The following is a 72,089-nucleotide window of genomic DNA, read 5'->3' on the forward strand; positions in this document are numbered from 1 at the left end:
CGCCCATAAAAATATGCAGACTCTTCTTCTTGTTTCATACAGTCCCGTAAGTATGAAAAGGTATGGTATAGAAGGTAAGTCCTGGAAGATTCTGCAAAATATCCATGAAGTTTATCTCATCAAAACAGTAAAAATTCGATTTCCCTTCCACCTTGAACATGGACACCTTCTTGCCCTCGCTATCAAATATTATAACTAAGGATGTGATATTTTTTATTCCAGGAAAAAGATCAAGTAAGAAAGAGATGTCAAAGTCAACATCATATTTTTTGGCCCAATCAGTTGCATAAATGGAGATAGCATTTACTAAGGCAGACATTACTGAATAGAGGCACATTTGGGATAGGGCTGGAAAATCAAGAGCTGGTCTTTCTTTGAAAATGTAGGTTATTTACAGTTCATGTTATTACAATCGATACTGCTGTAAACATTCTTTTACATATCGCCCATGCACATGAGTAAGATTTATACAGCTTCTTCTGTGTTATCTGGGTTGGATCTTCTAATTGTCAAACAGAGGAATCATAATCTTTGCTTTGGCTTAAATAAAGTAAAAATAAATAAAGAGTATATAAACAGGAGTGAAATAGCTGAGTCCTAAGGTAATCAAGTCTTCAGTTTCAATATTTTCATGGAAATTGAAAAGAAAATTTATATGCACAAAGTATTCTATAAGTGAGGCAAATTTACCATTTAACTTATTTATAAGGTTATAGTCAGGTTATGTTTAGTATATAAATGCGGGGTCATTTCAGTCAATTTAGTCTCCTCTGGTTCTGATTTCAGTAGGCACTGTTAAATGAATAGATGGAGACTGCAAACCATACAACAGTGACAGAGTTCATTATTTTGGGATTAACAGATAATCCCACACTATGTGCCATCTTTTCTGAGATTTTTCTAGGAGTTTATACAGTTACCGTAGTGGGAAATATTAGCATAATCATCTTAATCCGAAGTAGCCCACAGCTTCCCATGCCTATGTACCTTTTCCTCAGCCATTTGGCCTTTGTAGACATTGGGTACTCCACATCAGTCACACCAATCATGCTGATGAGTTTCTGAAGAGAGAGAACTGCCATCCCAGTCACTGGCTGTATAGCTCAGCTTGGCTCTGATGTCACCTCTGGGACTACAGAGTGCTTCCTGCTGGCCACCATTGCCTACAATCACTATGGGTCCATTTGCTCTCGCCTGCTCTACTCCACCCACATGTCCCCAGTGGTCTGCTTCTTCCTGTTGGAGGCCTCCTACTTGGGTGGATGCATAAATGCTTCTTCATTTACAGGCTGTTTGATGAATCTCTCCTTCTGAGGACCAAATAAAACGAACCATTTTTTCTGTGACCTCTTCCCACTCTTGAAGCTTTCTTGTGGCCATGTTTCTATTGCTGAAATATCTCCTTGCCATCTCTTCTGCATCAGTCCTCATAAGCACACTATTAACCATAATCGCGTCCTACAGCTACATCCTCCACTCAATCCTGAAGATGCACTCTACTGAGGGGAGGAAGAAGGCCTTCTCTACCTGCATTTCCCACCACACTGCAGTCACTTTGTTTCACGGGACAGTTTTGTTTGTTTACGTAATGCCCAAATCGAGCTATTCAGCTGATCAGGTCAAAGTGGCATCTGTAATCTACATAGTGGTGGTTCCCATGCTGAACCCCCTCATCTGCAGTCTGAGGAACAAGGAGGTGAAAGAGGCTATGAGAAACTAATGGCTAGAGCATATTGGTTTTCCTGAATTAAATCAGATATAAATCTATAAATAACAAACCATTAATTTGGGGAACATTTTTGATGGATATTTTAATGATATTTATCATTAACTTTATCACTTTTATAGTGATAAGCTCCCGTAAATATAAAAATCCAATGTTTACTTCTATTTATAAAGTTAAGTGTATCATTAACATGGATGTCTGCTTGGTTCAAATTAAACATAGAATTTTCAAGTTAAGAACACCTTTGGAGGGCTTCCCTGGTGGCGCAGTGGTTGAGAGTCCACCTGCCGATGCAGGGGACACGGGTTCGTGCCCCGGTCCGGGAGGATCCCACATGCCGCGGAGCGGCTGGGCCCGTGAGCCATGGCCGCTGAGCCTGCGCGTCCGGAGCCTGTGCTCCACAACGGGAGAGGCCACAATAGTGAGAGGCCCGCGTACCGGAAAAAAAAAAAAAAAAAAAGAATACCTTTGGAAAATAATTTCTACTTAAAATTCCATTTACCAATGATAGAGTCCTATTTAAATGGAGAGAGATCTCAACCAAAGATCAAATTTACTTGAATACCATCTTGTAAAATAATATTCAGGAAAGAAACTTCTCCCCAACAATGTATAATAGGTGACGATATTGACAAGTCAGCAGTTAAGGGTACTTCCTTTAAAGGTATTGCCCTCCCTTGGTCAATGGATATTTCAACTTTTGGAAACATAGATGTTAGTGTCAGAAAAGCTTTTATTTATTTTTACTTTATTTAAGCCAAAGCAAAGATTATGATTCCTCTGTTTGACAATTAAAAGATCCAACACAGATAACACAGAAGAAGCTGTATAAATTTCAGCTGACTCCTCTCACAGGTGGTCTTACCAGATGAATACTAGAGTAGGATTTTGGACGCTGACATTTCTTTGGAGTGGGAGGCTGAGATGTTGGGACTTTCTTTTAACAACAGTCGAAAGGTAGGAAATATGAAATTTTGTTTTAGGCAAAGAATATCCACCACACACTTTGTACTGCTTCTCAAGGAGTTGTCCACTGTCACTACTTCTTCCACTGTCCTTTTTGAAGGTGCTTATGATCCAATTTGGTTATAGCAATTGTCTCTAAATTGATTCCCTTCCTCCTGTACTCCGTTCACAATGCTTATGATTAATATTTTAGCTAGTATATTTTATTTCTAGCATATTAATAATGTCAGACAAATTCTGAGACAGTTTGGAGGGATCACTTTACAAGCTGACTTCCTATTCCTGGGCTCTTCACTGACCAGATCAAGGAAATTTTCTGCCTGGAAGCCTCTTTGTGGGATTTCTCTGGTCCTGTTTCCCCAATCATACTTCTTACATCAATTACAGGCCTATAACCCCACCAGTGCAATAATTCTGGGGCAACAGCCAGCACAGACATTGTCCCCTGCAAAGAGAAGGAACTCAAAGGTATGACTTCAGTCTTGGAAAGGGCCATCTTAGAGTTGTGGTGGGTGCTCTGCACTCTGGTGGTTGATGTTTTTTATTGACTGTTTCTAGCAGTCTTCCTCTTTACATTTCCCACTATTTCTTGCTTTTCACGAGTTTATCCTTAGCCCTCTGCCTTTCTCTCCATCCCCCATGGTCTTCTTGGGTGAGCTCATCTTCTCCCATGAGCTCAGCTGCCACTTGTGTGGTGACAGTATCCCTATCTCCAAATACAACCTTCCTTGGAGGACAGATGAACTTCTTCACTGGCCTTTTCCTCAAGACTCTCAAACTCGTTGTGCCCTCAATGGAGTTTTTATATTTCTCCCCAAACTATTCCTTCCCTTCTGTTCATTTCTCAATAAATGGCAACTCTTTTTTAAAAAATTTAATTTATTTTTATTTATTTATTTTTGGCTGTGTTGGGTCTTTGTTGCTGTGCGTGGACTTTCTTTAGTTGTGGCGAGCGGGGGCTACTCTTTGTTGTGGTGCGTGTGCTTCTCATTGCGGTGTCTTCTCTTATTGTGGAGCACGGGCTCTGGAGCACAGGCTCAGTACTTGTGGTGCACGGGCTTAGTTGCTTCGTGGCATGTGGTATCTTCCCGGACCAGGGATTGAACCCATGTCTCCTGCACTGGCAGACAGATTCTTAACCACTGCACCACCAGGGAAGTCCCAATAAATGGCAAATCTTTGTGAGGTTTAGTACTCCAACAAATTTGGGGTAACCCTCACTGCACACCCATCAAAATGGTCTACTCCCCTCCATCCCTTTCCTTCTCTCAGATGAAATACATGTCACATGTTGACCTCTTCCTTATCTATTTTGTGTAGGTACATAAATAGTCCCCGACTGATTGTGATAAATCTACGCATTTTTCCTTTTTATTTCCACTCTAAGGGAATTCAAATAATTCAATCAGCCAGATGTAGGGAGTGAGGTGTGGCACTATTACGGTCTTTATTGGAGAGGATATACATTGCCATTCTTTTTCTAGAACTTCCAAGATTGCCAGCAAACCACCAGAATCTAAGCAAGAAGCATAGAGCAGATCCCACAGCCCTCAGAGAGAACCAACCAGCCGACAACTTCATCTTAACTTTTAGCCTCCAGAACTGCGAGACAATACATTTCTGTTGTTTAAGCCACCTACTTTGTGGTACTTTTGTTACAGCTGCCCTCACAAACTAATACAATTGCATAGCTAGTTCTCCCTTCAAAATCTACCATCAGCTAATTTAATCCTAGAGGAAGAGGAAGTGCAAGTTTAGAAATATGTCAGGAATGTTATGCTAACGGATGTCGCTCCAAAAGGGGAAAAAAGAATATTAGGAGTGGTACAAAGCATCTTCCCTAAACAGTGTGTCAAAAACTAAGGATCAAGAACACCCCTGTGGGGACAATAAAAAACTCCCTTTGTAAGATTTTTTTGGGGGAAGTTCCCTACTTACTATGGATTATAGATTGTTACATAGAAGGTAGGATTTGATTGGGGAAATTTTAAAAGATCCTGAACTGTTGTGATATTAAAAGATTCTTAGTCTATATAAATTTCAGGAAGATTTTCTTCTTCTGAAATGGACTGGGACTTATGAAGTCATTGACATTTCCCAGATTCTCTAAAATACTCACTCTGTAGTGGAGTGCTGGAGAAGACTGAAAGCAAAGGGGCAAGAGGTAATTTCTTGGGGGCGAGGAAATCATTGTATATTGTGATTCGGTTGGTGGTTATACTTGTCAAAAGTCATCAACCTGTATATTTAAATTGTTCATATGTAAATTATACTTCAATAAAGTTGCTATTTTAGAAGGTATTACAAGAGAGTACTCTTTCCTTTTCGCATTTTAATCTGAGTCTATAGGAAGTGGTGATAGTATCATCATCTACCTACCCATGTAAGCCAACTGAGTTTCTTAATTATTTCTCAAAGATGTTCCCTTACCTAGTGTACCTTCTCTAGTTTCCTATATATTTATTCTTTTTGGTGACCTTCATTCCTTTCTTTAAACCTTATACCTATATCAGCATTAATTTTACTTCTGCTTTAAAAAACACTTTATTACTTCTTCTTTTAATGCAGGTTTGCTTGTGATGCATTTTAACAGATTTTTTTAATCATAAAAAAGGTCTTGGGCTTCCCTGGTGGCGCAGTGGTTGAGTCCACCTGCCAATGCAGGGGACGCGGGTTCGTGCCCCGGTCCGGGAAGATCCCACACGACGCGGAGCGTCTGGGCCCGTGAGCCATGGCCGCTGAGCCTGCGCGTCCGGAGCCTGTGCTCCGCAACGGGAGAGGCCACAGCGGTGAGAGGCCCGCGTACCGCAAAAAAAAAAAAAAAAAAAAGTCTTTATTTATTTTTAACATCTTTATTGGAGTATAATTGCTTTACAATGGTGTGTTAGTTTCTGCTTTATAACAAAGTGAATCAGGTATACATATACATATGTTCCCATATCTCTTCCCTCTTGCGTCTCCCTCCCTCCCACCCTCCCTATCCCACCTCTCTAGGTGGTCACAAAGCATCGAGCTGATCTCCCTGTGCTATGCGGCTGCTTCCCACTAGCTTATCTATTCTATGTTTGGTAGTGTATATCTGTCCATGCCACTCTCTCACTTTGTCACAGTCTACCCTTCCCCCTCCCCACATCCTCAAGTCCATTCTCTAGTAGGTCTGCGTCTCCATTCCCGTCTTACCCCTAGGTTCTTTAAAAAAGGTCTTTATTGCACCTTCATTTTTGAGAGATATTTCTATTTTAGGTAGAATTCTAGGTTACTAGTAAAAAAAAATCTTTGAGCACTTTTAAGATTTAATTTTCTTGCTTCCATCAATACTTTCCAAAACTCAGCTATTAGTCATTTGATTGTTTTTGAACGGAATATGTCTTTTACTTCTCCTCTGGAAGCTTTTAACATTTTTCTTTTGTTTTGGGCTTCCTGTAGTCTTTTTATGATTTCCTTGAGTGTGGTTTTTCTTATACTTATCATGTTTGGAATCTGCAAAGTTTCTTGAATTTGTAGCTCATGGTCCTTCATCAGTTTGGAAAATTATCATTGAATATTTCTTCAGAAATTTCTCTACTTTTTCCTAGAAGTTCATTACACATATGTTAGATCTTTTCATAATTTCTTATACAGCTCTCACACTCTTTTTGTATTTTTGATGATTTTTTCTTTGTCTTGTAATGTGTATGTTTTCTACTAACCTACCTTTCAGTTTACTAATCATCTTTTCTGCTGTGTCCAATCTACTATTAACCCAACAGCTGAATTCCTAATTTATTTTGTTTTTCATTTTTAGGATTTAAACTTGATTCCTTTTCTTTTTGTATTCTTTTCTGTGGTGTGACTCTTCATATTATTCCCCTATTTTTCTTAGATGTATTATTAATATTTATTTAAGTACCTGGTTTTTATGCATTTGGTTCTATCTTGTGGCATATCTTATCTTTTTTTTAATTGATGAGCAATGTGGATAAAAAATTTTAGAGGTTCTAGATGAGATTATCTTCTTCCGCACTGTCTTCAATTTTATTCTAGCAGAAAAATAAAGCACTGGCTTGATCCCTTTGAGGAAATGAAAATAGAGTGCCCAAAGGAGTCATTCACATAAAAAGAGAACTGATGCCTCCCTGTACAGTATAACTCCTAAACTTACATCCTAATAGAATGTGGTGGTTGGGTGTTGTACTTCGTTGGGGATAATCTATTTCTGGTTTGACCTTATTTCTAGGATGCAGCAATTCCTCCTAAGGTGTAGTACTGCAGGACTCTCAAATAAAAGCATAGGTGTTGCGGGGCCCTCTACCTTAAACAGCCTATCTATCAAACCAGCAATGCAAAATGCCAAAATCTCTGCTAAGATCGTCAGGCTCTCATAGGCTGATTTCCACTTGGTGTTTGATATCTCAACAGCCCAAGTGCAACTTGGGAGTAGTCAAATTCCATAATGAGGAATTATATGTAGAATTTCAGGCTCACTTCTCTATAGCTTTTTCCTCTACAGGATCTTGGCCTCACAAGTCTTAGGTATCTTTGACCTCAAAGTTCTATGTACTTACCCTACCTCACTGCCAAAAGCCCCAGGCTGTGTCTTTTTGCTCAGTCTCTATTCCTCATAACATCATTTGGCAAATGCATTTATTTGTGAGGCTCAAGAAAAGCTTTGCCAGAGAAATGACATTTAAACTGAGACATAAGGAAAAAAAGAGTTAACTGGTCATTGAGAGCTGGTAATGCAGCTGCAGAAACTTTGGTGGGTGGGTAAAAGTAGTGATGTGGGAGGTTGAACTAATTATCCTGAGCTCAAAGTACAGTGTCTGGTACACAGCAAGCATTCAACAAATGTCTGTTGGTTAAACATTAACTCTAATTCAATGAATATTTATTTAGTGTCTCTTTTATTTCTAGCACGAGGTTATGAACTGAGGAAACAAAGTTAAATAGGTTATGTGCTTTTCTTTCAAGAAGTTCACAACAAAGAAACGTTTCTTAAAAATACAATGGTTTCCATTCAAGCGGTATGAATAAAGTGCTAGTTGACATGTTCTTTAACCTTTAAAACAATTTTAAGATGTTTTTATTTTTTTAATAAAATTTATGATTTAAAGTGTTCAGCATGATTTTTTTTTTTTTCGGTACGCGGGCCTCTCACTGTTGTGGCCTCTCCCGTTGCGGAGCACAGGCTCCAGACGCGCAGGCTCAGTGGCCATGGCTCACGGGCCCAGCCGCTCCGCGGCATGTGGGATCTTCCCGGACCGGGTCACGAACCCGTGTCCCCTGCATCAGGAGGCGGACTCTCAACCACTGCGCCACCAGGGAAGCCCCAGCATGATGTTTTGGCATACATATACATAGTGAAGTGATAAATAGAACCAAGCTAACATACCCATCTACTCACATCTCTATCATTTTTAGGTGTGATAAGAGTAACTTAAGTTCACTCTTAGAAAATATCCAGTATAAAATACAGTATTATTAACTACAGTTATAATGCTCTACATTCGATCTCTAGAACTTATTAGTCCTATATAACTAACTTTGTGCCCTTTGACCAGCATCTCCCCATTCCCTCCATTTCCCCAACTCTGGTAACCACCATTCTATTCTCTGCTTCTATGAATCTGACTTTCTTAGATTTCACTTATAAGTGAGCTCATGCAGTATTTTTCCTTCTGTGTCTGGCTTATTTCATTTAGCACAATGTCTCCAGGTGCACCTACGATGTCACAAATGGCAAGAGTGCCTTCTTTCTTAATGGCTGAATAATATTTCATAGTGTATATAGTCTACATCTATTGACACAATCATGTGGTTGTTATTTTTCATTCTATTAATATGGTGTATCACACTGATTGATTTTCATATGTTAAACCAACCTTGCATCGTAGGGATAAATACCATTTGGTCAAAATTTTGAGTCTTAAAATAATGAATGAAATTAAAAGTTTAGACAATTACATGAGGAGGCAGAGACTTTTACACTAAACAAGGACATTTGTGAAGATGGAATGGTGAAGTTTATGAAATGGTTGGTCAGAGAACCTCTAGCCAAACTTTAATTCAATGTTGAGCAAAGAATGAGAACTGTAGACCCAATAGGCTCCGACACCACCTATAGTCAATGGAGCTATGATCTGAATCTCAGCTGCAAGCCTTTTGGGAGCTCTCTTCACCACTATTCACTTATTCACAACTCTCGGCTTCATCTCTTTGAAATTCTCTTTGTTTGCTGGGGTTTCTCCTATATGTTTTACGTTCATTCTGGAAATCTCCTTTCTATTCCACCCATCAACTTTTCCCAGAGTACACGCTCCACCTCTCCATCTTAACTAAACCTAGTTGTCCGAGGAGGGCACATAGGCTTCTCAGCAATATTGAAGAGAAGCTGCTCACTCCTATTCTACAGACATCTGCACACAATGTCGACATTCTCCTAGCTCCTTACCATATTTCTAAATCATTTACTGGCAATCTGCATGACAAAACATTTTACTCCTTGACACAAATACTATCCAGATATGAAACAATATACTATTGTTTTCAGAGTCTTTTACTGACCACCCAGTTTCTTCTCATTTATTAAAGACTTTGCCACCAGCCCCTTGATTCTTTCTCCCATCTCAGCCCCTCACTCCTGCCACAGCATTGGTAACATCACTCACCATACGGATTTGCCATTAGACAATGTGACCTCAAAATGCCAAGCCCTCCTTACAGCATCTCCCTAAGTATCCACGTGAGAACCTTACGACAATGGCCTCGATTAGCTTCAGTTATTTATAGCACCTTCCACCTCTGTGGTTTTCATAAATTCTAAGCTATTTATCTTTGTCTATGCTGTAACTCAAACAGCATTTGAATTATTTGCTTTTTGTGGAAGTTCATTTTGAAACCATCTAGTCTACTCCTTTGTTGGGGGTTGGAAAGAATAGCTCTTTGACAGACGTCTATATTATTCCTGGAATTTGGTATGTTAAAAATGCATATTTCTTCTGCAGTAACTTTCATCTTTTTTTTTTTCAGAAATTCATCCATTCCCATCTAGTTTCCATGTTTCTTTGAATAGAGTTAAACAGGTATTTTCTTAAAATGTTTTGAGGGTGGGATAGGGAGGGTGGGAGGGAGGGAGACGCAAGAGGGAAGAGATATGGGAACATATGTATATGTGTAGCTGATTCACTTTGTTATAAAGCAGAAACTAACACACCATTGTAAAGCAATTATACTCCAATAAAGATGTTAAAAAAATTTTTTTAATTAAAAAATAAAAAACGTTTTGAAATTTCTCTGCATTGTGGTCTTTCACTCATTTCAACGCTAAATTTGTGTTTGTGCTTTCTCTTTTTTTGATTAAGTAAATCAGTGACCTTTCCCCTCCTTCTCTCTCTCTGTCTCTCTCTCCCTCTCTTTCCTTCTTTCTTCTTTTCCTTTTTAATATAATTTTCTTCCTTCTCCAAAGGAAACCAAAATTATGAAAATAGAGTATTCTAAAACATTTTTGATACATTTACTACATACATACGTGCATGTGTGCATGCATGTATGTGTATATCTGTATATGTACGTATATATGTAATAATATTTTAGAATATTTTATTTCCTTTTAAAATATTTTAAAACTACATCTGGTTTCATAGTAAGAAAGAAGTGAGACCAGAGCATAGCAGGCAGTTAGAACACACTTTAATTGCTTTGTATACAAAGTGATGATTTTTATTGGAAGTACTCCACTTTCTCCACTTTAATTTATCAATGCTCTGTAAAAATTTTAAAAAGTGTTCAGAGCTCTTTTATTTACCATCTAGGGGAAAACCTACATATATTGCCTAGTACTTTCTCTAGGGATATTTTCATTTCTTTGTTTCTTAGACTGTAAACGATGGGATTAAGCAGAGGTGTCAGTACTGTATATGTCACAGGCATCAGCATATCTTCACGGAATGAGTCACTGTCCTTGGGTCTCAGATAGACAAAGCCAGCAAATCCATAGTGTATGCACACCACAGTGAGGTGGAAGGAGCAAGCTGAGAAGGCCTTATACCTCCCCTGCGCAGAGGGCATCCTCATGACTATGGACCCAATGAAGACACAGGAAATCATCATGAAAATAAAGCTGCCCACCAACACAAAGGCAGAGAAGGCAAGAAGAACCATTTTCTGAAAAAAGGTGTAATCCCAGCAAGGGAGACTACAGATGTAATGTCACAAAAAAAGTGCTTGACGGTGCTGGAGTCACAGAATGACAAGTTGAATACTACAAGGACAATGCACAGTGACACCACAATCCCAGTAACACAAGAAGCTGTCATGAGCTGAAAGCAGATCTTTTGGGTCATCAAGATGGTGTAGTGCAGCGGGTTGTGAATAGCAGTGTAATGGTCATAGGACATGGCAGCCAAGAGTAAGCAGTTGTTAGCTCCCAAGCCAAAGAAGAAACACATCTGTGTGGCACGCTCAGGAAGAGAAACGGTCTTGCTTTCTGATAGCAAGTCCACTAGCATGCGGGGGGTGATTACCATAGTGGTACAGGTTTCTGAAAAGGACAAACCACAGAGGAAAAAGTACGTGGGGGTGTGAAGATTGTGATTGAGCTTGATGGCCACCATTATGGACACACTTGCAACTAGGATGGTCACATGGGAGAAGAAAATCATCACGAAGGAGAGATCTTGCCCGTCTGGGAAACTGGAAAATCCCCACAGAAGGAATGTGCTCACTGCGGTATGATTGTCTATCCTCCTGGTGCACATAACAACTCTCCTCCAAAGGTGCAGAGGTTCTTGGGGTCAAGACTCTGATAAGATTGTAGAAAGCACTGACGTCACCTGGCCTTTAATCGAGGACACTGACAGACAACTCTTAATGAGAAAGCCTGAGAAATGGAAGTTAAATGTACCTGGCTGAATTCCAGGTCAGGACTCAGAGTGATGAAGAAAAAGATTCTCATAGGAGAATGTATGTAAATGCCATAGAGTAGCCCCAAATATATTCTGGGAACCCCCTAATTTATCACCCCTTTCTATCTTCTACAGTCAGAATCTGAATGAATGAGGGAAATATGGAAAAAAAAAAGTTCATTTTCTCACCTACAGGAGTATGAGGAGTAAAGGGTATACAATGTTTACGTGTGGTCTAATCACAGCCTGGCAAACATAAGTACTTAACAATGTTGAATGAATCAATACTAACTTAAGGAGAAGTAAGGAAAATTTTTCGAATGGCTTCCAAACATTCTTGGAAAATAATTCTATCCTCAGAGGTGCTCTCCAGAAGGCAGTGGCTGCTTGGCTGACAATTATGCCAATGACTTAATAAGAGAATTTACCATTTTGAAATTTGTACTATTTTCTGTACATAACAATGAGTTGAAGTGGAGTTTTTCAATAATTGTCTGTCATTCAGGCAGATCTTGGAAGCAAAATGGTTATGGACAGACTATTCTCATCCTGGATGGCTCATCTGGTTCATGATGTTCTGATCAATTCTTGAGCTTTTCAGGAAAACTTCCAGGATAAATCTAGCTGATATACTGGTGGACAGGACTTCTTTGTAGCACAGCTCTTTTAAGAACTCAACTTCCTCAGGTCGTTTTCATCCACTGTTAAAATTATCCACTCTGTGTTTGAGATGACAGCATGAAAGTAACATACAGAGTTTCCAAACAATACATAGCTTGGTTTCAGGCACTAGGGAATGAAAGGAAAACAGTGAGAAGACATTGGTGTGGAGTTGTAGGGTGGGGAAAGACTGGTAGAGACAACACTGGAAAGTATTTTGTAGGATCCACAAAGCTTGAAGAAAAGAGAAAATATACCTTTATCTGGAAAGTCTGTGTGTTCTTTATGTACTGAAACACTGGAAAAAATTTACAAGGCGGTGATGCAGGTAACCAGTATTTATTCAAAATCTGAAATATACTGGGCAATACGCTGTGTGTTTGATAGAATTTTCTCACTAGGTTTCTCCCAACAATTCTGTGTGGTAGGTATTTCAATCCTGATGCTACAAACATTGAAACCAAGGTACAGGGTGCTTAACTGACTATGCAAAGTCAATGAATTAATTCCAAAAATATTTATTTAATGTCTATGATGTATTAGTCAATTCTCTGATGGGAAATATAACATGTGATAAGACACATATGACCTTTCCTATCTCAGACTGAGAAAAATGCCATGAAGAGAATTAAAGGAAAGTGATATGAGAGTGTGGGACTAGGTGGCTACTTCCAATTGTAGAGTCAGGAAAGCCTTTTCTATGGAACTGATACTTACTTTGCGACTAGAATTGATAAGAATGCACCATATAAGATCTAGGGGTAAAACATGACACTTGCAGGAAACACTACTGCAAAGACCCCATGGTGGGAATGAGCTTGACATACTTACAGAATATCGAGATAGCCAATGTAATCAGACCATCTCTCTCATTTATTCTCTTAAATACCTTACGAGATAAATAGTAGTATTGTGTTCATGTTTGAAATAAGGAAACTATGGCTTAGGGAGTTACTTAATTTGTGAAGGTGATAAAGTTTGTTAAAGGAGGAGCTGGTATTTATACCCAGGCAGAGTCACTTGGGAGAAGACCTTCTTAACTAGTAAAGTTAAAGTGTCCCTGTAAGTGCCCTAGCATGGCATTCAAGGTTTACCTGTCCGTCTCATCTTCTGCCACCAACCTCTACATGGAAAGCATCCCATCATCTCCCAAGCATGGAAGGCCCCTTGGTGGCTCTCCTACTGTGCACACATTGTTTCTCTATTTGCAGTGTTCTTCCCCCCTGCTTCTTAAACCACAGTCTTTGTTTCAAACCCAGTTTAAATGTCACCTCCCTAAATGTAAATTGGTGCAACCACTGGGGAAAACAGTATAGAAGTTTCTCAAAAAACTAAAGCTAGAACAGCCATATGACCCAACAATTCCACTGCTGGGTATAAAACCCAAAAAACCCCAAAAACGCTAATTCAAAAAGACACATGCACTCCAGTGTTCATAGTATTATTTACTATTCCCAAGGTATGGAAGAAAGCTAAGTATCCATCAACAGATGAATGGAAACACACATGTATACACACCATACACACACACACACACACACACACAAATGGAATACTACTCATCCACAAAAAAGAATGAAATTTTGCCATCTGCAGCAACATGGATGGATTTTGAGAACGTTATATTAACTGAAATAAGTCAAACAGAGAAAGACAAATACTGTATATTACTTATATGTGGAATCTGAAAATACAACAAAGTAGTGAATAAAGCAAAAAAGAAGCTGACTTACAGATACAGAGAACAAACTAGTGGTTACCAGTGCAGAGAGGGAAGGGAGGCGGGGCAATAAAGGGTAAGGGGGGAAAAAGGCTTATTATGGGATTATACAAAATCACGTGTGTGAAACTTTTAAAATTGAAAAGCACCATAGAATTTAAAGAATCTTCCATTCAATAAAATAATTTCATTACACATATATGTTACAGAAAAAATACAGTTTCATCTTGATTGCTTTTGAATTTTATTAAAATGGAATTCTACAAAAAAAAAGTCATCTTCCTAAAAAATCATCTTCAATCACTCTGACTGAGTTAATGAGTTCTGTGTTCATATCTGATTGTATTAGGATGACATTTTAACATATCTATCTGACTTCTATACTAGTCAGAGCAGAGTGCTATTTTACCATTTCGTATCCTACCTGCAGCAAAATACGGTAAATATAAAGGTTTATGTCGTGAGAGTTCAGTGAGTAAATGGAGTGCCATCTTCCCCCAGGAAGCTTCCCTTGTTTTCTTTCTAGATGCACTGACTAATTATTTCCAATTAAATTGTTTTCTCTGTCATTTAGTTAAATGGGACATGTACTAAATGTTGTTCACTGTCTCTTTCAATACATTTCAAGACCCATTAAGATATAGCCACATCACCTAGCAATGTGATAGTATCAATACATACCAATAGCACTTACAACAAACCCACAGCTAATATAATACTCAAGGCTGAAAAGCTTGAAAGCCTTCCCACTAAATTCTATAACAAAACAACGATGCCCACTCTCATCTCTTCTATTCAACACAGTATTGGAAGTTCTAACCACAGCAATTAGAAAAAGAAATAAAAGGTACCCCAATTGGAAGGGAAGAGGTAAAATTGTCATTGTATGCAGATGACATGATACTCTATAGAAACCCTAAAGACTCCACATAAAAACTATTAGAACTAATAAATGAATTCAGCAAGGTAGCAGGACACAAGATTAATATGCAGAAAACTGTTGCATTTCTTTATACTAACAATGAAATATCAGAAAGTAAAAAAAAAAAATCCCATTTAAAATTGCGTCAAAAAAAAATACTTAGGAATAAACCTAACCAAGGATATGAAAGACCTATATGCTGAGAACTAAAACACTGATAAAGGAAATTGAAGATGATACAAAGAAATGGAAAGATATCTCATGCTCTTGGATTGCAATAATTAATATTGTTAAAATGGCCATACTACCAAGGCAATCTACAGATTTAATGTGATCCCTATCAAATTACCCATGACATTTTTCACAGAGCTAGAACAAATAATCGTAAAATTTATACGGAACCACAAAAGACCCAGAATTAACATAGCAACTCTGAGGAAAAAGAACAAACCTGGAGGCACATCCCTCCCAGACTTTAGACAATACTTAGACTTAGACAATACTACAAAGCTGCAGTAATGATCAATGGAACAAAGAAAGACAGCCCAAAAATGGATCAATGGAACAAACATGATCAATGGAACAAACAAAGACAGCCCAAAAATAAACCCACACACCTACAGTCAATTAATCTTTGACAAAGGAGGCAAGATGGTACAATGGAGAAAAGACAGTCTCTTCAGCAAGTGGTATTGGGAAAGCTGGGCAGCCCCACGTAAATCACTGAAGTTAGAACACTCTCTCACACCATACACACACACACAAACTCAAAATGGCTTAAAGATTTAAATATAAGACATGACACCATAAAAATCCTAGATAGAACAAAGGCAAAGCATTCTCAGACATAAACTGCAGTAATATTTTCTTAGTTCAGTCTCCCAAGGTAATAGAAATAAAAGCAAAAAAAAAACAAATGGCACGTAATCAAAATTATGCTTTTGTACAGCAAGAAACCAAACAAAATGAAAAGACAACCTATGGAATGGGAGAAAATATTTGCAAATGATGCTACCAACAAGAGCTTAATTTCCAAAATATACAGACAGCTTACGCAACTCAATATCAAAAAACCAAATAACCCAATCAAAAATGGGTAGAAGACCCAAATAGACATTTCTCCAAAGAAGACATACAGACGGCCTACAGGCACATGAAAAATAGCTCCACATTAGCTAATAATTAAAGAAATGCAAATCAAAACTACAATGAGATATCATCTCACGGCAATCAGAATGGCTGTCATTAAAAAGTCCACAAATAATAAACACTGGAGAGGTGGTGGAGAAAAGGGGACCCTCCTACACTGTTGGTGGGAATGTAAATTGCTGCAGCCACTATGGAAAATAGCTGGGAAGTTCCTTAAAAAACTAAAAATTGAATTACCAAATGATCCAGAAATTCCAGTCCTGTGCAATATTGGGAAAAGATGAAAACTCTAATTCAAAAAGATACATGCACCCTTATGTTCACAGCAGCACTATTCACAACAGCCAAGACATGGAAGCAACCTAAATGTCCACTGACAGATGAATGGATAAGGAAAATGTGATATATATATATATATATATGTGTGTGTGTATATATATATTATACACACACACACACATACACACACAATGGAATATTACTCAGACATAAAAAAGAAAAAATAGCACCATTTGCAGCAACATGGATGGACCTAGAGATTATCATACTAAGTGAAGTAGGTCAGAAAGAGAAAGACAAATTATATGATATCACATATTTAGAATCTAAAAAAAATACAAATCAACTTATTTACAAAACAGAAGCAGACTCACAGGCATAGAAAACAAACTTATGGTTACCAAAGGGGAAAGGGGAAGGGAAGGGATAAATTAGGAGTATGAGGTTAAAAGATACATACTACTATATATAAAATAGAAAACAACAAGGATTTACCTTATAGCACATGGAACTATATTCAATATCTTGTAATAACCTATAATGGAAAAGAATCTGAAACTGTACACCTGAAACTAACATAATGTTGTAAATCAACTATAGTTTAACAGTAAAAAACAGGCAAAAGACTAGGAAACTAGGGATGAAATTAGTTAAAATAAATAAATAAATGCATGACTCAGCAAAGAAAAAAAGTAAATACATACCAGTATTTAATACATGTTTGTTTAATGAATAAAGTGTATTTCCCCTCTCCCCCTCTAAACTTGGAACAAAGAAAAGAGGACTATTACCTTCCGGCCTGGACAATATGCTTCACTTTCTGTGGCATCAAATAAGACACAATTGCCATAACTGCTCCTATAATAGGGAGCATAGAGGAGGAACCAAGATGGTGGAGTAGAAGGACGTGCTCTCACTCCCTCTTGCAAGAACACCAGAATCACAACTAGCTGCTGGACAATCATTGACAGGAAGACACTGGAACTCACCAAAAAAGATACCCCACATCCAAAGACAAAGGAGAAACCACAATGAGATGGTAGGAGGGGCGCAATCACATTAAAATCAAACCCCATAACTGCTGGGTGGGTGACTCACAGACTGGAGAACGCTTATACCACAGAAGTCCACCCACTGGAGGGAAGGTTCTGAAGCCCACATCAGGCTTCCCAACCTGGGGGTCCGGCAACGAGAGGAGGAATGCCTAGAGAATCAGACTTCGAAGCCTAGTGGGAACTGATTGCAGGACTTTCACAGGACTGGGGGAAACAGAGACTCCACTCTTGGAGGGCACACACAAAGTAGTGTGCGCATCGGGACCCAGGGGAAGGAGCAGTGACCCCAGGGGAGAGTGAAACAGACCTACCTGCTAGTGTTGGAGGGTCTCCTGCAGAGGCGGGGGCGGGGGGGCACTGTGGCTCACCATGGGGACAAGGACACCGGCAGCAGAAGTTCTGGGAAGTACTCCTTGGCATAAGCACTCCCAGAGTCTGTCATTAGCCCCACCAAAGAGCCCAGATAGGCTCCAGTGTTGGGTTGCCTCAGGCCAAACAACCAACGGGAAGGGAACCCATCCCCACCCATCAAGAGTCAAGTGGATTAAAGTTTTACCGAGCTCTGCCCACCAGAGCAACACTCAGCTCTACCCACTACCAGTCCCTCCCATCAAGCCTCTTAGATAGCCTCATCCACCAGAGGGCAGAGAGTAGAAGCAAGAAGAGCTACAATCCTGCAGCCTGTGGAACAAAAACCACATTCACAGAAAGACAGACAAGATGAAAAGGCAGAGGGCTATGTACCAGATGAAGGAACAAGATAATACCCCAGAAAAACAACAAAATGAAGTGGAGATAGGGAACCTTCCAGAAAAAGAATTCAGAGTAATGATAGTGAAGATGATCCAGGACCTCAGAAAAAGAATGGAGGCAAAGATCGAGAAGATGCAGAAATGTTTAACAAAGAACTAGAAGAATTAAAGAACAAACAGAGATGAAGAATACAATAACTGAAATGAAAACTACACTCGAAGGAATCAATAGCAGAATAACTGAGGCAAAAGAATGGATAAGTGACCTAAAAGACAGAATGGTGGAATTCACTGCTGCAGAACAGAATAAAGAAAAAAGAATGAAAAGAAATGAAGACAGCCTAAGAGACCTCTGAGACAACATTAAACGCAACAACATTCACATTATAAGGGTCCCGGAAGGAGAAGAGACAGAGAAAGGACCTGAGAAAATATTTGAAGAGATTATAGTCGAAAACTTCCCTAATATGGGAAAGGAAATAGCCACACAAGTCCAGGAAGCGCAGTGAGTCTCATATAGGATAAACCCAAGAAGAAACACGCCAAGACACATAATAATCGAATTGTCAAAAATTAAAGACAAACAAAAATTATTGAAAGCAGCAAGGGAAAAATGACAAATAACATACAAGGGAACTCCCATAAGGTTAACAGCTGATTTCTCAGCAGAAACTCTACAAGCCAGAAGGGAGTGGCATGATATAATTAAAGTGATGAAAGGGAAGAACCTACAACCAAGAGTACTCTACCTGGCAAGGATCTCATTCAGATTCAATGGAGAAATCAAAAGCTTTACAAAAAAAAAAAAAAAAAAACTTTACAGACAAGCAAAGGCTAAGAGAATCCAGCACCACCAAACCAGCTCTACAGCAAATGCTAAAGGAACTTCTCTAAGTGGGAAACACTAGAGAAGAAAAGGATCTATAAAAACAAACACAAAACAATTAAGAAAATGGTCACAGGAGCATACATATCGTTAATTACCTTAAACGTGAATGGATTAAACATTCCAACCAAAAGCCACAGGCTTGCTGAATGGATACAAAAACAAGATCCATATATATGCTGTCTACAAGAGACCCACTTCAGACCTAGGGACACATACAGACTGAAAGTGAGGGGATTGAAAAAGATTCCATGGAAATGGAAATAAAAATAAAGCTGGAGTAGCAATACTCATATCAGATAAAATAGACTTTAAAAGAAAGAATGTTACAAGAGACAAGGAAGGACACTAGATAATGATCAAAGGATCAATCCAAGAAGAAGATATAGCAATTATAAATATATATGCACCCAACATAGGAGCACCTCAATACATAAGGCAGCTGCTAACAGCTAAAAAAGAGGAAATTGACAGTAACACAATAATAGTGGGGGACTTTAACACCTCACTTACACCAATGGACAGATCATCCAAAATGAAAATAAATAAGGAAAGAGAAGCTTTAAATGACACAATAGACCAGACAGATTTAATTGATAGTTATAGGACATTCCATCCAAAAACAGCAGATTACACTTTCTTCTCAAGTGCACACGGAACATTCTCCAGGATAGATCAAATCTTGGGTCACAAATCAAGCCTCAGTAAATTTAAGAAAATTGAAATCATATCAAGCATCTTTTCTGACCACAATGCTATGAGATTAGAAATGAAATACAGGGGAAAAAATGTAAAAAACACAAACACATGGAGGCTAACAATACGTTACTAAAAAACCAAGGTAACACTAAAGAAATCAAAAAGGAAATCAAAAAATACCTAAAGACAAATGACAATGAAAACATTACAATCCAAAACCTATGGGATGCAGCAAAAGCAGTTCTAAGAAGAAAGTTTACAGCTATACAAGCCTGCCTCAAGAAACAAGAAAAATCTCAAATAAATAATCTAAAATTACACCTAAAGGAACCAGAGAAAGAACAACAAACAAAACCCAAAGTTAGCAGAAGGAAAGAAATCATAAAGATCAGAGCAGAAATAACTGAAATAGAAACAAAGAAAACAATAGCAAAATCAATAAAACTAAAAGCTGGCTCTTTCAGAAGATAAACAAAATTGATAAACGGTTAGCCAAACTCATGAAGAAAAAGAGGGAGAGGACTCAAATCAATAAAATTAGAAAAGAAAAAGGAGAAGTTACAACAGACACCGCAGAAATACAAAGCATCATAAGAGACTACTACAAGCAACTCTATGCCAATAAAATGGACAACCTGGAAGAAATGGACAAATTCTTAGAAAGGTATAACCTTCAAAGACTGAACCACGAAGAAACAGAAAATATAAACAGACCAATCACAAGTAATGAAATTGAAACTGATTAAAAATCTTCCAACAGGGCTTCCCTGGTGGCACAGTGGTTGAGAGTCCACCTGCCAATGCAGGGGACACAGGTTCGTGCCCCGGTATGGGAAGATCCCACATGCCATGGAGCGGATAGGCCCGTGAGCCATCGCCACTGAACCTGCATGTCTGGAGCCTGTGCTCCACAACGGGAGAGGCCAAAACAGTGAGAGGCCCGTATACCGCAAAAAAAAAAAAAAATCTTCCAACAAACAAAAGTCCAGGACCAGATGGCTTCACAGGTGAATTCTATCAAACTTTTAGAGAAGAGCTAAAACCCATCCTTCTCAAACTCTTCCAAAAAATGGCAGAGGAAGGAACACTCCCAAACTCATTCTATGAGGCCACCATCACCCTGATACCAAAACCAGACAGAGATACTACAAAAAAATAAAATTACAGACCACTATCACTCATGAATATAGATGCAAAAATCCTCAACACAATACTAGCAAACAGAATCCAACAACATATTAAAAGGATCATACACCATGATCAAGTGGGATTTATCCCAGGGATGCAAGGATCCTTCAATATACGCAAATCAATCAATGTGATACACCATATTAACAAATTGAAGGAGAAAAACTATATGATCATCTCAATAGATGCAGAAAAAGCTTCTGAGAAAATTCATCACCCATTTATCATAAAAACTATCTAGAAAGTGGACAGAGAGGGAACCTACCTCAACATAATAAAGGCCATATATGACAAACCCACAGCAAACATCATTCTCAATGGTGAAAAACTGATAGCATTTCCTCTAAGATCAGGAAAAAGACAAGGATGTCCACTCTCACCACTATTATTCAACAGAGTTTTGGAAGTCCTAGCCACGGCAATCAGAGAAGATAAACAAATAAAAGGAATACAATTTGGAAAAGGAGAAGTAAAACTGTCACTGTTTGCAGATGACATGATACTATACATAGAGAATCCTAAAGATGCCACCAGAAAACTACTAGAGCTAATCAATGAATTTGGTAAAGTGGCAGGATACAAAATTAATGCAAAGAAATCTCTTGCATTCCTATACACTAATGATGAAAAATCTGAAAATGAAATTAAGGAAACACTCCCATTTACCACTGCAACAAAAAGAATACAATACCTAGGAATAAACCTACCTAGGGAGAAAAAAGACCTGTATGCAGAAAACTATAAGACACTGATGAAAGAAATTAAAGATGATATCAAGAGATGGAGAGATACACCATGTTCTTGGATAGGAAGAATCAATATTGTGAAAATGACTATATTACCCAAAGCAATCTACAGATTCAATGCAATCCCTATCAAATTATCAATGGCATTTTTTACGGAACTAGAACAAAAAATCTTAAAAATTGTGTGGAGACACAAAAGACCCCAAATGGCCAAAGCAGTCTTGAGGGAAAAAAACAGAGCTGGAGGAATCAGACTCCCTGACTTCAGACTATACCACAAAGCTACAGTAATCAAGACAATATGGTACTGGCACAAAAACAGAAACATAGATCAATGGAACAAGTTAGAAAGCCCAGAGGTAAACCCATGCACCTATGGTCAACTAATCTATGACAAAGGAAGCAAAGATATACAATGGAGAAAAGACAGTCTCTTCAATATGTGGTGCTCAGAAAACTGGACAGCTACATGTAAAAGAATGAAATTAGAACACTCCCTAACACCATACACAAAAATAAACTCAACATGGATTTGAGACCTAAATGTAAGACTGGACACTATAAAACTCTTAGAGGAAAACATAGGAAGAACACTCTTTGACATAAATCACAGCAAGATCTTTTTTGATCTACCTCCTAGAGTAATGGAAATAAAAACAAAAATAAACAAATGGGACCTAATGAAACTTCAAAGCTTTTGCACAGCAAAGGAAACCATAAATAAGACGAAAAGACAACCCTCAGAATGGGAGAACGAATCAACGGACAAAGGATTAATCTCCAAAATATATAAACAGCTCATGCAGCTCAATATTAAAGAAACAAACAACCCAATCCAAAAATGGGAGAAGACCTAAATAGACATTTCTCCAAAGAAGACATACAGATGGCCAAGAAGCACATGAAAAGATGCTCAACATCACTAATTATTAGAGAAATGCAAATGAAAACTACAATGAGGTATCACCTCACACCAGTCAGAATGGGCATTCAGAAAATCTACAAACAACAAATGCTGGTGAGGGTGTGGAGAAAAGGGAACCCTCTTGCACTGTTAGTGGGAATGTAAACTGATACATCCACTATGGAGAACAGTATGGAGGTTCCTTAAAAAACTAAAAATAGAATTACTATATGATCCAGCAATCCCACGACTGGGCATATACCCAGAGATAACCGTAATTCAAAAAGATACATGTACCCCAATGTTCAATGCAACACTATTTACAATAGCCAGGTCATGGAAGCAACCTAAATGCCCATCGACAGACTAATGGATAAAGAAGTTGTGGTACATATATACAATGGAATATTACTCAGCCATAAAAAGGAACAAAATTGAGTCATTTGTTGAGACGTGGATGGATCTAGAGACTGTCATACAGAGTGAAGTAAGTCCAAAAGAGAAAAACAAATATCGTATATTAATGCATATATGTGGAACTTAGAAAAATGGTACAGATGAACTGGTTTGCAGGGCAGAAATTGAGACACAGATGTAGAGAACAAACGTATAGACACCAAGGGGTGAAAACCACGGCGGGGTGGGGGATGTGTGTGATTAATTGGGCGATTGGGATTGACATGTATACACTGATGTGTATAAAATTGATGACTAATAAGAACCTGCTGTATAAAAAAATAAATAATAAATAAAATAAAAAACAAACAACCCAATCCAAAAATGGGCAAAAAACCTAAGTAGACATCTCTCCAAAAAGACATACATATGTCCAAGAAGCACATGAAAAGCTGCTCAACATCACTGATTATTAGAGAAATGCAAATCAAACCTACAATGAGGTGTCACCTCACACCAGTTAGAATGGGCAGCATCAGAAAATCTACAAACAACAAATGCTGGAGTGGGTGTGGAGAAGAGGGAACCCTCTTGCACTGTTGGTGGGAACATAAACTGATATAGCCACTATGGAGAACAGTATGGAGGTTCCTTAAAAAACTAAAAATAGAATTACCATATGACCCAGCAATCCCACTACTGGGCATATACCCAGAGAAAACCATAATTCAAAAAGACACATGTACCCCAATGTTCATTGCAGCACTATTTACAATAGCCAGGTCATGGAAGCAACCTAAATGCTCATCGACAGACGAATGGATTGAGAAGTTGTGGTACATATACATGATGGAATATTACTCAGCCATAAAAAGAAATAAAATTGGGTCATTTGTTGAGAGGTGGATGAATCTAGAGACTGTCATACAGAGGGAAGTAAGAAAGAGAAAAGCAAATATCGTATATTAATGCATATATGTGGAACCTAGAAAAATGGTACAGATGAACCGGTTTGCAGGGAGAAATTGAGACACAGATGTAGAGAACAAACGTATGGACACCAAGGTGGGAAAGCAGCGGTGGGGGTGTGTGTGTGTGATGAATTGGGAGATTGGGATTGACATGTATACACGAATATGTATAAAATGGATAACTAATAAGAACCTGCTATATTAAAAAAAATAAATTCAAAAAAATTTTTTTTAATAAAAAGGAATGTAGAAAGCATCTATACATGCGTTGGCAATGCTACGTGACATTATTCTTAAAACTATTTAGAGAGAAACCAACTATGTTTAGTACACATCAAACAAAATAAATACTAAGGAGAACAAGTGGCATATTGAAGAGGGGTTAACAAATGCACTGAAGTATAAGCATGGACGCTTTCTGGAGAATATGGATTTTTTCCCTATAGCCTTTCAACTAACCTTAGTAAAAATTCTACCATCACTAGGCTCAGGATGCAAGTTGGGGCATACAAAATTTTTAAAAAGTCTCTGCTCTGTGTAGTACAGGAGTCAAGCACACACTCACACACACACACACACACACACACACACACACACACACCAACCCAAACAACAACAACAAAAACCCAACCTCCTGGGAATTCCCTGGCAGTCCAGTGGTTAGGACTCCACGCTTTCACTGCAGGGGGAACGGGTTCGATCCGTGGTTTGGGAACTAACATCCCACATGCCACATGGCAGGAAAAAAAAAAAAAAAAACCCAACCTCCTCACAATAAAATGATGTAAACCTAAAAGAAGAAATGACTAACACACATAGGGAGGTTTGAGGAGAATTCCGAGGGACAAGACATTTGAATTGTCTTTCTAAGAATGCTGTTTTTAGCAGTCATAAAAGGGCAAGAAGAACACTACAACTTATAGAAAACAACATGTACAAAGTAGAAGAGTCACAAAGGATAAACTGTTTTTTGCAAACAGTGGGATGGTCCCCATATAGGGGAGGTTTGAGGCAGGAAATGCGGTTAGTGCAGTTGCACTGAGGGAAGCCTTATAATCAACTAGCCAAGCAACTGGCTCTCTAGACTCTGACTGCCTTGCTGTGTATATGTTATACATGTACACTTACCAGCTATATCACTTCTGGCAGATTAAGTAACTCTCCAGGCCATAGGTTCCTCACTACAAACATGGTCGTGATAATGGCACTTATCTCTTGGGACAGCCATGAGGATATATGAGATGGTGTAACTGAAGCATGCGATGAAGCCTAGAAGTTATGAGAATTATCTACTTTGTAAGCAAAAGGTACCTAAAAATCTAAAATGGAATGTACAGTGATTGTAGATTGGACGTAGAAAAGCTGGTAGCAGGTAAAGGAAAGGACTGGGAGAGGGAAAAAGTAGAGGCTGTGGCAAAAATCCACGAGTGAGGAAGCAGAATGCGGGAGACATTTCTTATTCAGGATCCTGGAATCTAGAAAATGTGGACAACAAGAGAGGATGAGGAATCAAAGTAATCCAAGCTGGGTCCTGAAAAATGAGTAAAAGTCTATAGGAAACAAAATGGAGGAGGAGAAGTTGTGGCAGAGGGAACCCCACATGCAAGGGCACAGCAACATGAAGGATCATGATGTGTTTGGAAAAGAGAGCGCACTACTGTCTGCTTTGAGTGTAGGGTTACTTAGAGGGATGTGGTGGAAACTGAGCCAGGAGCAGCGTCTAGGGATTCATTTGCGATGAGCATCAAATATCATGCTGGGGTATTTGGATTTCCTCCTATAAGCAGTGTATAGTCATTCACTGTTTTTGACACTATTAGTGACTTAACTGTTTAGGAATCCAATATCTGGTCACCATGTAGTGAATAAAAATGCAACAGATTTGTGACTAATAGAAAACTACAGAGGCACCATATTCACCCTATCGGATAGGTCAAGGACAATGGCAGAGAGAAAAAAACAAACAACAAAAAAGGTGATGGCAAAAGGACATCTGGAATTTTGGAAGTGAATTTATGTGTATAAAGGTGAGGAAGAAATCAAAATTGGGGTCTGACGGTAGCTCTCTAATGACTGCAACTGACTCCAATAGGAAGTACAGGAGAAAAGTCTGACATGTGGGGGAAATATGACCAATTCTGTTCTGAAAATCTTACATTCAATACCAGGAGGACATTTTGGCCCGGAAATGTGCCAAAGAAAATTGGAGATTCCTTTATGGTAGAAGTTAGGATCGCAGAGTTACACAAGGTGAGTGATAGCTAAAGCAGTAAGAATGGAAAAATGTTTCCTTTAGAGGAAATAGACTGGAAAACCTCCAGAGGAAAGAGAGTGGCATGGTCTCAAAGACAAGCCATTTGGGTCTAGCCTGAAGACTGCTTAGGCAGATGAGTGTCCCACCTTAGGGTCTTCGAGTTAGCTGTGAAACATGCCAGTAATGCTCTCTCCCCTGATCTTCACCTGTTGGTTGCTTTCACCATTGTTTTCCATTTAAGCACATCGCCTCCTCAGAAAGGGCTTCCTTGACTCCACAAACCAAAGTAGTCATTCACTCTTTCGTCACAGAGATCCTATGTGTCTGGTTACATTTTGTGTCTCCCGTGTATAAAATTGCCTGGCCCATCACATGCATTTAGTCAGTATGTGTTGAATAAATTCACGACTTCTAGAGTCACTTAAGCACTCTATAACTCACTTTATGTTTTATAAAATTGAAATGAAATTCCAAGCACATAGACTTGTGAGGATGACATGAGACATCTCTGTCTAACCCCAGCATATTGTCTGGCACATTATAGGTATTAGGTGGGTGCTGGTTACCTGGCCTGAATCCTCTTGTATTCTTTGCCCATAACTACAATGCAAAGAGAAAACAGCAACCCTTCACATCACAATATATTTGTTAGTCCTACAGAATAATTTCCAGCCTATGTTTCTTTCTCTTGCATACTCCTTCATTTTCCACTGCTGATTCCTTACTATTTTTCTTCCCCTTCACTTTTAACAATGACTGAAGTTAAAATCAAAATTCCATGGAATGTCTTCATGTCATTTTTCCATCCTTACCTCTTCAAGATTGGAATAATAAATAGTTGAAATAAAAATATGATTTACAAAACTGATCTGAGGAATTGGAGTTTATTCCATTCAGGTCTGCACTTCAAAGCAAACCACATAACAAGTATACCTACTAGAAAATGTCCTGGAGGTTTTGCTAAAAAATCCAAAATTTGATTAGAACATCATGACCAGAATATGCCACTCTAAATGAGACAGTGCCTTCAAAATCATTTTGACGCCAAGCTAATCCATTAACATTATATTAGGCATCTGAAAAGACCTTCAATGAGAAATTATTAAGAACTTAAGATTATTGACATGTATTAAGAACTAATGATATTTTAAATCTCAAGCTTTAATTATTACCATGAATAGGAACCCAGTATAAGTTACAACAAGTTAAATTCATTTATGTGGTCAGGTCACTGTCACAATTATTACTTTTAGAGCCAGTACATGGTGAAACACTGATGGAGAGAGTATTTCATTGAAGGAAAGTTAAAGTTCTTTTGGAAAATTTCACTGATCTCCCTAATTTTTTAAAAAAATGTTATTTTCATTTTAAGTGATTTAAATGATTTGATTGTTTTATTCATTCAGTCAATAGTTTATGAAGCACTCCTGAGGACCAAGTTACCATTATATCTAAAAGAGCATTTGAAAAATGCAGCATCACAATATCCGGTGGATGAGAACAAAGCAATTTTATTCATATTTCCCTCTTACATGCAGATCCAGGTTGGAAAAAGAGAGAGATAAGAATGCTTTCGTGAGTATAATCCAAGAAGATGCTTGGGCCCACTCCATGTCATTTATACAGATTTTCATGCCAGAATTAATTCTCATCACTCGGACTCCCGAACTTTACTTCAGGCAAATGCATTTAGCATCACTTTCTCAGGCTCTCCCATGAAGAGGTGCCTGGTAGCTCAGGTCCCCCTGATTAAAGTCCAGGTGACATTGGTGCACAAGGATATTTTACAATCATCTCAGAGTCTTGACTTCAATAACCCTGCACCTTTGGAAGAGAGCTGCTACCAAGAAGTGCACCAAGGAGATAGGCAATTATACCACAGTGAGCACATTCCTTCTGTGGGGATTTTCCAGTTTCCCAGACCTACAGAGTCTCCTCTTTGTGAAGATTTTCTTCTCCCAAGCTACCATCCTAGCTGCAAATGTGTCCATAGTGGTGGCCATCAACCTCAGTCACAATCTTCACACCCCCACGTACTTTTTCCTCTGTGGTTTGTCCTTTTCAGAAACCTGTACCACTATGGTCATCATCCCCCACGTATTGGTGGACTTGCTATCAGACAGTAAGACCATTTCTCTTCTTGAGTGTGCCACACAGATGTTTTTCTTCTTTGGCTTGGCAGGCAATAACTGCTTCATCATGGCTGCCATGTCCTATGACCGTGACACTGCTATTCACAACCCACTGCACTACTCCATCCTGATGACCCATAAGATCTGCTTTCAGCGGATGATGGCCGCTCGGGTGGCTGGGTTCCTGGTTCCTGTGTGCACTGTCCTCATAGTATTCAACTTGTCTTTCTGTGACCCCAACCCCTTCCAACACTTCTTTTGTGACATCTCACCTGTGGTCTGCCTGACTTGTGTCTGGTCTGCTTGTGACTATACTCCCTAGCACGAAACGGCTATTTTTCTGTTCTCTGCCATTGTGTTGGTGGGCAGCTTTATTTTCATGATGATTTCCTGTGTCTTCAATGGGTCCATAGTCATGAGGATGCCCTCTGCCCAGGGGAGGTATAAGGCCTTCTCAGCTTGCTCCTTCCACCTCACTGTGGTGTGCATACACTATTGGATTTGCTCGCTATGTCTATTTGACGCCCAAGCACAGCGACTCACTCCCTGAAGATATGCTGATGGCTGTGACACATACGGTGCCAACACCTCTGCTTAATCCCATTGTTTCTTTTGAACTTCAGTGATTATATTTTTCAGATCTAGAAATGTCCCTTGGTTATACTTCATAATTCTGTTTCTTTGCTGAAACTTTTCTATTTCAAAGATACAGAATTTCAATGATTGCTCATTGAAGCATTTGTTTGATGGCTGCCTTAAAATCCTTACCAGATAATTTTAACATCCTTTTCAGCTTGATCTACACATATATTGTCTTTTCTCATTGAATTGTAATTTTTCTGGTTCTCGGTATGACAGCGATTTTTACTGCAGCAGAGACATTTAGGATATTTTGAGACTCTGGATCAGATTCAATCCTTTTTTAGGAGGATGTCCCCTGTCACTGCAACTACTAGGTGTATGTGTATCTCTTCAGCTTCCTGCTGAGCACTAGTGACACAGCTCTGGGAAAATGGAGTGCTGACACCCACTGCCTCCTTGCAGATGAACGAGATGCAAATGCAGCTCCCGCCACCACCTTGTCATCTCCTTCCCAGTTATAGTGTGATGCCAATTAGCACACCTCCTTTCTTCCAAGTAAGGTCAGTTCCTTGTTGGGTTCCACTGCCACTAGGGAGCTGGCTCACACTGCTCTGTTGTTGCAGGTGGAGGTGGAAGCTCAGGTCCCCACTGGACCCCTACTCACAAGGGGGGTGCGGTTACAGGGGAGCAGAGCACCAACTAGTACCACCTCACACTTCCTCATTGTCTCATTGCTGCCAGATGACAGAGGAGGTTCATTTCCCTGCTGGACCCCACTGACAATACCCTGGCAGGGGAATCAAAGGGTGGGTGGGGTGAAGAATACCTCCCTGCTTGGCCCCAATGAATCCTGCCAGTGGGAGACAGGTACGATTTTTCCACTGGTATTTGTCTGGAGTAGGACAGGTATTGCAAAAATGTCTTCTATTCTGTTAAGGTCACCCTCTTCCCAGTTCTTTGGCTAGCAAGAACAGACTTTTCTTAAAGCTTTTTTTGGTCTGTGTCTCTGGATGGTTCTGAGTTAGAGGTTCGTGCAGCAATCTGTACAGGATATATGGAAGCAATAAGAAAATGCAGGGATTCAGCACTATGTGATTTCCTCAGGTCCAAAGTCCCTCGGGGTTTGCCTTCTTCTCTGTCCCATTTAGAATCTTCCTATGCTTGTCTGTTGCTTCATCTAGGAATGTTTTTAGTAATAGGAGGGAGGCCCTGAAGGGTATGGCGCAACTTCATCTTCAATGAAACCAGAAGTCTATGCCTTCAAACATTTAACAGTATTTTTCCTGCTTCTTATTTACTTTGTGACAGAAAGTTGATCTAATACAAGTTTGCCTGACATATCCAGATGTAGGAGTCTGCATACTTACTCTGAACAGAAAGGGCTGGCTAGAAAGAAATGTGTCACAGACAAATGAAAGTCCTCAGGTGGCGAAGTATGAAAGAGACCCTCATTCTGCCCCTCCACAGAGAGTATGTGCCTTAAAAGAAGTCAGAGTATTAAGAGGATATTTGTGACCTTGAACTTTTGCTTAACCTTTATATGCCTCAGTTACATCTTCTGTAAAGTACGAATTACAAAACACCTTCTGGGGTTATTCTGAGGATTAATTGGGTCACTACTTGTAATTACTGGGAACAGTAACTGGAAGGTAGTAAACTATCTCCTATTGTTAGCTCCTTTGCTAATTCTCTTGCTACTGCTACTACTACTCTTACTAACATTTGACTTGTACATGTTCTAACGCTCCAACCATTCCAAGGCATAAGGGACACATTATTCAGCAGAGAGTGATTACATAGCTTTTACTAAACCAGGCTGAGATGCTATTTACCAATCTGAGTTAAACAGTGTCATGGCAGTGGTGTGACTGTGGTGAGCATGGGTTTGTGTAAAAGCCTATCACAGGTGTAGCAGGATCTGACACAAACGCTCCACCACTTGAATCAGGCTGACATTCAACAGATTCAAAGGCCGCCAAGTCAGTGGTTCATGCTAGAGCAAAACCTTCATGCATCCATTCATTTATTAATTTTTCATTCACACGTTTTAAATATACATTTATGCTTACTGTGTTGCAGGAAGTGTGTAAAAATTAGACACACAGGAAAAGAAAGACATTAAACGTGTCTATATGAAGAGCCCAGCATTCTGGAGAAAACAAATACTGAATCTGTAGTTGCAAGTGCACTGAGTATTCTGAAAAATAATGTGTTTGGGGGGGTGTCTACGGGGGATAACAGGTGTGCTTAATTTGGTCTGGCGCCTGAAGAAGGCTTCCAAGAGGATGGGAAACAACATTTAAGTGCATACATATAGCATAAGTTGGTGTTACAAAGGTGAGAGGGAAAATGCATTCAGGCAGAGGTACTGCATGTGAGAGTGTCCTAAGGTGGCAAAGAATATGGACATACTGTGGTTTTAAAATAATACCAATGATACCTAGAGTTTGAATGTTTGGGGAATGAGGGAAGAGTGCTGAGAGACAGAAACATAATAGGGACACATTCAGGACTCTGTAAACATGTTAAGAATTGTTGCCTTTATTCAAAGTCTGGGGGATATTAACAAAGCAATTAATCTATTTAGATTTTTTTGTTTGTTTTGTTTTGTTTATTCAAGACCTATTTATTCTCTAGTTCTGCCCACATGGAGACACCCTCCTTGAAAAGGCGTCCATTCACTTTAACACCTTGTGCTGAAAACACGTGTTCCGAGGTTTCAACTATGAGATCCACATTCTTAAAGCACTAATTCTTTTTTTCTTTTTTTTTTTCTTTTTTTTTTTGAGGTACGCGGGCCTCTCACTGTTGTGGCCTCTCCCGTTGCAGAGCACAGGCTCCGGACGCGCAGGCTCCGCGGCATGTGGGATCTTCCCAGACCGGGGCACGAACCCATGTCCTCTGCATCAGCAGGCGTACTCTCAACCACTGTGCCACCAGGGAAGCCCTAAAGCACTAATTCTTAAACCTCATCTAGATTTCTCCCCTTGGATGGGGGGAGAGGACCCAAACACAGCGAAGAACCGCTCAGGACTGTGGGCTCTGCTCGCGCAGAAGACCTTGCAGCTGCCCTGACCACCCGGCTGGAGCCAGGATTAGGGACCTGAGAAGAGGGGCGCCTACTGGGCTGCCGCCAGCGCCACCGCCCCCAGCTCCTGTCCTGTTCACTGGCTTGCTGCCACCTCTAGTTTCCCTGGAGTTTGGTGATTCCAGGCGGTCTCTGCTCACACTTCCGTATCACGCCTGCTGCCTCAGCACTGCTGATCCACACCAAGGGGGAAAAGCACACACAACTGCTTTTCAACACACCAACGTTCCACACAAAAGTTATTTTATAAGCCTGCGGGTTCTTTTTTCATCAGAGGACATTCCCAAGGCCATGACTTCCCCCGGCTTCCCACTGCCCTCGCAGGCACACTAGACATGCGTGGCCGCCATGCTGAGTCGGGCACACCCCGCTGGCTCCACTCAGGCGCACTTTCCTGGAGGACTAAGGGCGCTGCCCTGGGCTCATAAGCAGAATCTGTCCTGAAGCCAGGAGTGAAAAGAGCCACACCTGCAGGTTGATTCCACTGACCAGCCGCCCAGGACCGAGCTGGGCCCACGGACCTTGGTCTGGATTGTGTTGGCTGGTCCTTCTTGCCTAGGTTCACAGGCCAACAGCCAGTGTCCTTCCTTCCTTGCTCATCACTGCACCAGCGGCTCACTCCTACGTGCTGCCGTCACGCGCCTGGCAACCTCGTGTTCCGGGACCAGCCAAGAACTGAGACCCAGCAGGCCCCTAGTTCCCAGCAGGCAAACTCCCCATTAAACTACTGCTGCCTAGCCTTGTTCTCGAGGCTTCAGAGCCGGGAAAGAGCGGAGAGCATAGCAAGCCGCGGCGCCCCCAGCCCCGGACCCGCGATGCTCCGCGGAGGCGTCGGAACCTCCCACTCTGCGCTCGCCTGTCCCGTGTACCCGGGCGCATCTCCGACCACCGCGACCCAGGACGGAGGCACGGGGCGCGGAGCTCGGCCGGCGGCGGGCGCTGGAGTGGGCGGGGACCAGGGCTCCGGCCCCGAGGCCGCTTGGACTCGCCAGGCCCACCTCCGTCCCCGCCGCCCGGAAAGCAATCTATTTAGATTTATGCCATGGTTGGTATATGGAGAATGAGTTGTAAGACAGTAAGAGAGGGGAGAGGAAAGCTGGTTAGAGTTCTATTAGCTAGGATTCTCCAGAGAAACAGAACCACTATAATGTTGTTGTTGTTTTTATTTTAAAGGAATTGGCTCACACATTTATGGGAGCCGGCAATTCCAAAATGCACAGGGCAGCCCAGGAGATTGGAAATTCCAGTAAGAGTTGATGTCACAGTTTTGAGTCCAAAGGCATCCTGGAGACAGAATCCTCCTTTTTAAGGGGACTTAAGTCTTTTCTCCTAAGGCTTTCAACTGATTGGATGAGGGCCACCCACATTATGGACAGTAATCTGCTTTATTCAAAGTCTACCGATTTAAATGTTAATCACATCTAAAAAAAACACCTTCGCAGCAACATCTAGACTCATGTTTGACCAAACACCTGGTCACTGTAGCCTAGCCAAATTGACACATAAAATCAAATATTACAGGAGTAGTACTACTGTAAAATAAATATATAAGGTGGTAGCTGGGGAAAAAAAAGTGCTGACAATGAAAATGAAGAGCAATGGGAGATAAATATTGTACTCAGAATGTACAAGACTTTGTCACTGAGTGCAAGCATGTGGAGGGAGAAAAATAAATTACCCTCAGGTTTCTAATCAATATGTTGATTGAATGATGGTGCCTCTTATTAGGCTATGGAACACCGGAGGGGAGCAAGTTGCGGGTGGAAGGAGATAATTTAGACAATTTGTGCTTGAGACTCAATAGACAAAAATATTTTTGTCTAAAGCACTAAATACAGGACAGGGAAACAAATAAATATGGTAGTCATCAGTGTATACAATTAAATTAAACTTCACAGGGGAAACACAATCTAGTTCCCTCAATCTTCCTTAACAGGCTGCATCTGACCATGAAAAATCACTTAAAGAGCTTGTTTACTCACTCCCTAGGAATTCAGGAGCCCTGCTTATTTCCACAGAGAAGTCACCAGTTTTGACCTGACATAAGCATTCACAGCTGGTTTGGTCAGGGGCCTCTCATTCTGTTCTTTTATGAAGTCTCCTGTAACTAGGCTAGAGCCAGACTAGGAACACAGGCCAGCATTTATGCGTCCAAAAAGCCCATCATCTACAGATAACCATGCAAAAAGAAGGTGTCCAGTAATTTTACTGTCTGGTTCCACTTGGTCATCTCCCCTCAGAACGTACTCAGTCATAACTATAATTATCACACTCATTCCAGGACAAGCTGCTGTTGAAATGGGCACAGTCTCAAAAGTTTGGAGGTCCAAAAACCTTAACTTATAGCAGAGTACAACTTTGGAAAAGATGTGAATAAAATTTTATAGAATTTTCTGCAGATTATTTTTTCATGTTAACCAATTTGTGTTACTAATTAATAATTAAATTTCATTTTATTAATGGTAGCTCACTATGGGCTTCTAATTTACTTTCTCATATCAGAAAATCTAACCCTGACCTTTACTAAGAGCCTTCCCATGGTCTAATAACATACAGACCAATATATTTTGACCACAGACACTCTTTGTCCTTTTATTGTTATTTTATGGTCTATCATTAGATCAAATACTAAAAAAATTACAAATTAATTAAGAAAATATTTTTCTAGCAAGCTCTCTCTTTACTCCCAAGCTGAGGTGAGCAGGTGAAGCTAGACTAAGCACAAAGGAAAAACAAAGCAGCCTTCATCGAATGGGAAGAGGCGATTTTAAAGGTCATTGCAAGATTAGGGAGAGTGGCCAAGACGTCGGAGTACAAGGACACTGAGCTCACCTCCTCTAGGGAGCACACCAAAATCACAACTATATGCACAACAACCATCGATGAAAAAGACTGGAACCTACCAGAAAAGATCTTCTACAACTAAATATACAAAGAAGGAACCACAAAAAAACAGGTGAAAAGGGCGGACTCGCGATATAATCAAACCCTATTACCCCCGGGTGGGCGACCCTCAGACTGGGTCTGAATAATTATAGTGCAGAGGTCCTCCCACAGGAGCGAGAGTTCTGAGCCGCACGACAGGCCCCCAGCCCAGGCGGGGGTTCAGCACCATGAAGACGACCCCCAGAGCATTTGGCATGGAAGGCCAGTGGGGCTTAACTGCAGGAGCCCCTCAGGACCGGGGGAAATAGACACTCCACTCTTAGAGGGCGCACACAAAGTCCCACGCACACCCGGGCAAAAGCAATAATTTGATAGGCGCCTGGGCCAGACCTACCTGCCGGTCTTGGAGAGTCTCCCGGAGAGGCAGGGGGCATGGCTGCGGCTCGCCCTGGGGACAAAGTCACCGGCAGCAGCTTTTCTCAGGAGCTACTTATGCTGCGTGGACGCCGCGGCTGGCGGGCGCCATTTTTAAAGTCTTCCTCCAGCTCATTAGCCCAACAGCCTGCAGGTGCCGGCGCTGGGACGCCTGAGGCCAAGCAACTAACTGGGCGAGGACACAGCCCCAGCCTTCTGCAGACAGGCTGCCTAAAGAGCCCACAGCTGCCTTTAGACGCAGCCCTAGGCAAGGCCCTGCCCACCAGAGGGCCAAACCCCAGCTCTACCCACCAGGGCGCAGACACCAGCAAGCCCCACCAGGAAGCCTGCCTCTAGACCAACCTCACCCACCAGGGGGGAAACACCAGAAGTAGACACCAGAACGGAGGCCAGACCCTACCCTGGGACCAGCTGGGCCCTGGCCCCGCCCACTAGCAGGCCAATGCAACCTTCAGGACCTCCCGGACCCCATACCCAATAGTGTCAGGAACCAGCCCCCACACCGATGATCTGAAACGAGCTCCAGGATCTCTGAGCCCTGCAGCCAGCTCCAGGAATCAGCTCTTCCTGCCAGTATCTGGCACTAACCCCAGGGCTTATCTTCAACTGCCAGTGGGTGGGCAGCAGCCTCAGAATCTTTGGGGCCCTGACTCCACCACTAGCCAGCATGGGTCCCGGGACCCCCTAGAGTTCTGCAACCAGCCACCTCGTGACCAGGGCCCACTAAGCAGCAGCCAGCAGCATCCGCACGAGGGAGGGCCTGGCAGCCAACCAGACTAGGGGCCAACAAAGCCCACCAGACCAGCCACACAGTCAGCCCGCCACAACAGAAGGACCCATGCAGCCCTCTTAGGGGGAACCCCTAGAACATATAGCTTGGGTGATGAGAGGGGAGTGCACTGCTGGGATGCACAGGATGCCTCCTACAGAGGGCCACTTCTCCAAGGTTGAGAAACATAACTAACCTACCACATACATAAAAATACAAACAGCAACTTAGAAAAAACGAGGCTGCAGAGGAACATGTTCCAGAAAAAGGAACAAGGTAAAACCCCAGAAGAACTAAGAGGTATGGAGTTGGCAATCTACCTGAGAAAGAGTTCAGAGTAGTGATCGTAAAGATGATCAAAGAACTTAGGAGGAGAATGGATGCACAGATCAAGAAGTTAAGTTTTTAACAAAGCTCTCTCTTCAGAGCCTCATTAATCTCACTGTTTCTCAGGCTGTAGATGAGGGGGTTCAACATGGGGATCACCACCGTGTAGAACACACACACCACCTTGTTCTGATCAGTGGAGAAGCTGGACTTGGGCATCACATAAATGAATGTGATGGTCCCATAGAACAGAGTGACTGCTGTGAGGTGAGACGTGCAGGTGGAGAAGGCCTTGTGGTGCCCCTCGGTGGAGCGCATCTTCAGAATGGTGATGAGGATGTAGATGTAGGAGATGGCTATGACAATCACCGTGACCACAATGATGGAGCCAGCTGTAAATGAGGGGACAACTACGGGGATACTGATATCAGAACAGGAGAGTTCAACCAAAGGAGCAAAATCACAGAAAAAATGATTGACTCGATTTGGTCCACAGAAAAGTAAATAATAGAAGCAAACAGTAAAAGAGCAAGCATTGAGAAAACCACTTACATAAGCCACTGTGAGTAACTGAACATAAACTCGTGTGGACATTTTGGTGGAATAAAGCAGTGGGCTGCAGATTGCCACGAAGCGATCATATGCCATGGCAGCCAGAAGGAAGCACTCAGTTGACCCAAAGAAAACAACTGAACCAAGTTGAATGGCACATCCAAGATAGGAGATGGTATTTCTCTCCACCAGGTAATTTGCAAGCATATTGGGTGTAACAGAAGATGAATAGCCTATGTCAGCAAAGGCCAGGTGGCTCAGAAAAAAATACATAGGATGATGGAGCTGAGAAGAGATTCTGATAAGAATGACTGTGCTGAGATTGCCACATATGGTCACCAGGTAAATACAAAGGATGATCGTGAAGAGGATGACTCGAAGAATTGGATCATTTGTTAAGCCCAGTAAAATGAACCCTGTCATTGCAGTATTGTTCCAATGCCCCTGGGAATCCATGAGATCGGGTAGCTGCTACCAAAATGAACCTGTGATGAGACATTACATTAAAGAAGTTTTGAATTTGATGGTTTTCTTTTTATTAATACACATAGAGTTTATTATAAACAAGTAAATTATTCAAGTTAGGTTTGGACTAATTTTTTTTACTTTAGAGTAAAAAACTTAAATTCTTTTATTTTTATATTTTATATTTTAGAGTAGAAAATTTTATTTATTTATATAATGAGTATTCTATATTTTAAAAATTGTTTTCAGCACGAACATGGGAAAACCTGCTTCAAATAATGTATATCTTTTCCTCTTTATATTATATAATACCTAACGGTTATTGAATATTTACTAAATGGCAAGCCTTGGGTTAAGAATTTTCTATATAGTTCTATTTTAATTTGTATGAAATAATATTAAGTATTTTATCTCACTTGTAGACAATGAAACTGAATTTGGCAATGTAACTGAGCTAAGTTTACATAGCAAATTATAGAATCAAGATGTGAATCTCAGGTAGTTTGAATACAGTCCATTCCTTTAGTAACTATGCTATAAATGAAATTAAAGAATACTTATGATGAAGTCAAGTCTCTTGGAAACGGGTGGATAACAAATTACATTGCTACTTTCTGACAGCTGAAGTATAAAAGAGGTGCCTAGTTAATCACAAAGGTTACAAATTCTCTCAATAAAACAAGACCATGTTTTTAAAAGGAAAAATACAATTTTCTTAATTGGACAAAGAAGAAAGGGAAAGAAAGTTCGAATTAAGGTTATAAATGAAGTCAGCTATTATAAATGTATTATGTTTATTTAACATTTACAATTAAATATTGTTTTCTCAATTAGTTTGAAATATCAATATAATTACTGTGCAAAATCTTACATGTTTAATATCTAGGACATAATTAAACTACATTCACTCAAATCTGATCATTTCCTAATGTAATTATGTTTTCAAATTGGAGTAATATAGAACAAAATAGTATTCGTTTCAACATAATATACAGCTGAATAAAGTTCCAGCTTAAAAAGTGAAGAAGTGTACCCAGGTTCACCCAGCAAGTTGCCAGGTTGAAACTCATCTCCAAGTTTTCTGGCTTTGTATTCTCAACTTTGCCCAAAAGCCTCTGGTTGCCTGTAAGCCTAAGCCTTCAGAACAATAAACAAAGGAAGTCTTTCCAAGATATTTACAAACAGTAAGTCCCCAAAGCACCTTAAATGTAGCGAATTTTATAGTATAATACTTATTGGCTGAGTACCAAGTTTAATATCGTTGAAAGACCATGTGAGTTTCTGGTCTTATGGGTGGAAAAATGAGAAATCATGGTAACTTGAATTATGCCTATTTATACACTAAGTAGACTATAGAAACAGGTTAATTCAGCTAAGGTTACTTGCTAGCTGACTGCTGGATAGCATCTGCCCTGTTTCTCCTGGCTTGTGAGAACAGATACAACTTTAGAGAGTAAAGTGTTCTCAAATGGTTACTGAAAATCAGGACAACTGATTAACTCACAAAAGCCAAATATCTTACCTCTAAAAATGAGAATTCATTCATCTTACAGTAATAAATTCAAAGTCATTGTTGTAATATAAGAGCTGTGCTATTTTATTGTTTGCCTTTGAGGATAAATCTCTGAAGATTCTTGAGATTCAAATGTGAATTAAAAAGCACCAGGGGTCATCATCACATTCTCAAGTGAATATTGAGCAGTGCACCTCACACAAATATAACTAATATTTAAGGATTCTGTCAATTCTCAAGCGACCAGTTTCTTTCTTTTTCTACTTGTTTGTGCACTTCCATTTGATAATTATTGGAAGTATAATATAATAAATTATCTCATAGCTAAACATTTGTTCTGTTTAATACATCAGGTTAAGGACTACACTACAAATATAAAATGTTAGAAAATGTGCGATCAAGATAGCAGATTAGGAGGACCCTGAGCTCACCTCCTACAAACACATCAAAATTACAAATATATATATAGCAACTTTCTCTGAGGATAACCTGAAAACTAGACAAATGACTCTTCTACAACCAAAGAAAGAACCACACGGAGTCTAGTAGCAGAGGAGAAGTGATCGAGTTGGGACCCACACCGTCAGTGGGCAACCCAGAGGAGGAGAAATCACAGGCTCAGGGATACTCCCTAAGAAGAGAGAGGTTTCAGCCCCACATTGGGCACCCCAACCCTGGGGTCAAGCGCCAGGAAGATAAGCCCCATTTCCTGGTTTTGAAAACCAGTGGGGCTTACCAGAAGGCTGTAGGAAACAGACTCTGCTCTTCAAAAGCACACTCACAGACTTGCTTGCTCTCAATATCAGTGCAGAGGCAGAAGACTGAAAAGTTCCTGGTGCTCTGGCTAACCTTCTGGATTGCCCCAGAACACCCCACCCCAGCCTGCACCAGTCGCCAGCTGCAGCCTCTCTGCCAAAGCCCCACCAAGGTGTGACTGCCAGCATGTCTCAAGACTAGCTGCAGCTTGCTCCAGGCTGTAGTTCAAGCCCCTCTGGCTCCAGCCATACCCCCACCAAGGCAGAAACTGCCATCATGCCACAGGAGAATCCACAGTTTACACCAGGCTCTGTCTCCAGCCCTAATCCCTGCTATGGTGGTGGCTGCCAGCTCAAACCAGGAGAAGTCATGACCCTCACTCATTTCAGATCTAGATCTCCCACCAAAGCCACTGAGCACACACAGACTGCAAAGGGATGCTTCCCCACAAGCACACACACCTTCAAGACCAGGATAGGTAACTGTTTCACCTAATTTCATAGACAAAGAGAGAAAGTCACACAAAATGAGAAGACAGAGGAATATGCTCCAAATGAGAGAATGAGATAAAACACCAGAAAAAAAACTTAATGAAATGCAGGGAAGTAACTACCTGATAAAGAGTTCAAAGCAATGGTTATTAAAATAATCACTGAACTTAGAAAAGAATAGGGGAACATAGTGAGAATTTCAACAAAGGACTAGAAAATATAAAAAGAACTGTTGAGAGTTGAAGAATACAATAACTGAAATGAAAAATACACTAGAAGGAATTAATGGCAGATTAGGTGATACAGAACACATAAACAACCTGGAAGACAGAATGGTTGGAATCAGCCAATCAGAACAAAAAAGGAAAAAACTTTTCAAAACTTTACAGCTGAAGACACGCAAAGGTTGAAAGTGAAAGGATGAAAAAAGATAGTCTATGCAAATAAAAATGAAAAAAAAACTGGGGGAGCAATACTTATATCAGACAAAATAGACTTTAAAATAAAGTCTATAGCAAAAGACAAAGATACAACATTCATAAACATATATGCACCTAATATAGGAACACCTAAACATACAAAGCAAGTATTAAGAGACATGACATAAAGAAAGAAGTTGACAGTAATACAATAGTAGTAGAGGACTTTAATACCCCACTTACATCAATGGATAGATCATCCAGACAGAAAATCAATCGGAAAAGAGTGGCCAAATGATAGGCTAGATCAGATGGACTTGATAGATACCTACAGAACATTTCATCCAAAAATAGCATTCTTCTCAAGTGCACATGGAACTTTCTCCAGAATAGATCACATGCTAGGCTACAAAACGAGTCTCAATATTTTAGAAGACTGAAATCATATCAAGCATCTTTTCCAACAACGACACTATGAGATTAGAAATCAACTATAAGAACAAAACTGCAAAAAACATGAACAAGTGAAGGTTAAACAACATACTACTGAAAAACCAATGGGTCAATGAAGAAATCAAAGAGGACATCAAAAAATACCCTGAGACAAATGAAAATAGACACACAACTTTCCAAAATCTATGGGACACAATAAAAGCAGTTCTAAGAGGGAATTTATAGCGATACAGGCAAACGTCAAGAAACAATAAAAACCTCAAATGAACAATCTAACTTTCTGCCTAAAGAAATTAGAAAAGGCAGAAGAAACAAAGCTCAAAGTAAATGGAAGGAAGGAAACAATTGGAAATAAATAAAATAGAGACAAAAAACAGAAAAGATCAATGAAACTAAGACTTGTTTTTGAAAAGATAAACTAAATTGATAAACCTAATTTAGCCAGGCTCATCAAGAAACAAAAGAGCCAAAATAAATAAAATTGGATTTGAAAAAGAAGTTACAACCAATATTACAGAAATAAACTCATAATAGAATACTACAAACATTTATACACCCAAAATTGGACAACCTAGGAGAAATGGATAAATTCCTAGAAACATACAGTCTTCTAAGAGTGAATCAGGAAGAAACAGAAAATCCAAAAAGAATGATTACTAGTAATGAAATTGAATCAGTAATCAAAAAACTCCCAACAATCGAACATCCAGGACCAGACAACTTAACAGAGGAATTCTACTAAACACTTAATGAAGAGTTAATACCAATCTTACTCAAATTATTCCAAAAAATTGAAAAGGGAACATTTCTAAATTCATTCTACAATGCCAAGATTGCCCTGACACCAAAACCAGACAATGATATTACAAAGAAAGAAAATTACAGGCCAATATCTCTGATGAAGATAGATGCAAAAATTCACAACAAAATATTAGCAAAATGAATTCAACAATACATAAAAAGGATCATGCTTCACGATCAAGTAGGATTTATCCAGGGATGCAAGATTGGCTCAGTATCTGCAAATCAAACAGCATAATACACCACATTAACAAAATGAAGGATAAAAGCACACGATCGTCTCAGATGTAGAAAAAGCATTTGACAAGATTCAACATCCATTCATGATTAAAACTCCCAACAAATTTATTATAGAGGGAACATACCTAAAAACATAAAGGCCATTTATGACAAACCCACAGCTAACATCATACTCAGGAGCAACGCAGTGATGCCCACTCTTGCTACTTCTATTTAACATAGCATTAGAAGTACTAGCCACAGCAATCTGACAAGAAAAAGAAGGGGGGGGGAGGCATCCAAATTGGAAGGGGAAGAAGTAAAACACTCACTGTTTTCAGATGACATGATACTCTATATAGAAAATCCTAAAGAGTCTGCCGAAAAAAACTATTAGAACTAATAAATAAATTCAATAAAGTTGCAGGATACAAAATTAATTTACAGAAATCTGTTATTTTATAAACTTATAATGAACTACCAGAAAGAGAAATCAAGAAAACAATCCAATTTACAATTGCATCAGAAAGAATAAAATACCTGGAATAAACTTAACCAAGGAAGTGAAAGATCTATAGTCTGAAAACTAAAAGACACTGATGAAGGAAAGTGAAGACAACACAAATAAATGGAAAGATATCCCATGTTTATGTACTGCAAGACATTTGGAAAATCCTCTACTCATTTTTTAAGAGGATTGTTTCTGGAGGGTCTTTCTGTTTGTTATTGATTTGTATAAGTTATTTATATTTTTTGGATATTAACCCCTTATCAGATATATGGTTTGCAATTTTTTTTTCCATTTTGTAGGTTGCCTTTTCACTTGTTGTTTCTTTTACTGTGCAGAAGCTTTTTAGTTTGATGTAGTCTCATTTGTTGATTTTTGCTTTTGTTGCTTATGCTTTTGGAGTCATATCCAAAAAATCACCACCAAGACCAGTGTTAAGAAGTTTATTCCCTATGTTTTATTGTAGGAGTTTTACAGCTTCAGATTTTATGTTTAAGTCTTTAATCCACGTTAAGTTAATTTTCTGAGTGGTATAAATTAGGGGTCCAATTTCACTTTTCTGTTTGTGATTATCCAGTTTTCCTAACACAGTTTGTTGAAGAGATCATCCTTTCCCCATTGCATCTTTTTGGCTCCTTTGTCAAATATTAGTTTACCGTATATATGGGGGTTTATTTCTGGGCCTATTCTATTCCATTGGTCTGTGTGTCTATTTTTATGCCAGTACCATACTGTTTCAATTACTATAGATTTGTAGTGTAGTTTGAAATCAGGAAGTGTGATGCATCAGCTTTGTTATTCTTTCTCAGGATTGTTATAGAGAATGAGATAGTTTTCTTTATTTCATTTTCAGATATTTTGATGTTAGTGTATAGAAATACAGCTGATTTCTGTATGTTGATTTTATATCCAGCAACTATACTAAATCCATTTATTAGTTCTAACAGTGTTTTTGTTATTTTTTTAAGAATTTTCTGTATATAAGATCATACAATCTGCAAATGACAATTTTACTTCTTCCTTTCTGATTTGGATGCCTTTTATTTCTTTGTATTGCTTAACTGCTCTAGCTAGGGCTTCCAGTACCATGTTAAATACAAGTGGTGAGAGTGGGCGCCCTTGTCTTATACCTGATTTTAGAGGGAAAGCTTTCAATCTTTCACTGTTGAGTATGATGTTAGTTGTGTGTTTGCCAAATATAGTCTTTATTATGTTGAGGTATATTCTTTCTATAACCAGTTTATTGAGGGTTTTTTTTAATCATGAGAGGATGTTGCGTTTTGTCAAATGCTTTTTCTGCATCTACTGAGATGATTATATATTATTTTTCATTCTATTAATGTGGTGTATCACATTTATTAATTTGCCTATGTTGAAACATCCTTGCATTCCAGGGATAACGCCCACTTGTGCAGGATGTATGATCTTTTAATGCATTGTGGAATTCAATTTGCTAATATTTTTTGAGAATTTTTGCACCTATGTTCATCAGGGATATTGGTCTAAGTTTTCTTTTCTTTCAGTGTCCTTATCCGGCTTTGGTATCAGAGTAAAGCTGACCTCATAAAATGAATTTGAAAGTGTTCCCTCCTCTTAATTTTTGGAGGAAGAGTTTGAAAAAGATTGGCATTAAATCACCTTTAAATATTCGGTAGAATTCACAAATGAAGTCATCTGGTCCTGGGCTTTTCTTTGTTGGCAGGCTTTTGATTACTGATTCAATCTCCTTACACTTGTTTTTGGTCTATTCAGATTTAATATGTCTCCCTGATTAAGTCTTAGCATGTTGGGCTTTTCTAGGAATTTATCCATTTCTTCTAGGTTATCCAATTCGTTGGCATATAATTGTTTCTAGTAAGTCTCTCACGATCCTATGTATTTCTGTGGTATCAGTTGTAATGTTTCCCCTTTAATTTCTGATTTTATTTATTTGAGCCTTCTCTCCTTTTTCTTTGTTGGTCTAGCTAAAGGTTTGTCAATTTTGTTTATCTTTTTGTAAAATCAGCTCTCAGTTTTGTTAATATTTTGTATTGCTTTCCTGTTCTCTATTTCATTTATTTCCAGTCTGATCTTTGTTATTTCCTTTATTCTATTAACTTTTGGTTTAGTTTGCTCTTCTTTTGCTAGTTCCTTGAGGTTTAATGTTAAGTTTTTTATTTGAGAGCTTTCTATTTTCTTTCTTTTTTTAAATTTTTTTTTATTGAGGTATAGTTGTTTTACAATGTTGTGTTAGTTTCTACTGTACAGCGAAGAGAAGTAGAGTTCCCTGTGCTATACAGCAGGTTCTTATTAGTTATCTATTTTATAGAGAGCTTTCTATTTTCTTAAAAATGCATACATTGCTGTAAAATTTCCTCTCAGAACTGTTTTTGCAGTATCCCATTGGTTTGGGTGGGTTGTGTTTCTATTTTCATTTGTTATGAGATTTTAAAATTTCTCTTTGAATTTCTTCTTTGAGCCATTGTTTGTTCTGGAGTATGTTATTTAGTTTTCATATGCTTATAGATTTCCTAGCTTTCCTCTTGTTGATTTCTAGTTTTACACCATTGTAGTCAGAAAAGATACTTGGTATGATCAGTCTTCCTAAATTTTCTGGGAATTGTTTTGTGGCCCAACAACTTATCTATCCTGGAAAATATTCTGTGTGCATTTGAGAAGAATGTTATTCTGCTACTGTAGGATGGAATATTCTATATATGTCTGTTGGTCTATATATGTCTGTTTGGTCTAACATATGGCTCAAGTCCAATGTTTCCTTGTTGATTTTCTGTCTGAATGATCCATCCATTGCTTAAGTGGAGTACTTGTCTTGTACTAGTATTGTATGGTTGTCTATTTCTCCCTTCAGATCGGTTAGTACTTGCTTAATATATTTATGTGCTACAATGCTGGATACATATACACTTATGATTGTTATGTCTTCTTGATGAATTGACCCCATTATCACTATATAATGACTTTCTTTGTCTCTTGTTACCATTTTGGCTTGAAGTCTATTTTGTCTGATATAAGCATAGCTACCCCTGCTTCTTCTTGCATGGAATATCTTTTTTCATCCATTCACTTTGAGCCTATGTGTGTCCTTAAATCTGTAATGTCTCTTATAGGCAGCATATAGTTGGCTCTTGGTTTTTTTTTAATCCATCTAGTCACTCTGTGCCTTTCATTGGTGAATTCAATCCATTTACATTTAGAGCAATTATTGATACATAAGGACTTAGTAATGCCATCTTATTAATTGTTTACTGGCAGTCTTGTAGTTCAGTTATTACTTTTTTCCTTTGTTTCTGCTTACACTTATAAATTGGTGGTTTTCCATGGTGGTATGCTCTATTCCCCCTTTCTTTATCTTTTGTGAACCTACTCTAGGTTTCTGCTTTTTAGGTTATCATGAGGCTTAATAAAACATCTTATAGATATAACAATCCTTTTTAAGCTGTTAGCAACTTAAATTTTTTCACATACATAAGCTCCATCATTTATTCCCTCGTTTGATGTTACAGTTTACCTCTTTTTATATTGTGTATTCACTAACAAATTATAGTGCTATATTTATTATTTTTTTACAAATAATATGATTTTATTCCTAAGGAAAAGTGACACATTCTTTGTTGGGCACATGTACCAATAGAACAGAAATGGAGAAGCTTATAATAGATCTCACCTGTAAATAGTTATATCTTTATAGGTGCATTCCATTATAATAATGTCATACATAAGGATGTATTTAGCATATGGTTGTTTGATAACAAGGAAAGATCCAGTTTCAGCAACACTACAGCTTAAAGCTTTCTACAGTGAGGTGCTTTACTACTGAATGAATGCCTGCGTGCATGTATAGTGCTCATCCACCACGGGCATCCCATAGGATGATGCAGATCTGCTCTTCCACTAGAAAATACCCCAAATATCCAAATATTTAGGTCTTTTCTCTTAGGTCAGTTTCCCTTGAAAGGAACTTTCCAATCTCCTACCAGGGTGTTAGGCAGAGGCCTGGCTTCCAGAAACCCAGGAGCCAATCAAGAGAATGGGGTTGGTGGTAGTACTGTATTTATTTTTAATACTCTTTTCCTTTAGCCTTTATCCTATAGTTGAATGGTTAACACACTATCATATTACAGAGGTAGAGTTTTCTAAGTATGACTGTATATTTACCTTTGTATATTTTCATGTCATTGGTTAATACTTTTTCACTTTAGCTTGAAGAACTCCTCTTGGCATTACTTGCAAGGCACATCTAGTGGTTATGAACTCATTCATCTTCTGTTTGGGGAATCGTCTCTCCTTCATTTCTTTTTTGTTTTTTAAATAAACTTTTAATCTCAGAACAGTTTTTTTTTTTTTTTTGGCTGTGTGGGTCTTTGTTACTGCACGCAGGCTTTCTCTAGTTGCTGCGAGCAGGCGCTACTCTTTGTTGTGGTGCGCGGGCTTCTCATTGCGGTGGCTTCTCTTTGTTGCAGAGCACAGGCTCAGGCACATGGGCTTCAGTAGTTGTGGCACGCGGGCTCAGTAGTTGTGGCTTGCGGGCTCTAGAGCGCAGGCTCAGTCGTATGGTGCGGCGGGTTTAGTTGCTCCGCGGCATGTGGAATCTTACCAGACCAGGACTCGAACCCATGTCCCTTGCATTGACAGGCAGATACTTAACCACTACGCCACCAGGGAAGTCCCTCTCCTTCATTTCTGAAGGATAACTTCAGTGGATAGAGTATTCTTGACTGGCAATTTTTTCAACACCTTGAATATATCATTCCATTCTCTCCTGGACTGTACAGTTTCTGCCGAGAAATCTATTGGAATGAAGGTTCCTTTGTAGGTTACAATCTTTTCTCTCTGTTTTTAGCATTCTCTTTTTATCTTTGATTTTTGACAGTTTCATTATAATATGCCTTGGACAAGGTCTTTTTGCATTGAGATAATAGGGTGATCTATTAGCTTTGTCAACTTGGATGTCCATGTCTCTCCTCAGATTCGGGAAGTTCTTTTTTTTTTGCGGTATGCGGGCCTCTCACTGTTGTGGTCTCTTCCGTTGCGGAGCACAGGCTCCAGATGCGCAAGCTCAGTGGCCATGGCTCACGGGCCCAGCCGCTCCACGGCATGTGGGATCTTCCCGGACCGGGCCACGAACCCGTGTCCCCTGCATCGGCAGGCGGACTCTCAACCACTGCGCCACCAGGGAAGCCCCGGGAAGTTCTTAGCTAACCTTCTGCCCCCTTCTCCCTCTGTTCTCCTTCTGGAACACCAATTATTTTAATATTTGTACATTTGATGACACCCCAAAGATCATATAGTCTTTCTTTGTTCTTTTTCATGCTTTTTTCTTTCTTCTCCTCTGAATGGGTTATTTCAAAGTTCTGTTATCTAGATCACTTATTCTATCTCTCATTTGGTCTACTCTACTACAGGTGCCCTCTATAGCATTTTTCATTTCATTTATTGCATTCTTCAGCTCCGGAATTTCTGTTGGATTCCTTTTTTTTATAATTTCTATCTCTTTGTTAAATTTCTCATCTTTTCATATATTGTCCTTCTGTGTTTTCTTGTAGCTTGCTGAGTTTCCCCAAAACAGCTATTTTGAATTCTTTGTCAGATTGCAATATTTTGTGCCATTGAGTTCAGTTACTGGAGGATTATTGTTATCTTTTGGTGATGGTATATTTTCTTGATTCTTCACATTCCTTGTAATTTTACAGTGATAGTTTTGCATTTGAAGTAGCAGACACCCCCACACACACCTTTACTATTTGCCTTTAAGTGGGGTATAGTCTTCATTGGTCCTATTATATCTGGGATTTTTCCCTGACCTTGTATGGACACACCTGCTCCCAGAGGCTGATGGGTGGACTTCTTGCTGAATTACAGCCAGCTTAATTGCATCCCTTTAATGCCCTTTAACATTCTTATCTGCTTCTTTTCTGATCTTTTCCCTCCCCTGCCCATCATGAAGGTCCTGCCTCAGTAACACTTTTTTAAATGGGCTTCTCCAGCAGTGTCTTGAAATGCCAGGGGACCCAAGCACTCACTCACTGCTATCCTTTTCCTATGCAGGAGAGGACACCACCTGCTAGTTCTGCCCCAGGCAGTGTTTCCTTGGGGAAGCAATGGCACTGGCAAAGTTACAATCTTCACTGCATCCAAACTCATTTTTTATTATTACTATTATTATTATTATTTTGCTCCAACAGCATGCTGGAATCACTTCTCTGGAAGGTTGAATTTCTACAAAGTCTCTCTAATCCATAGGTTTCTGCCCAAGTATGCACCCTCCAGGTTTTCCTTGGCCAGGGCCGAGAGGAATTGGGACAGGTTCACTGGTTCCTGCTGATTTTGATGCCCATACTAAGGTCTTTCTGCCTATTACTAGATCCACAGGTGGGCAAGACTCCTCCTGGATCCCTTAGTGTATGGTCTGGATCCCACAATTCCCACTGAGGCACTTTTGTTCATGTATGGATGCCTAATTAGTTGTTTAAAAGCGGGAACAGAAAGGAGAGATGTCTCACACTGCCATGAAGTTAATCTCACTCTGGACTTAATATTGTGGACAGTAGAATCATTGCTGATGACGAAATAGAAAGATCACATGATATAATTATATTAAGATTAATCTGGTATTTACATTTATTAAAGGAAAAACGAGATCCTTAAAAATATTATCGCATTGTATTAAAAAATATCCACTCAGAATAAAACAACTGGGAGAAAAAACACAAATGGGGTCTATAAGAATACAAATAATTTTAAATTCTGTAAGTGAAACCGTCTGGTTTAAAGAGAGAGTTTTCAGGGCTAATACAGAAGTTCCAGTGAAATCATGTGCAAGAAATCTGAGAATTTCAGTATCAGAGGCAACAGGAACAGGAGGGAAAGAAATGGTTTAACACACATTACAGAAATATGTAGCGCATATTTGATAAGATTGAAATAACCTTTAAAAAAGGAACCTTACTGGGCTTCCCTGCTGGTGCAGTGGTTGAGAGTCCGCCTGCCGATGCAGGGGACACGGGTTCGTGCCCCTGTCCGGGAAGATCCCACATGCCACGGAGCGGCTAGGCCGTGAGCCATGGACGCTGAGCCTGTGCGTCTGGAGCCTGTGCTCCGCAATGGGAGAGGCCACAACAGTGAGAGGCCCATGTACCGCAAAAAAAAAAAAAAAAAAAAAAAAAAGGAACCTTACTTTTCTGATCTAGAAAGGAGCCAGCTCATGCCAATTAGCCCCCAGTAGTCTTTCTTCTGGAAACTCTTGAACGTATTTTGTAGAACAGATCCCTGAAAGGGAAGAGCTAAGATAAATGGAGCTTTCAGGTATCTTCTGATTTGGCTTGCTGAGGCTCACCTGCAGAAGTATTGTGGGAGGAATCCTGTTGCTCAGCCTCAGACCACAAGGCAGCAGAAGCTTTACAACTACCAGCATCACTGATTTCAATCCTTAGATTATCTGTACATCATGGACACCATCTCTGTCAGATGACAAGATCATGGATGGCAACACTACTCTTTTTTTTTTTTTTTTTGCGGTACGCGGGCCTCTCACTGTTGTGGCCTCTCCCGTTGCGGAGCACAGGCTCCGGACGCGCAGGCCCAGCGGCCATGGCTCACAGGCCCAGCCACTCCGCGGCATGTGGGATCTTCCCGGACCGGGGCACGAACCCGTGTCCCCTGCATCGGCAGGCGGACTCTCAACCACTGCACCACCAGGGAAGCCCCAACACTACTCTTTATTTCCCACTCAAGGAGTTTCAGGTGCTTCCAGCAGTTATTTCCAAAGACTGCATTCAAAGAGCACAGAACTTATTTGAAAAGATTTGTACTTGTAGATGCAAGGAATGTTGGCTAAAGTGAGAATAAAATATTTTTTTGCTAATGTTCCTATCTTGGTGAATGCACATTTATTTTTTTACACTGAAAATTTTCTTGAGAATAACAAGAAATGAAATCTGTGAGTCTAGAATACTATGAATATACTGAAATTTACTTAGTACATTATTTATTCATCTGCAGGAGAGGCCTTCATTACACAGTGCTTATTATTAAAAATAAGATTACTTTAGTAGGACTACCAGTGTGTTCTAGCCATTCATTTTCTCATGGCCTCTTTAACCTCCTTGTTCCTGAGACTGTAGATGAGGGGGCTCAACAGGGGATCACAGACACCACTTTGTTTTGTTCCATTGAGTAGCTGGACTTGGGCATCACATAAATGAAGGTAATGGTCCCATAGAACAGAGTGACTGCTGTGAGGTGGGAGGTGCAAGTGGAGAAGGCTTTATGCCGCCCCTCAGTAGAGCACATCTTCAGGACTGAGAAAAGGATGTAGATGTAAGAGAAAGCGATGATAAACACAGTAACTACAATGATGGAGCCAGAAGAATGGCTGGAATTATTTCAGAAGTAAAATCATGAGAACAAGAAAGCTTCAGAAGTGGTGAATAATCACAGAAAAAGTGATTGACTTCATATGGTCCACAGAAGGACAGGCTTAACAAACAGCCAGTAATATCCAAGCATTCACACACCCACCTTAATAGGAAGCCCCCACTAAGAGAATGCAGGCTCTGGGGGACATGTGGGTGGCGTAGAGCAGGGGCAAGCAGATGGCCACATGGCAGTCATAGGCCATGGCAGCCAGCGAGAAGCACTCAGCCGTCCCACATGTGACCGTAGAACAGAGCTGAGCGACACAACCAGCAACACGGATAGAGGTTCCTTCCCTGAGGAAGCCCATGAGCATGACAGGTGTGACTGATGAGGAGTACCCAATGTGTACAAAGGCCAAATGGCAGAGGAAAAGGTACTTGGGGGTATGAAGCTGAGGGCTGCTTCTGATTAACGTGATTATGCTGACATTGCCCATTAAGGTGACCACGTGGATTCCTAGAAACACAATAAATAAAATGGCACAAGCTGTAGTATCCTCTGCTAACCCCAAAATAATGAACTCTGTTACAGTTGTGTAGTTTCCAGTCCCCAACTATACTGAGAATGATATCCACTGAAAGAAAAACAAGTGGTTATTAGAATAACCACTTATTAGATAAGTGGTTATTATTTTATTAGAATAAACAAGTGGTTATTAGAATATATATATATATATTAGAATATATATATATAAATATATATATATATTTATTATATTATTATTATAAATCTGCATATTTATTTTTACAATAGCTATATAATAACAAAATCCCATCATACACACTCACATGTAAATATTTGGGGAAAATATTTTCACACACAATACCTTGCATAAGGTTTAAAAATATAAATGTGCATTGATAGAAGGCCAGGAATACTCAGAAAAATCTTTTTTTTTTTTTCAACTTAACACATTCAAGTCACATTTGCCTTATATAATTAGTTTAGGTGGTCTGTAAGGAATAGACTCACATGAGCACATCCTAGAGACAGCCACTAGATGGTACGAGGGACCCAGTAACTGTATCTTCTGAGCCAAAGACATGATGAAAGGGAGCAGAAATGTCAGAATGGGCCAGCTCCCATGGAAAAGAACAACTGTTTAAAATGATATCTGAGGTATCACTTCTTGTATGAAAGAGGCTGAGCAGTCATATGAATCCTGAATTTAAACAGGTATCACAGTTAGAGGAAAGATGAACCAATATCCAGGAAGTTTGAACAGAGGCAGAGTGTAGAAAAAGGTGCTCAAATCATGAACAAGTTAACCTGGAGAGACTGCAGTTTGGAAAAGGAGATGGCATCATCTTAGGATCAAACTATCTGATTCATAATAGTGAGCCAACCCGGGAAAGGAAACCAGACACATTGATCAGGTTACTCCTGAAAGACTCCAGTGGTGCCTGAGACTTTGTATAAACTGGAGCTGGGCTGTGAGCAAAAGGTTCCAGCCTCCTTTCCCACAGGTAACCAGCCCGTGTGAATAGCCCCTGTCTGAGAAAAATCACACCTTTAGGTCAGCTTCTGGAAAGCTCTTTCCCATATCAACTTGTTTGAGGAAAATCATGAGAGCTTTCTCATATAGTCACAGAATGCCAGGCTTCAAAAAGCCACTCCATCCATTCCATCTCTCTCATTTTACAAAGTTATAAACTGAGATCTAAAGAAGTTAGGTAACTAATTTTAGGTTAAATGGCTTTCTGACAACTGAGCTGAGATCAAAGCTCATTCCTAGAGCCAATTCATTACCATATTTATATAACACAGATGTTTTCTGTAATTTGTAAAAAGAATATAGAATATCGGAACATATATTTGGTTCATTTATATGTTCAAAAAGTTTTTCAATTACACTAATATATAAGTAATATCTTTACTCTTAAAAGGATGATTTTGCAATCTAGTAATTCATATGAATAAATGGCTACACGGTAATGACAACTCTGTGAGGCAGATGATAAAGGGCCTCCTTCAGTGCCCTGACCCAGGAAATCGATGTGCCCGTTTTCAACTGAACCATTATGGGTCCTTAGTAGATAAGGAATCAAATTTAACTAGGATTTTCTTTTTGCAGAGCAACAAAGGGGATAGGTATGGCATTTGAGAAGAGGTGCAAGGTAGAGAGTGAAATAACCATTACCTTTAAGCTGAGCAAAGGTGAAGTGAGTACATGAAATGAGTAAAGCCTGCAAAAAAGTGCCAGGCCCCCAGGGAACTGAAGATTTGCTTTAATTATTCTACTAGGGAGAATGAGCTAGAACGACAGGAGGTGGTGATGGTTACAATTTGGGATGCTCAAAATGAGATTAAAAGCTACAGTTGTTGGCAAATGACAATATTTAAAAGTCTAAACTCTGATGCTGAGAGTGACTGGATATGGTAGGGGGGGGGGAAGATGTTTGGAGGAGAGATCAAGAAACTAAGAGGCTGTGAAGTTCAAAGGATCTTCTACGTGGAGATATTAAAACCCAATTCTCGTCCATCAGGAATTGTGACAGGAATACCATTAAGAAAGAGCAAGCCAAAGCCAAAAAGTTCCAAGGATGAGGAGGCATAATGCCAGTAGTAGGTGATTGCAAAAGGTGGAGGAAGATAAGGAGGATTGGTTAGTCGAGTCTGATGATGTCAACTCAACTATAAATGTTTGCAGGTAGGAGAGAGAAAATGTCTACAAGTGGCAATGGGGGAGAAAGAATACTATCCACTACCAGGCTCAGGGCTATGAAGAGTAAGAGAAAAAACATACATCACTTGAGAAGACTGTAGAGAAACAAATGTCCTCGGGGTAGCAAAGTATCCACTGAAAAGGACAGTGAACAGAATGGAATGTTCTAAAGAGATTCTGAGGACATGAGATTTTGTTGATAATTTTGAGTGACAAAGAACACAGGAAAAAGGCTTCGGGAAATAACCGTTCTTAGCTCCAGTAGAATGGAGATAATGTTCAAAGACAGAGTAAAGAATACACAAAAATATTGAATATGTATTGTTATGTTGTGGTTAACAGCTGAATGAACAAAAAGGAGGATGAAGGCTACTCCCAAAATTGTGGAGGAAGGATGACGAGGAAATTCAGAGCCTGTTCTGAGTGGCAATAATGGCAGGGAAGCAAAGGGTAATGCCATGAGGTTTTGCAGCCATACAGGCCTGGAATCAGATTCTACTTTGCCACTGATTATCTATGGAATCTTAGATGATTTATATAAATTCTTCAACCCTTCATGATTTATTTGTTTTTTTAAAAAATACCTCACAGGATTCGTGTGCTGAATAAGATGACATACATAATATACTGTTCATAGAAATAAGTGGATGCTCAACAAATGATTATTTCTTTGAAATACCCAAACCTTAAGTTCTAATACAAAAATGAAAAACAAACATTCTTGTATCAATAGAAAAGGAAAATTATTCCCTGCAGATGTTTATACGTCAACGATAAGGACAAATGTCAAAGAACTGTCAGTGTAAAGCAAGGCTGTATTTATGAGATTCAGGGTCTTTGGGGATGTAGGTCCTTGAGTACATTACTTGTTTGTGAAAATTCCACCGAAAATCCGTCAGGACAGAGAAAATTATAGGTATACGTGCTCATATAAATATGTGTCATCTTAAGAATATCTACATACTTATTTTTGTGTGTACATTCGAATTTTTAATGAAAACTTTTGATGGATTTCTAAACTAATTCTAATTGTATTGGGGCACGCAAGAAGAAACAAAGATACAGTGTAGCAGGCGTAATTTCAATCCAAAGTAGAAATCCTTCTGGGAAAAATAAGTGCTTGCGTGTGCACGCGCATGTGTGTGTACGTGTGTGTGTGTATGGGTTGATTGTGACTAAAGGCAGTAAATATCAAACTAATATGAAAAGAAGCGACTTGGGATTCTCACGGCACATGGGTTAAAATCGTTAACTAAATATCACCTGTGATCCCCTAAAATAAAAGTGCCCACCAAAGGCAAGTCTTTTGATGACATAATGCCCTAGATCAGAATGAAAAGCTTTAGAAATTCATTTACTGTGGTGTTGGACTATCTCTTCTAATCATTCTAGAAACCTCAAAGAGAATTACAGATTCATATTTGTAAATTCTTTGCCTAAGTAACGGAGTGAAACCAAGGACTATCGATGACTAAGCCATAATTCCTAGGGCAAACATTGATTCTGTCAGTTGATATATTGTATCACTTGAGTTCAGAGGCTCCATAGGTCTATCATGTGGAATTTAAACATTGATCAGAAAATAATGGAAATGAGGATATACTGGGAAATTTGGATGACTCAAATTACCCTGAACCTCAAACTCTCCTGGAAAGTGTGCCAGCCGAAGAAGCTCCTCTTTGCCTGTATGATGAAGCTGCTCCTACCTCGAGGACCCTTTAATGACTTCACCTGAGAAAATCACCTTAAAAGGTAAATCAATACTCCTCATGCCTTACCCTTAGGGTTTTTTTTAAGCTCCCAGCATACTCCAGGAGACATTAAGTCAAAGCTGAGAATATAAGATTTGTATATCAAAGAATTTTAGTATTTTCCCAATTTATTTCATACCTGTATATAGGAATGGTATGAAGGTACTAAACTAAGGAGAGAAGAATATACTATTAGGTCGTTTGAATTTATGATGTATAGTTGACCCTTAAACAAAGTGGGGCTTGGGGGCGCTGATCCTCCATACAGTAGAAAATCCACTTTTAAGTTATAGTTGGCACTCCCTATATGCGGTTGGATTCCTTGATTCTGCAGTTCCATATCTGCGGATTCAACCAACCATAAATCATTTGGTATTGTAGTATTTACAACTGAAAAACATCTGCATATAAGTGAACTCCCACAACTCAAACCTGGGTTTTTCAAGGGTCAACCGTAGTTGCAACCACCAGACATTCTAGATAGCATACGTTAGCTAGAACATATGGACATGGTTCTAATTGCTTGTTTAGTTGGTTAACTAAAACCTAAAATGAAGGATTCCCTGTGTAAAGTGAATTTAGAAGCCAGACAAAATTCCTTGGTATATTCAGATGTAATCGAATGTTTGGAAAGATGTGGAATGGTGACACGAGTTTATCACGTGCAGTCCATTGCCAATGTATGCACCTTCCAAGGAGAGCTCAGAAGCATCTTCTACTCCATGGCACTGAGAAATTCATTGGTGAAGGACCATAATTATTTTTAAGAAGAACTGAAACAGATATTGTCTGTAGCCCAGAGATGTGGGTGGGAGATACCAAATCAGAAATGAGATCAAATTTCAATAATACCAAAACCCTGAAGTGGCAGCAACCACAGATATGTATGTGTTCATAGCACCATGCCAAGTTTGACAGGGCAATCATTCATAACATGGTATCCAAAACTTCTGGGATCTTTAGGGGTAGCTAATTAAGCATGGCATTCTTAAAACCATGGATAGACAGCCCAGTAAGCTCTATACTTGATATGTATGACCCCAAACACTCTAGGGTCAGAGAACAGGGGCCTGATTTGAAATACCGTGAACTGTGGTAAGAGTTATTCATGTAATTCCCAGAGTAGAATCAATTCAGAGACCCAGAGTCCCTTGAATTAGGAAGAGGCTGAATACCCTTGAGGAAGAAATTTGCAATAATATCACATTATCTATTCTGTGACTCTCATTCCTCATCTACTCCAAAGTAGATTTAAGGCCATTTAAAGGTAATTTTTCATGAGAAAAGGGAGATACCCAGACCTTTCAGGGGTTATTACAGACAGGCACTGAACTACACTAATATTTCAGTCCATCATGGACTGCACTGCAGTCCATCAATCAGAGAGGGTGCTTATAGGATTCATGCTAAAAGTGGAATGCTGACCTAGTTTCACCTCACTGTGGGCCCAACAGCACCCTGATTTATAAATGAAATACCTCTGGGCGACAACTGCCAGAATCTCCCCCTCACCCCATGTAGTTTTCTGAGCCATGGACACAGGCTATCTCACTGGGAGGTCCAAGTGGAGGCTCCTGAAATCCACTCCTCCAGCCGATATGGTAAATCAAAGGAACATTCCTTTCTTCGCGGAAATAAGAGATAAGCACATCCATCAAAGTTGCAGCGTAAGACCCTGGAAGCACTGCTGAGGCAGCAAGATCCAGTTTCTGGGGCAGCAGGGCTGATGTTAGTGTCCTTAGTGCCCAGTGTGCTGCAGTGGTTGCACTTATAATACATGCTGCAGCTCCTGGTGTTGAGCAGCAACTTCAGTGGGGCCCTCACTTGCCCAGTTCCTTGCAGGGGTTTGGGGCATAGCTTTCAACCTGACTCTACAGTCTTCCTGCTGGCTCTTGGTCTGCTGAAAATATCCAGAGTCTACGTATGTTGCTTGCAATTGAAGACTCTCACTGGTTCATATGCATACACTATTAGCAATGTTTTTTATAAGTTAGAAATGCATGAGAATAGCAACAACATTGTTCACTAGAATAAAATCAATTTGGATAAGATTTGTTATTTAGATGGCATTCATTGAAATAACACCATTACATATAGAATCAGGTATTTATATGATTAAATATGACAATATAAATGAATATAATGCAGACGACATCATTTTAATAGCACCTTATAATTGACAGAAGGCAGAATAGCGTTAAGAAGGGCTTCCCCGGTGGGGCAGTGGTTGGGAGTCCGCCTGCCGATGCAGGGGACACGGGTTCGTGCCCCGGTCCGGGAAGATCCCACAAGCCGCGGAGCGGCTGGGCCCGTGAGCTATGGCCCCTGAGCCTGCGCGTCCGGAGCCTGTGCTGCACAACGGGAGAGGACACCACAGTGAGAGGCCCGCATACCGCAAAAAAAAAAAAAAGAATAGCATTAAGGAGAAAGATCTAAACTCTGGGCTTGTTTGCTTGTTTCAAATCCCACCTCCGCCATCTACTAGCTTTGTGATCTTGGCCAAGTTACTTAACTTGAAGTACTCATGTTCCTCATCTATGCACTGAAGATAATAGAACTGTTGGAGATTAAGTGAGACTATATGTGTAAAAGGCTTAGAATAATGTCTAGCATGTGGCAAGCACTCAGTAAATATGAGACACCATCAACACCATGAGAACAGTAACAGTAACACAAGAAAGAAATTTTAATGTTTTAATTAGTTTTATCCTTTCAACACCCACTGAAAAGTATTGCTATTATCCCCACTTGACAGCTGAGGAACCAGAAGCACAGGAATGTTAAGTAACTTGCCTACGGTCATATGATTAGTAAGTGGATGAGCTTGGATTCCAATCCTGAGTGGTGTGCCTCCAGAATTTTCACCCCTAATCACAAAACCAGAATTAATTTACTACTGCTACTACTACCTGCTACTCTTATTTTTTTATCATTAGTATTTAGTCCTACTAACATGCTGGCTCTGATCTGAACCAAGGCTGACTTATCTTATTGCAATAATAAGCAAATATATTTTCAAGCTCATTAGAACAATTACTTGCCGTTTTTCGTTTTTTGTTTTTGTTTCGTTTTGGCTTTTTTTGCCGGGGGTGGGGGGAGCATTGCACAGCTTGTGGGATCTTAGCTCCCTGACCAGGGATCAAACGCAGGCTCTTGGCAGTGAAAGCACAGAGTCCTGACCACTGGAACGCCAGGGAAGTCCCCAATTACATGCCTTTGATGTGAAAGTTGATTTCCTGAAACTAGACTTGGGTTTGGATTAGTTGGCTCAGAGTAGATGGTTTAATGACTTCCTGGGGAGCAGAGCACCTCTGCTTATAGACAATTTTAGAGAACATAGTAAGTCTGAGGATTAGTCCAGGGATTCACATCTCCTATATTTGGAATTGAAGCTGAGGAGCAGAGTTGAAGACTAGGCCCAGAGGACTCATAGGTGACACACCATCTCTGCCTATCCCTGCCTCCCCAGCAGATACATCTGCAAATCATGGCACATCCCCAGATAATGGGGGCATTAGAGCACAGGAAAGGTCATTAATTCTTATATATATATATATATATATATTCAAACAGCAATACAAATACTAGATAAATACACTTTTGCCCCTTTGGGGCCTGAAACTACCTGACTCTTTGAAATTTAACAAAACTGGCATTTTAAATAAAATTTCTAAAATCTCTGCTAACTGCTTTATGGATGACTGGTGTGTACCATCTGAATCTGTAGCTTGCCCCATCACTGAGAGGGCCAGCTGGATAGGTTTCATTAAGGAATCAACAGGTTTCAAAATAATCTCCTAAATCAGTTGCATTCTGAGCTAGTGTGTGCACATTGACCAAGAGATCAGAAAGATTATAGGAATATATCTTTATATATAGGGGCCCAGGTTTTCAGCAAATAGAATCTGACTTAAAATGAACCTAGAAGAGCATGAATGAGGCTAAAGAAGGCTTTTTTTTTTTTTTTTTTTTTTTTTGCGGTACGCAGGCCTCTCATTGCTGCGGCCTCTCCCGTTGTGGAGCACAGGCTCCGGACGCGCAGGCTCAGCGGCCATGGCTCACGGGCCCAGCCGCTCCGCGGCATGTGGGATCTTCCCGGACCGGGGCACAAACCCGTGTCCCCTGCATCGGCAGGCGGACTCTCAACCACTGCGCCACCAGGGAAGCCCTTGTTCTTATTTTACAGATACAATACCGTCTCAGATTTCTTCTGTTCTTTGTATTATCTCCACTTTCCCCAAAGACTTTCTTCCTGTTTGTTACTCTTGGCTTCTCTTTCATAGAGGATTTTATCAAATGCCTGATGATCCTCTCTGGTCCATCCTGAAAAGTAAGGCACTACAATGTTGTTAAGCAACTCTGTGAATGTAGGGAAGAGTTTCAACGGATAAGCTTTGCTTTAAGGTGATTAGTGAAAAGACTTTCTCTCTAACTGACCTTTAATATCAGAAAGAAAATGCTTTTTTAAAAGCTTTAATAAATTTTCAATATTTTACCTGGGACCTGGAAGCCTTGCTAATGAACATTCTGTAAACATGGTAAGAGTCGGGGAGGAGATCAGCTACCTGTAAAGAAGGATAAAAAGATCTTGTAATTAATCTATTTTCAGTCCATTTATTCATTTGACAAATATTTATTGAGTACCTACTGTATTCCAGGCACAGTTCTGTTTCAGCTCCCCCTTCTCCCCAAAACAAAAAATAAAGATCTCATTCTAATTGGGGAAGCAAACAATAAACAAACAAATAAATAAATAGGTGGTTATAAGGACTAAGAAGAAAAATAAAGTAGGATAAAGCTATTCCATCCCCATCACAGAAAGTGATGGGGATGGAGCAGCTATTTTAGATAGGATGGTCGGGCAAGGCCTCTCTGAAAAGGTGGTGTTTGAAGACAAACCTGAAGGAAGTGAGTCAGGAGAGCATCTGAAGAAAGTACTCCAAGCAGTGGGGAAATAGAAAGTACACAGACCCAGAGGCAGAAGTGTGGTTGGTATACTGGATGTGGTTAAGTGGAGTTAGCAGGAAAGAGAGTGACGGGAAATGAGACAGAGACATAGCAGAGGTCAGAGCATGCAGGCCTTGTAAGCATGGTAATGATTCTGAGTGAGCAGGGAAACCATTGGAAAGTTTTGAGCAAAAGGGTGTCCAGTATGTGAGTATGTGGGTGCCATTTACATGATTCAGTTAGCGACCTGTTACACACCCAAGCCACCTCCTTTCACCATTATTAACTCACTTATTTTTCCATCTACTTTGTATAGCTTTCACATATTTCATGACTTCTACTCTTTCACCTTCATTATATTAATAATTTCCACATCTTCATAATGATTGATTGGTGGCATGATACCACACGGCCCCTTCTTTACCTCATTGGTTTAACTTCAGTTCCCAATGTGGTCTGACTCAGTTCATTTGGACTAACTCTTTTTGTCAAACCAGATGCCATGTCACAGACCACCTTATTGAAGCAATGACCTTGGTTCAGGGGCCCACCAAACCCAAACTATGGTTCCAAGAAGAGGTGAAAGAAGATGCAGAAGGGATCGTGTGGTCATCCTCAGGCGGAACAGATCCCTCAGAAGGCTGTCCTGTCCACTAGATCTTGCTGCAACTACTGCCACTAGCAGTGAGTGAATCCTCTGCTACCCTGTGTCTTTGTATTAAGAACTTCTGATGCAAAGTTTGCATAAGGTATGTTTGATTGATGAAACACAGGATGCACGTCTGGGCTCTAACAGCATAGGAAGTTACAAAAATACCTGGCATTTTCCACCTCTTCAGTGGAAGGTGTATTCTTCCTCCCAGTACAATGAGAAAGACCAGAATTTCCAAAGCATTGGAAGGGGATTTAGATGCCAAAAGGCCAAAAAAGAATAACCAGTGTCTATTAAATATGGCTACGAACTCTTTTTCTGAGAATACTTTTGGCCTCAGCCCATAAACTTTGATTTGTATTTCTAGCATTGATGATAACTTTAAAATAGTTTATTGGGATTTTTATTTCCATTTTGACCAAAAATAAACCAGAAGAATCTTCTTCCATTTCCAAGTAGTTAGATTGTTTTTAACTAACATTTTATTAATAAATCTGGCTTTATTGAATTATAGTCAGAGAGTATGTTATGTGTCACACTTCTACTTCATGGAATTAATTACATATTCTATATGGCTATTACATTACCAATTTTTAGAAAAATGTTTAAAAAGGAGTGTTATCTATTTGAATGGCAAATATTTTTATAAAATTATTGAAAGAATAAATGTTAAATTATTCAAAGATACTTATATCTTTATTTGGTTTTGGCTAATTCATGAGTCAAATATTATATTAAAATCTTTCACCATTATTCTGACATCTTTCCCTTTTTTTTTTTTTTTTGCGATATGCGTGCCTCTCACTGTTGTGGCCTCTCCCGCTGCGGAGCACAGGCTCCAAACGCGCAGGCTCAGCGGCCATGGCTCACGGGCCCAGCCGCTCCGCGGCATGTGGGATCTTCCCCGACCGGGGCACGAACCCGCGTCCCCTGCATCGGCAGGTAGACTCTCAACCACTGTGCCACCAGGGAAGCCCCTCTTTCCCAATTTTGATATTTTGCTTTATATACTTTGATTCTATGTATTTTGGCCCACAGGTGTTCTTGCTTATTAACTTGGTAACTGTTGAATCTGAGGGCTGTGTAATAGCAGTTCATTACCACATTCTGTCTACTTTTGGATCACTGTGAACTTTTCCATAATAAAAATAGAACAATATTAATGGTTTTTACATCTTCACTCTGTATTGTACCATTAGTCCATATAAAGTGAAGGTTGGGTTCCCTAGAGGCAGACACTGAGACAAAGATAAGTACACACAGTTTGTTTGTGAAATGCAGGGAACATTTGTGTATTAATTTATGTGCAGTGAATATATTTCATTTAGCACATATTTTAAATATTTGAGAATTAAAAGTATTTGGTTTCTGCAAGAAGTGGGGCTAGGAGTGTCATAACAATGGTGGCAACCACCATGTATTTAAACTGCTCTAGATAGATGCAGGCAGAAATGATAAGATTTTTTTCTGTGGTACGTGGGCCTCTCCCTGTTGTGGCCTCTCCCGTTGCGGAACACAGGCTCTGGATGCGCAGGCTCAGCGGCCATGGCTCACGGGCCCAGCCGCTCGGCGGCATGTGGGATCTTCCCGGACCAGGGCACGAACCTGTGTCCCCTGCATCGGCAGGCAGACTCTCAACCACTGTGCCACCAGGGAAGCCCGTGATAGATTTTTTATGTATCTCATCTTCTCAGAGGATCTGACAGTGCAATCTTGAAGAAAATAAAATAAATAAGATAAAATAAAATAGAAAAATAGAATCTCAATATGGAGAACATAAAAAAGCAATACTTAAAATAATTTTACCATAAATGTATAAGCCAAACAAGTTAGATCTAGTTTATACATGTACACCTCACTCCATTCCTACCCCCTTACTGGGGTGAAATCAAAGTTGTATCATGGATACAATAAGGAAATAAGGGTCCCTTCTGATCAGAGCAGTACTCAGAAAAACTGCATAATTATTTAAGCTATTATTATAAAACCTAGAAAATAATAAATAAAAAAATAAACTGCACATTCAACTCAAAATGTTTGAAAAGCAACAAAATATATAAATGTGTAAGTCAGAAGTTAGGAGAAAAGAGGAAACTATTTAGAAAATAGGAAAATGATAGAATACACAAATAATTCTAGAAGCTGGGTTTTTTAAATTAAAACTTCAGTAAATAAGAACACCTCTAGAAAATCTAATCAAAGAAAAAGTTATAATTGAAAAGACACTATTACACAGGAAGAGGCTGTATAATAGGAACTAACAGTTTAACAGGAATATGAGAACACAGTGCCTGGCACTTGAACTATGCATAATGCTAATCATATCCCACTGTTAAAAACAGCAGAAGTGTGGGAGGTGCAGCAGTATCATTTACATAGTTTCCAAATCTATTCTTTGAGACTATCATAACCTTGATGACATTACCAAGCGTGCGCACACACACACACACACACACACACAAGCTAGACCCAAAACTCCTAAGTTGAATATGTGGCACTTGAATTCAACAATATATTAAACACTCAACACCATGATCAGGTAAGGTTATTTCAGTGGGTTAAATATAAATAAAAACTAGGGGCTTCCCTGGTGGCGCAGTGGTTGAGAGTCCGCCTACCGATGCAGGGGACGCAGGTTCATGCCCCAGTCTGGGAGGATCTCGCGTGCCGCGGAGCAGCTGGGCCCGTGAGCCATGGCCGCTGGGCCTGCATGTCCAGAGCCTGTGCTCCGCAACGGGAGAGGCCACAACAGTGAGAGGCCCGTGCACCGAAAAAAATAAATAAATAAATAAATAAATAAATAAATAAATAAATAAATAAATAAATAAATAAAAACTAGGTTAATATAATTGGAACAAAAACCAAAACAGCAACATGTTAATTATAATGGAAACACTAAAACTTTCCCAAATGTAATAAACAAGTCAAGAGAGGGTAGCAATTCCCTAAGATGAGAAACAAATATTAATATATTTTCATTATTGTTTATGAATCATAACCAAAAGTAACACAGGGTTATTATTTTAAAGTGTTAAGCTTACTACCTAGGAATAAACCTGCCTAAGGAGGCAAAAGCCCTGTACTCAGAAAACTATAAAACACTGATGAAAGAAATCAAAGACAACATAAACAGATGGAGAGATATACCATGTTCTTGGATTGGAAGAATCAACATTGTGAAGATGACTGTACTACCCAAAGCAATCTACAGATTCAATGCAATCCCATCAAATTACCAATGGCATTCTTCACAGAATTAGAACAAAAAATTTTACAATTTGTGTGGAAACACAAAAGACCCCAAATAGCCAAAGCAATCTTGAGAAAGAAAAATGTAGCTGGAGGAATCAGGCTCCCTGACTGCAAACTATACTACAAAGCTACAGTAATCAAGAGAGTATGGTACTGGCACAAAAACAGAAATATAGATCAATGGTACAGGATAGAAAGCCCAGAGATAAATCCATGCACACATGGTCACCTAATTTATGACAAAGGAGGCAAGAACATACAATGGAGAAAAGACAGCCTCTTCAATAAGTGGCGCTGGGAGAACCGGACAGCAACATGTAGAAGAATGAAATTAGAGCACTCCCTAACACCATACATAAAAATAAACTCAAAATGGATTAAAGACCTAAATTGAGACTGGACACTATAAAACTCTTAGAGGAAAACATAGGAAAAACACTCTTTGACATAAACCACGGCAAGATCTTTTCTGACCCACCTCCTAGAGTAATGAAAATAAAAACAAAAATAAACAAATGGGACCTAATGAAACTTCAAAGCTTTTGCACAGCAAAGGAAACCATAAACAAGATGAAAAGACAATCCTCAGATTGGGAGAAAATATTTGCCAATGGAGCAACAGACAGGATTAATCTCCAAAATATACAAACAGCTCATGGAGCTCAATATCAAAAAAACAAATAACCCAATTAAAAATTGGGTGGAAGACCTAAATAGACATTTCACCAAAGAAGACATACAGATGGCCAAGAGGCACATGAAAAGATGCTCAACATCACTAATTATTAGAGAAATGCAAATCAAAACTACAATGAGGTATCACCTCACACCAGTCAGAATGGCCATCATCAAAAAATCTACAAACAATAAATGCTGGAGAGGGTGTAGAGAAAAGGGAACCCTTCTGCACTGTTGGTGGGAATGTAAATTGATACAGCCACTGTGGAGAACAGTATGGAGGTTCCTTAAAAAACTAAAAATAGAATTACCATATGACCCAGCAATCCCACTATGGGGCATATACCCTGAGAAAACCATCATCCAAAAAGAGTCATGTACCACAATGTTCATTGCAGCACTATTCACAATAGCCAGGACATGGAAGCAACCTAAGTGTCCATCGACAGATGAATGGATAAAGAAGATGTGGCACATATATACAATGGAATATTACTCCACCATAAAAAGAAATGAAACTGAGTTATTTGTAGTGAGGTGGATAGATCTAGAGTCTGTCACACAGAGTGAAGTAAGTCAGAAAGAGAAAAACAAATATCGTATGCTAACACATATATATGGAATCTTAAAAAAAAAATGGTTCTGATGAACCTAGGGGCAGGACAGGAATAAAGATGCAGACGTAGAGAATGGACTTGAGGACCAGGGAGGGGGAATGGTAAGCTGGGAAGAAGTGAGAGTGTGGCATTGACATATACACACTACCAAATGTAAAATAGATAGCTAGTGGGAAGCAGCCGCATAGCACAGAGAGATCAGCTCTGTGCTTTGTGACCACCTAGAGGGGTGGGATAGGGAAGATGGGAGGGAGACACAAGAGGGAGGGGATATGGGAATATATGTATAGGTATAGCTGATTCACTTTGCTATACAGCAGAAACTAACACAACAATGTAAAGCAATTATACTCCAATGAATATGTTAAAAAAAAAAACCTTCATGTATTTTCCTCCAGAGCTTTTTTCTTCAATTTTTTAATTTTTCTAAAAATTATATTAATACACTGTTGTAAAAATTAAAATATTCTAACAATACATTGAGATAAAAAGTAAAACTTCCTCTTACTCGTTCCTACCATTACTTACAAGAGTTACAATAGCCAAGACACAGAAGCAACGTAAATGTCCATCATCGGATGAATGGATAAAGAAGATGTGGCACATATATACAATGGAATATTACTCAGCCATAAAAAGAAACGAATTTGAGTTATTTGTAGTGAGGTGGATGGACCTAGAGTCTGTCATACAGAGTGAAGTAAGTCAGAAAGAGAAAAACAAATACCATATGCTAAAACATATATATGGAACCTTAAAAAAAAAAAAGTTCATGAAGAACCTAGGACAGGAATAAAGACACAGATGTAGAGAATGGACTTGAGGACATGGGGAGGGGGAAAGGTAAGCTGGGATGAAGTGAGAGAGTGGCATGGACATATATACACTACCAAATGTAAAGCAGATAGGTAGTGGGAAGCAGCCGCATAGCACAGGGAGATCAGCTCGGTGCTGTGTGACCACCTAGAGGGGTGGGATAGGGAGGGTGGGAGGGAGGGAGACGCAAGAGGGAGGAGATATGGGGACATATGTATATGTATAACTGATTCACTCTGTTATAAAGCAGAAACTAACACACCATTGTAAAGTAATTATACTCCAATAAAGATGTTAAAAAAAAAAGATGTGGTATTTATAAACAATGGAATACTACTCAGCCATAAAAAATAATGAAATGATGCCATTAGCAGCAACGTGGATGGACCTAGTTATATCATACTAAGTAAAGTAAGTCATACAGAGAAAGACAAATATATGATGTCACTTATATGTGGAATCTAAAAACATGACACAAAGGAACTTATCTACAAAACAGAAACAGAATCACAACATAGAAAACGAACTTATGGTTACCAAAGAGGAAAGGTGAGGGGTGGAGGGATAAATTAGGAATTTGGGAGTAACATATACACACTACTATATATAAAGTAGATAAACAACAAGGACCTACTATATAGCACAGGGAACTATGCTTAATATTTTGTAATAACTTATATGGGAAAAGAAACTGAAAAAGAAGATATTTATGTATAAAACGGAATCACTTTACACTGGAAATTAACACAACATTGTAAATCAACTATACTTCAAAAGAAAAAAAAACGAGTTCACAATTTGATACTCATACTTCCAAATCTCTCCTGCTTTATATAAATATGTACTTCATATGCAAATATAATCCTTCTTAAATATGATATCTAATATAATCTATAAATATGTATACATAAACATACATATGCTTTTTTCACTCAAATTTGAATCTGAACTACTTATAAGTCTGAATTACAGAAGCCCAACTAAATATACCCAGACAACTAGACCTCTTCAGTTCTTTCCCACCATGAAAGAGCTTCCCCTAGAAGACTTAGTGCAGAGATACAGGAGAACATGCATAGATCTAAGAAAGAAAAAATAAAGGATTAATCCAGTCTTTTCTGGTCTCACCAATCAGATAAATCATCCCTCTTCTCATACCTCCAAATGTCATTAGGAGATGGAGGGAAATGTGGAAACCATTTTCCCATACTTCTTAAAGGATGAATATTCTTATTTCTTGGGCCAAGGCAGGAAGGTGGGGAGGACTAAATGATTCCAACTACACAGGACACAGGATAGAACATGGAAGTACTACAATTTATTTAATCATTTGCCTATTGATAATAATTTTTCATGTTTTCAGTTACAAATATTGTTGTAGTAAATAGTTGGATAATGAATGTTCTGGAATAAGATTCCTAAAGGTAGAATTGCTAAGTCACAGAGCATATACACTTTTATGTATTGCCTCATATTTTAATTCAAAGACTAAACCAAGCACATGGTTTCAAGAGTTGCAAAAGTACCACAGAGTAGAAAGTTAAAAAGCAATAAATCCCTTTTAGTACTTCTATTGGCCACCCCAAAACTCTATTTATTACATCACTATTTTCTTGACTTATCAAAAAGAGACCCTATCTACTGTCTCTTCTCTATGAACAAATGGAGACGACATATCATATTCCACAATGAGAAAATGTAATATTACAATATATAATTCTTATTGATTTAATTTAGAGATTTAAATAATTTTAGTAAAATTACAATAAATGATGCTTAGATAACTGGATCTTCACATATAAAAGAATGAACTAGGACTTCTACCTCACACCATGTACAAACATTAACTTGAAATGAGTCAAATACCTAAACGCAAGAGCTAAAACTATGAAAACTTAGGAGAAAACGTAAGTGTAAATCTTGGCAACCTTGGATTAGGCAACAGTTTCTTAGCTGTGACACCTAAAGCACAAGCAACCAAAAATAAATAAATAAATAAAGTTGACATCATCAAAACTAAAAACCTTTGTGCATTAAAGGATTAAAGGACACTATCAGTAAAATGAAAAGGCAACCAAAGAATAGGAGAAAATACATGCAAATCATGTATCTTATAAAGATCTTGTATCCAGAAAATATTAAAAAAAACCCTTACAACTGAAAAATAAAGATGAATAACTCAATTTTAAAATAAGCAAAGGATCTGAACAGACATTTATCTGACAAAGTATGCAAATGGACAACTTGCATATGAAAATGTGCTTAGTATCATTAGCCATCAAGGAAATGCAAATAAAACTACAGTAATGAGAGGGTTCTACTTCCTGCATGACAGCATGTGGAGCTCCAAAGGCCCACTCCCCAGCAAAAGTGGTGAAAATAATTTCTTAAAAAATGACTTAAAGTCTCTGGAAATTGTTCTAAGGGCATAGCAAATGAAGAAAGCTTTATTCAATATTTCAATGTATTTAGGTAGGAATGATTTTTCCTAAGATGACACATAGACTAGAATTCATAAAGGAAAATGATGACGTATTTGAATCACTTATGTGTTTTACATATATATAAGACATAAAGATATTATAAGGCAACAGTCGTGAAAAATATCTGGTCTATGCAATTCAATTTGCTATTCATATTGTATAAAAAGTACTCACAAGCCAATAAAATAATAAGTATCCAAGTTATTATATACTTTATATACAAATAAAAATATAAATATATAAAAATATAAAATATATCATACATCTACATATTTTAATTGCATGTTTATTATTTTATATATAAACACAGACATGACATAAAAAAAGAAAATACATATAGGATTAGAGGTTCAACTTTATTCCAGAGCAAAACAATACAACCAAAATAATAGTGAAATATGCATTCTCACCCATCACCCATTTTAGCCAAAATTTTAAAATAAAAACCACTAATGCTGGTGAGACTGTGGGCGAAACAGCATTTTAATAACAGTAGGAGTAAAACCTTCCTGGAGAATAATCTAGCAATGTCTATCAAAGCTAAAAATATAATTTCTTTGACATAAAAATAGCACTTCTAAGAATTTATTCTAAGGAAAAAGGTCATACAAGCATGTGATGGTTAATTTTATGTGTCAACTTGACTGGGCCATAGGGTGCCCAGATATTTGGTCAAACATTATTCTGGGTGTGTCTGTGAGAGTGTTTCTGGAGACTAAGATTTGAATTGGTAGAGTGAGTAGAGCAGATTGTCTTCCTTAATGTGGGTGGGCCTCACCCAATCAGTTGAAGGCCTGGAGAGACCAAAAGGGCTGACCCTCCCACAAATGAGAAAACTCTTCCTATTCTGAGGTTGTATAGCAATCTTGTCCTTCCTTCAGACTCAAACTGAGCCATCAGTTCTTGGGTCTCAAACCTGCTAGTTCTCAGACCGGAACATACACTATCAGCTCTCCTGGTTCTTAAACCTTCTGGTTCTCACTGTAACTTACACCATCTTCCCTCTTGGGTCTCTAGGCTGTTGACTGCAGATCTTGGGACTTCTCAATCTCCATGAAAATATATGAGCCAACATATAAGCCAATTCTAATAAGTCAATCAATCAATCAATCAACCAATCCTGCCAGTTCTCTTTCTATGGAGAACCCTAACTAGTACAAAGAACAAGGATATCCACTGCAATTTTCTGTAAAATAGTGAGAAAGAAATTAGAAACTACTTAATTGCCCAACATTAAGAACATGTATAAATAAATTCAGGACCATCTATACAATGGAATACTATCTGTATTTGCATAGAAAGATGTCCATAGTCTTTTATTAAATTTTAAAGAGAGGATTCAGACAAGTTTCTGAATTAAAGTTATGTAAATAAAAATATGTATGCCTAGAATTCAGAAAGCCTATAAACAAAAAAGGGGGACTGGGAGATCATACACCCAATTATCAATATTTCTCTAAGATAGTACCAATATTTCTCTAAGTTGGTGGGAGTATGGATATTCTCCATGTTTATGTTGATTCACTGTATTTTCTAGATTTTTAAAATAATGTACAAATATTTCTCTGTTAATTTTGCAAAATAAAAATTTTAAAGAGAAAAAAGGAGTAATGAAAGTAACTTTACTTTATTAGATTAAAAATATATCATAAAAATAACAATGTAATAATTAAAATAGGGGGTATACTGGCTAAGGGAAATAATAAGCATATAAATGGAAAAGAAATTGATATATGAATATATATCTGACATAAATATTTATAAACTGATATACACGGATACATATAAATTTATGGATATTTCAATAACACAGTAGATTTTTTTAGAAAAGTCACAAAGTACCAGATTACTAGGTGAAATTTAGAAATACTTAGGGATAGGAAAATACTTTCTAAGTATGATATTAAAGGTAGAATCATGAAGGTAAAAATGACAGATATAACAATATAACTTAAAATGTTCTATATGCTAAGGAAAATAGCCAAATTAAAAATAAAATGCAAGTTAAAATACAGATTTGTTAGGAAATGAAGGGTTAATGTTCTTAATATATAAATATATAAAGTTTACGTAAAATAAAAGTTTAACTATAATTGTATCTCTATTAGTTAGTGTCTTTCACATCCACAATCCCCCCCATCAGAGAACAGCAGTCCTGGGTTGATTCTTCTGCTCAGGTACTACAATTTTTAATACAGTATATTATATAAAACATATCCTGTACCCTGGCCCCAACTAATTGAAACAAACACCAGTATATGCCCTGGGTATTCTCTTTTTTTTTTTTTTTTCCGGTACACGGGCCTCTCACTGTTGTGGCCTCTCCCATTGCGGAGCACATGGCTCACGGGCCCAGCCGCTCCACAACATGTGGGATCTTCCCGGACCGGGGCACAAACCCATGTCCCCTGCATCAGCAGGCGGACTCTCAACCACTGCACCACCAGGGAAGCCCGGGTATTCTCTTTATGACCTCACAGCAATCTATTCTTGCTCTTCTCTGCTCTGCTCTGTGTCTAAGTGGGCTGTGGACACACACACACACACACACACACACACACACACACACACACACACACTCACACACACACACTGCATCATTCAGGCTCCGGCCTCTAGTTTCTGGTTGGATCCAGCCGATGAGAGGGATGGGGAAAGACAGGCCAGCATAGGTGTGTCTGACTTCCTCCCTGCCCTGACACTATGGTTCTGGAAGTGCCTGGTCCCACTACAACTTGCACTCCTGTCAGGGAACCCTCTGCCACAGCTCTACAGCTCCAGCCTTCACTGCTCTCTGGTAACTCTCATTCCTTTTTTACCATTTCCTGTCTAGAGGTATTAACAGCTTTATTTTTATTTAATGCTTTTACTAGGCTCTGAATCTCAACATCATTTGTGGGTTCCCTTAACCTTCCTTTACCTTGGTAAATAGTCCCTTCTTTCCATTCTCTTCAAAATCCCCATGAATAACACACCATTGTAAAGCAATTATACTCCAATAAAGATGTTTAAAAAACAAAAAATCCCCATGAATGTTCCTTCTATTTCCTGCAAGACTAAAAGAGTGGATGAACCCAAGGGTATTGAAAGTTGGCAAGTGTTTGTTCGCTAACTAGCCCTCATACATGATGGAAAGGAGAGGCCAAAGAAAGAGGCAGACCACTTCAGACTGGTAGGTGACAGTTTTAACAAGGAAGGGAACTTACATAAGAGGCTTGTCTTGGGCTGCCACAGTCTTAAAAGTTTATATAGAGGCCTTAGT

The 72,089-nt window shown here is 39.2% G+C and overlaps 2 protein-coding genes and 3 pseudogenes across 5 annotated transcripts; 2 read left to right on the top strand and 3 right to left on the bottom strand.

Moving 5' to 3' along the window:
* The first annotated feature begins 807 nt into the window (after positions 1-807).
* Positions 808-1,746, top strand: LOC309965140 (olfactory receptor 5P4-like; annotated as a pseudogene). The gene has a single exon. The product of its transcript is annotated as an olfactory receptor 5P4-like (transcript).
* An 8,699-nt stretch (positions 1,747-10,445) lies between these two features.
* Positions 10,446-11,427, bottom strand: LOC309965469 (olfactory receptor 10T2-like; annotated as a pseudogene). The gene has a single exon. The product of its transcript is annotated as an olfactory receptor 10T2-like (transcript).
* A 1,129-nt stretch (positions 11,428-12,556) lies between these two features.
* On the top strand, positions 12,557-28,913 carry LOC309965470 (olfactory receptor 10T2-like; annotated as a pseudogene). Its single transcript has 2 exons — positions 12,557-12,562; positions 27,989-28,913. The product of its transcript is annotated as an olfactory receptor 10T2-like (transcript).
* Positions 28,914-36,452: 7,539 nt separating this feature from the next.
* Positions 36,453-37,382, bottom strand: LOC309965837 (olfactory receptor 5P6-like; the record flags this gene model as incomplete). The annotated part of the gene is made up of 1 exon (XM_082845629.1): positions 36,453-37,382. The coding sequence occupies one exon, from the start codon at positions 37,380-37,382 to the stop codon at positions 36,453-36,455; it is 930 nt and encodes a 309-aa protein (XP_082701755.1).
* Positions 37,383-50,625: 13,243 nt separating this feature from the next.
* LOC309965471 (olfactory receptor 5P80-like) lies at positions 50,626-51,402 on the bottom strand (the record flags this gene model as incomplete). The annotated part of the gene is given in 4 exon segments (XM_082844996.1): positions 50,626-50,687; positions 50,690-50,920; positions 50,923-51,093; positions 51,096-51,402. Coding segments are annotated over 4 exon segments (771 nt in total).
* Positions 51,403-72,089: the final 20,687 nt, after the last annotated feature.

This window comes from Leucopleurus acutus (assembly GCF_964270905.1).
Source record: "Leucopleurus acutus genome assembly, chromosome: 8".
Lineage (NCBI taxonomy): Eukaryota > Metazoa > Chordata > Mammalia > Artiodactyla > Delphinidae > Leucopleurus > Leucopleurus acutus.